This window comes from Panicum hallii, chromosome 4, assembly GCF_002211085.1.
Source record: "Panicum hallii strain FIL2 chromosome 4, PHallii_v3.1, whole genome shotgun sequence".
Classification (NCBI taxonomy): domain Eukaryota; kingdom Viridiplantae; phylum Streptophyta; class Magnoliopsida; order Poales; family Poaceae; genus Panicum; species Panicum hallii.
The window spans coordinates 2,016,644-2,077,591 of NC_038045.1; the positions used below are offsets into that span (position 1 = coordinate 2,016,644).

Sequence of the window (60,948 nt, forward strand, 5' to 3'; positions counted from 1 at the left end):
GCAAATCAGCCAATCAAGTTACAAACCAAGTATAGAACCTCAATGCACAATTTGTAGCATTACTAGTTTCCTATTTTCACTTATATTTACTACCTTTAGGCCACATTACTGATTTGCAATTAATAACATTACTATTTTTTTCCTCTTTTGAGTTACAGCAAGTAGGGTATTCTTCTTGTCTAGGTTAATTGTTAATTATCTTGGAAAATCCCTTTAAACAATACGAACCTACCATAGAGCTTCTACCATCTAGTTTCAGTTTCAGATCAGAGGTGAAAACTGAAAAATATCAGTACTCTTCATACTTATCACTATCTGGTACCAACTGTTCAATCATCAAAAATAAAATTATTCCAGTAGATAGCACAGATGAAAGACTGATTAAAGATCCGCCCTGAACTGATCAGGTCTGTCATTTTCTTTCCCTATAAATCAAACATTCTATTTATTTCCATCTGAAGGTGCTAGCTTACATTAGAGATTTTTTCCCCTCCAAACAGCACTAAGGGATATGACCTGAAAACACCAATATCATGCAAGTTAAAGCCTCTAATATTATTTTGTTTGGAATTAACAGTATGGTGTCATGTAAAACAATCGTATAATGAAATAATCATAATAATGGAGAAGCATCAAACTAAAGTCACATACTTGCAGGGTAGCATTAGATACGAGATTTTCAAATCAAAGATCAACTCAAATACCATGGTCTCAATCTAGCACGTCAGCCAAGATATGATTAAGTAATTATAATCTACGATAAATAGAACCCAAAAAATAGCCTGTTAGGCAAACCCCATGCTATCAGATGCAAAACACCACAGTACTCTGTGGGTTAACTTCTAGTCTTCTATGCTATCTGCTGTAAACTACATGACCATAAACCAAAGACCACACATTTATAACATAGCGTGAGCAAGCTGAACACGAACCGCGCTACCAGCAGAGACTTTTCTAGCAGCTGAATGAGGAAATATTAATAGTAGAGAGAATCCTAATATATCAAAAGGGTGTCACCAGTTTCCATTTCTCGTGAAGAGCATGCCTTCAAAAATGGCAAAACCGAACATGTTCCATTCTAATACTCAAAACCGCCAAAACAGAAGCCCACAATGAAACAGACAGAAACAACAGTACTAAGTTTTGCTTGATTCTAAGTACCCAAACCCTTGCACCTGAAATTAGCAAACGGTTGCCTGCCCCTACCTACTTCTCTAAGAGGGTTAGCCTTCTAACAGCAAAACCGAGCAACTTTCAATACAGTTCACTTCTGATACTCAAAATCACAACAGAGATGCTTACGTCGTGTCTACAAAAGTAGCAGTAGGTTTGCTCGATTCTAAGCGGAACAAGCTAACCCTTGCGTCGAAATCAAATTGGTCCGAAACTAATTGAGTGGAAACGCATATGGGGGTAAGGGTGACGAAGCACCGACCAGTTCCTGCCGAGCACCTCCTCGGCGCTGTAGCCCGTGGCCTCCTCGAAGCCGCGGTTGACGTAGATGATGGGGCAGTCGGGCTCGAGCGCGTCGGTGACGACCAGCCCGCACGGCCCGGACGCGCGCAGCATGCCCTCGATAGCGAACGTGAACATCCCGCCGGCCTCGCCGCCGTCACCAGCGCCCGCCACGCCCACCTCGTCCTCCTCCTCTTCCTCCTCCCCCTCGCCGGCGCCGACGCTGCCGGCGCCGTCGGACTCGCTGTCCCACTCCATGGCGGAACCCTAGCTCCGGATCCGGGGGCTCCCCACCGCGGCGCGGTCAGCCCATGGGAGGCCGCGCGCGCGCGCGCGAGGCGTGGCGCGGGGGATTAGGGTTTGGTGGCCGGGCCTGGCTCGGGATTGGGTTTTGCGGGGGAGGCGACGGGGAGGCGGGCGGAATGGGCGGAGGTGGTGGGTTCGGGCTTGGGTTGGAAGGAAGCCAGAGAGCAGCCTCGCTGTCTCCGCTCTCCGGGGGGACGCCAACAAGTGGACGGGACAGGGGCACAGTGCCCGTCAACCGACTAGCCCGGGCGCTGGATCTGCACCGTTGGGTCTCCCGGTGGGGGTACGTGGACGGCTGGGATGAGCGGGTGGGTGGATGCCAACGCCAGCTGCCGCGAGGCACGGATCAAAAGTTGCTCTGCTCTGGTTGCTAGCTGCTGGTGGTGGTGGTGCTGCTGCCCGTAGTACTCGTTCGCTCGTGCGAAACTGCGAACCAGCTGAACTACCCGGGGCGCCGTGGATTGTTCGTCCTGTCTCCGCCATTGGTCGCCCTGGCTGCAGGTTTCGCGCTCGCTCTCCCTGCACAATCAATGCGGTGGAGCGCAGTGCCGATACGATTCCTGCGTTCAGGTGCTAATGTTTAAAAATATTAAAATTTAGCACTAGTCTATCCAAACAGAGAAGCGCTAGCAGGATGAGCTCAACTTTACCTGAGATTTAAAAAATTTAGCAAATATAATAAATGCTAATATGTGCTAAAACTTAGCACTCAGATTTAGTCCATCTAAATAGACCCTTAGCCAGGTAGATGTAAAAATAAATCAACTATTGTTGTAGGCAAGATAAGAATGGTATATGTGAATTTTGTAGTGTCCTGGAAGCCTGTTTTATGATGTGTTTGCCACGTTGCTTGTATGATTTCATTTTTTTTAAGACCCGTGTTTCCCCCTCTCTTTCTCTCTCTTCTTTTTGTATTAGCCTAGCTTTAAAAGTTGATGGTTACATAACTCTTTTTTACTGAGAAATCAATCCAAAGTTGGTTGAAGCTCTGAAGGATGGAAAGCTTGAGAAAGAAATGGAGCGATCTGGGGGTTTCGGCTGGGTGCCGGGTTTGGCCTGTAGCGTCATGCCACGGTGCCACCGACCACCTGCAGCTCGGCCGCTCGGGTGTGGTTGCTGTGAGCCCGTGACATTCGTGTTTGCTGTAAGCCTGTGACATTCGGCCTGGCCCGTGACCGCCCTACATCATGTGGGCTTCGTTGGTGCCGGTCCGTCGATCTGGTGGGCCTGTATCTGTGGCGTTGAAATCGTGATGCCGGTGCTAGCACTGGAGGAGGCGGCGGCGGCGGCGGCCAACCGACGGCGCAGCGTTCGTGATGAAACTTAGGTTCAATTTTAAATTCAGATCCGAGTGATTTACTGTTTCGATTTTTTTTTATTTTTGTTTGCTGACTGTAATGGTCTTGGTAGCAACTCAACAGAAACCATATCCACTAGTACATGTACATAGACCAGATACCATAGGCATTGGTTCATTCTTTTTTTAACACGACGGCAGAAGGATTCTTAGGATTCTTGTGAGGCTTCATGTGTTAATTACTTTCAGGCTTCACCAGTTGCAGACAAAAGCCTGAAAGAGTTCCAGCATGAGGTACCAAACTAGAATTGCGATTACTCCTGGTACTAGTAAAAGATGCATTAAAATTTGAAAAATGATCTCAATGATACGAGAAGATCTGCATCAATGGCTGGAGCAACTGACCAAAGCAAGATTTACTAATTGCAAACCAAGTCATTTCTGCGTTGTTTTATGAGCTTCATTAGATATCTTGTTTTGCATCATAATGTTGTGCCTTAGAGCATCTCCAAGAGGCTAGGTAAATAAGATGGATCGGTAAAAATAGAAAAGGACCGGCGAAATCGCCATCCAACAGAATCGCTATCTTCCTCGGCTCGCTCTCACGCTTGGCATCCCGTCTCGGTCGCTAGCTTTCTTTACAGATCCCTCCCCGCTCGCCATCCCTTCTTCCCGCGCGTTCCTCTTGTTCCCGCGCGCCCGTCGCCCTCCCGTGCACCCGTTTTGGCGCCTTTCCCTCCCGCGTCGTTCTTCTCCGCGCCGCGTCTTGCCCTCATCCAGAAAAGGCCGCGCCGCGCCCCATCCAAGAGCCCCCGCCTTCGCTCCAGCCACCCAGCTAGCCGCGCCTCCCCCGCCGTCGAGGATCCCCGCCGTCCTCGCCATGTACAGGCCGCCGCACTCTCGGTCGACGGTGGATCGTGGCGCAGGGATGTGGAATCCTTCCGCCGCCACTCTTCCCTTTCCTCAGTACGCGCAAGGAAGGTTCGATTTGGAGGCCCATCACTCGAATGGAGAAATTGATCAGTCTGGTGTCGGATTGATGCGGCGTCGAGTGCTTCCTCCGACAAGCAGCCATGGCCAGTTGGCAGATGATTTGTTCGATCATGAGCAAGAGGACGTGGAGGAGGCATGCACTGGTGAGATATTTCAGGAGTTGTCCAAATTAGTTGAGACCAATTTGATAGAATCGAACATGAGCAAGAGGATATGTGCTATTTTGACATGATTGAAGTAATCCCTATCCCTGCTGCTCATTCAGTTAGCATCGACAATGACTAATTTTTGTTAGGCAAATCTAAATGTAACTACATGCACCGACGATCAGCATGATATATTCAGGTGCTAAATCACTGTCAAGTAGGCAATGCTTGAAATGCATGGTTCAGTTGTTCACTCACATCTCGTACGAGGTTGCCAACAGTATCGTCTTGCTGCTGTAGAATGGCATTCTTCCGTCCACTGATGATCACAAGAGCCAACACCCCAAAGCTAAATACATCTGTCTTGAGTGAATAAAGGCCTCTAGATGCATACTCGGGAGCTATGTAACCTCTGAAAATAGACATCTCTCCGGCAATAAGAAAAGATATTTCAAGCTTTGGATAGGCTTTCCACTAGGGCATAATTGTTGCAGTGTGCTGTGGTTAATATTTTGCACATCACCTACCTGGTTCCCCCAACTCTACTTGTTTGCCCTTTGCCTCTGTTTTGATTCTGATGAAATTTCAAATCGTTTATCTGGTCTTTATTTTCTGGTCGATTGTTTAGTTGTTCGGTTGTCTGATGTTTGTTTTCTGATGAATTAGCCGGAACTTCTGACGTAGCCTGAACTTCTGAATTAGGCCTTCTAATAATGCGATCCGCTGTGACACGGCAACTGATAATGCTACATTGTGGACTGAACACAATCTTGTTGCCGTGTCAGTTGCACCCTGTAGCTCAGTCCACAATGTGAGAAACTGTTTCCTTGCATTGCAATTTTTACAGATTGTTTCTGCCGCCATGCTAATCTGTAACACTCGACTGACACATCCTTTGGTGCTTGGCCATTTAACCAACGGTCCTTCCAGAATAAAGTTCGATGCCTGTTCCCTACTGTGATCGAAGTGCACAATCTAAACAAATCTTGCTGTGCTGTTGTCAACTTCATAGTCGTAACGTTGTCTGATTTTAATGCGATGGATTGCTGGGAACCCCAGGATACGATTCTGGTGAGCAATTAAGTAATCAAGTGTTGTCTGATTTTGTAGTCCTGTTGTCAACTAGCAAGTAATTAAGTGTACTGAACACCTCAATTCTGGTGTTTTGTTTGCTCTCCTGTAGAAACTGCCTCTGTTTTGATTCTGATGAAATTTCAAATCATTTATCTGGTCTTTGTTTTCTTGTCGGTTGTTTGGTTGTTTGGTTGTTTGATGTTTGTTTTCTGATGAATTAGCCTGACCTTCTGAAGTAGCCTGAACTTCTGAATTAGGCCTTCTAATAATGCGATCCGCTGTGACACGGCAACTGACAAAGCTACATTGTGGACTGAACACAATCTTGTTGCTGTGTCACTTGCACACTATAGCTCAGTCCACAATGTGAGAAACTGTTTCCTTGCATTGCAATTTGTACAGATTGTTTTTTCCGCCACGCTAATCTGTAACACTCAACTGACACATCCTTTGGTGCTTGGCCATTTAACCAACGGTCCTTCCAAAATAAAGTTCGCTGCCTGTTCCCTATTGTGATCGAAGTGCACAATCTGAATAAATCTTGCTGTGCTGTTGTCGACTTGATAGTCGTAACGTTGTCTGATTTTAATGCGATGGATTGTTGAGAACCCTAGGATACGATTCTGGTGAGCAATTAAGTAATCAAGTGTTGTCTAATTTTGTAGTCCTATTGTCAACTAGCAAGTAATTAAGTGTACAGAACACCTCAATTCTGGTGTTTTGTTTGCTCTCCTGTAGAAACTGCCAACTGATGTTAACTTCTTTTGCAGTGTAAGAATTCTGGACTGCTGGGTTCCGTGGAGGTGGCAGGGGCAGGAGATGCCATCTGTTAGGGAGAGCGTGCACTGATCATGTATGTCACTTGCATGGGCTACAAGCCGGTGGCATACCACCCGAGCGCTCGATGGATGACCATAGGTGCAGCCGGAGAGGTTGTGAAGGTTGACTACACCGGCGGCCAATTCAGAGCCTACAATGGATCTACCGGTGCCTACACGCTCGTAAGTTCCAAAGTGAATTTTGAGTTCACAAAGTCTTTCTGATTCCGACGGTGTGTTGCTAGCTAAGTATACATGAATAGTGTTAGGCATCGATGAAGATAATGTTTTGCCTTGATGTTCTTCTCCTTCCTCTATTTCTTTGCTGTTTTCTGAAAACAGAATTAGGAAAATTGCAGTAGCAACTGCATACACGCCGGTTGATTTGCAGCACCACCGATCAGCTAAAGTTCATGATTCCATAGTCATGCAAAAACTTTCTGCTACCAGATAAAGTTATTTTTCACATTATGTTTATGGCTCTAAAATGATGCGCACTCTAGTTGACACTGGAGCTGAACTTGTCATGGTTTTGTCCACTATCCTACTTGATTGGCCGAAGTGAGCTAACAACTTGTCGCCAATAGCACCTCCGTTACTCAGCTCAGACGGCTGCTTTGGGCTCGGCAATAAGCTTACACTTTCAAAGTTCAGTAGTGCAACAACATCTGACATGGTGGGTCGATCTGCTGGATATTCTTGAGCAAATAGCAGCGCCACTTGAGCACATCGCACTATCTCAGCAAGTTCGTGTCTACCACTTGAAATTGGATCAAGAAGCTCATGCAGCCTCCCAGCATTCCACATATGCCATGCCTGAAATAATTTTACATTCTTTTAGCATCGACAATGACTAGTTTTGCTAAATCAGTGTCAAGTAGGCAATGCTTGAAATGCATGGTTCAATTGTTCACTCATATCTCGTACGAGGTTGCCAACGGTATCGCCTTGCTGCTGTAGAATGGCATTCTTCCGTCCACGGATAATCACAAGAGCCAACACCCCAAAGCTAAATACATCTGTCTTGAGTGAATAAAGGCCTCTAGATGCATACTCGGGAGCTATGTAACCTCTGAAAATAGACATCACAAGTGTATTATCACACTAGGGCATAATTGTTGCAGTGTGCTGTGGTTCATATTTTGCACATCACCTACCTGGTTCCCCCAACTCTACTTGTTTGCCCTTTGCCTCTGTTTTGATTCTGAGGAAATTTCAAATCGTTTATCTGGTTTTTATTTTCTGGTCGGTTGTTTAGTTGTTCGGTTGTGTCATGTTTGATTTCTGATGAATTAGCCGGAACTTCTGACGTAGCCTGAACTTCTGAATTAGGCCTTCTAATAATGCGATCTGCTGTGACACGGCAACTGATAATGCTACATTGTGGATTGAACACAATCTTGTTGCCGTGTCAGTTGCACCCTGTAGCTCAGTCCACAATGTGAGAAACTGCTTCCTTGCATTGCACTTTAATTTGTACAGATTGTTTTTTCCACCACGCTAATCTGTAACACTCGACTGACACATCCTTTGGTGCTTGGCCATTTAACCAACGGCCCTTCTAGAATAAAGTTCGATGCCTGTTCCCTACTGTGATCGAAGTGCACAATTTGAATAAATCTTGCTGTGCTGTTGTCAACTTGATAGTCGTAACGTTGTCTTATTTTAATGCGATGGATTGCTGGGAACCCCAGGATATGATTCTGGTGAGCAATTAAGTAATCAAGTGTTGTCTGATTTTGTATTCCTGTTTCAAGTAGCAAGTAATTAATAGTACAGAACACCTCAATTCTGGTGTTTTGTTTGCTCTCCTGTAGAAACTGCCAACTGATGTTAACTTCTTTTGTAGCGTAAGAATTGTGGACCGCTGGGTTCCGTGGAGGTGGCAGGGGCAGGAGATGCCATCTGTTAGGGAGAGCGTGCACTGATCATGTATGTCACTTGCATGGGCTACAAGCCGGTGGCATACCATCCGGGCGCTAGATGGATGGCCACAAGTGCAGCCGGGGAGGTAGTGAAGGTTGACTACACCGGCGGCCAATTCAGAGCCCACAATGGATCTACCGATGTATACACGTTTGTCAGTTCCAAAGTGAATTTTGAGTTCACAAAGTCTTTTTGATTCCGACGGTGCGTTGCTAGCTAAGTATACATGAATAGTGTTAGGCATCGATGAAGAGAATGTTTTGCCTTGACGTTCTTCTCCTTCCTCTATTTCTTTGCTGTTTTCTGAAAACAGAATTAGGAAAATTGCAGTAGCAACTGCATACACGCCGGTTGATTTGCAGCACCACTGATCAGCTAAAGTTCATGATTCCATAGTCATGCAAAAACTTTCTGCTACCAGATAAAGTTAGTTTTCACATTATGTTTATGGCTCAAAAATGATGCGCACTCTAGTTGACACTGGAGCTGAACTTGTGATGGTTATGTCCATTGTCCTACTTGATTGGCCGAAGTGAGCTGACAACTTGTCGCCAATAGCACCTCCGTTACTCAGCTCAGACGGCTGCTTTTGGCTCGGCAATAAGCTTACACTTTTAAAGTTCAGTAGTGCAACAACATCTGACATGGTGGGTCGATCTGCTGGATATTCTTGAGCACATAGCAGCGCCACGTGAGCACATCGCACTATCTCAACAAGTTCGTGTCTACCACTTGAAATCGGATCAAGAAGCTCATGCAGCCTCCCAGCATTCCACATATGCCATGCCTGAAATAATTTCACATTCTTTTAGCATCGACAATGACTAGTTTTGCTAAATCTGTGTCAAGTAGGCAATGCTTGAAATGCATGGTTCAGTTGTTCACTCACATCTCGTACGAGGTTGCCAACGGTATCGCCTTGCTGCTGTAGAATGGCATTCTTCCGTCCACTGATGATCACAAGTGCCAACACCCCAAAGCTAAATACATCTGTCTTTAGTGAATAAAGGCCTCTAGATGCATACTCGGGAGCTATGTAACCTCTGAAAATAGACATCACAAGTGTATTATCACACTAGGGCATAATTGTTGCAGTGTGCTCTGGTTAATATTTTGCACATCACCTACCTGGTTCCCCCAACTCTACTTGTTTGCCCTTTGCCTCTGTTTTGATTCTGATGAAATTTCAAATCGTTTATCTGGTCTTTATTTTCTAGTCGGTTGTTTAGTTGTTCGGTTGTCTGATGTTTGTTTTCTGATGAATTAGCCGGAACTTCTGACGTAGCCTGAACTTCTGAATTAGGCCTTCTAATAATGCGATCCGCTGTGACACGGCAACTAATAATGCTACATTGTGGACTGAACACAATCTTGTTGCCGTGTCAGTTGCACCCTGTAGCTCAGTCCACAATGTGAGAAACTGTTTCCTTGCATTGCAATTTTTACAGATTGTTTCTGCCGCCATGCTAATCTGTAACACTCGACTGACACATCCTTTGGTGCTTGGCCATTTAACCAACGGTCCTTCCAGAATAAAGTTCGATGCCTGTTCCCTACTGTGATCGAAGTGCACAATCTGAACAAATCTTGCTGTGCTGTTGTCAACTTCATAGTCGTAACGTTGTCTGATTTTAATGCGATGGATTGCTGGGAACCCCAGGATACGATTCTGGTGAGCAATTAAGTAATCAAGTGTTGTCTGATTTTGTGGTCCTGTTGTCAACTAGCAAGTAATTAAGTGTACAGGACACCTCAATTCTGGTGTTTTGTTTGCTCTCCTGTAGAAACTGCCAACTGATGTTAACTTCTTTTGCAGTGTAAGAATTGTGGACTGCTGGGTTCCGTGAAGGTGGCAGGGGCAGGAGATGCCATCTGTTAGGTAGAGCGTGCACTGATCATGTATGTCACTTGCATGGGCAACAAGCCGGTGGCATACCATCCGGGCGCTGGATGGATGGCCACAAGTGCAGCCGGAGAGGTTGTGAAGGTTGACTACACTGGCGGCCAATTCAGAGCCTACAATGGATCTACCGGTGTCTACACGTTCGTCAGTTCCAAAGTGAATTTTGAGTTCACAAAGTCTTTCTGATTCCGACGGTGCGTTGCTAGCTAAGTATACATGAATAGTGTTAGGCATCGATGAAGAGAATGTTTTGCCTTGATGTTCTTCTCCTTCCTCTATTTCTTTGCTGTTTTCTGAAAACAGAATTAGGAAAATTGCAGTAGCAACTGCATACACGCCGGTTGATTTGCAGCACCACTGATCAGCTAAAGTTCATGATTCCATAGTCATGCAAAAACTTTCTGCTACCAGATAAAGTTAGTTTTCACATTATGTTTATGGCTCTAAAATGATGCGCACTCTAGTTGACAATGGAGCTGAACTTGTGATGGTTATGTCCACTGTCCTACTTGATTGGCCGAAGTGAGCTGACAACTTGTCGCAAATAGCACCTCTGTTACTCAGCTCAGACGGCTGCTTTTGGCTCGGCAATAAGCATACACTTTCAAAGTTCAGTAGTGCAACAACATCTGACATGGTGGGTCGATCTGCTGGATATTCTTGACCACATAGCAGTGCCACGTGAGCACATCGCACTATCTCAGCAAGTTCGTGTCTACCACTTGAAATCGGATCAAGAAGCTCATGCAGCCTCCCAGCATTCCACATATGCCATGCCTGAAATAATTTCACATTCTTTTAGCATCGACAATGACTAGTTTTGCTAAATCTGTGTCAAGTAGGCAATGCTTGAAATGCATGGTTCAGTTGTTCACTCACATCTCGTACGAGGTTGCCAACGGTATCGCCTTGCTGCTGTAGAATGGCATTCTTCCGTCCACTGATGATCACAAGAGCCAACACCCCAAAGCTAAATACATCTGTCTTTAGTGAATAAAGGCCTCTAGATGCATACTCGGGAGCTATGTAACCTCTGAAAATAGACATCACAAGTGTATTATCACACTAGGGCATAATTGTTGCAGTGTGCTGTGGTTAATATTTTGCACATCACCTACCTGGTTCCCCCAACTCTACTTGTTTGCCCTTTGCCTCTGTTTTGATTCTGATGAAATTTCAAATCGTTTATCTGGTCTTTATTTTCTGGTCGGTTGTTTAGTTGTTCGGATGTCTGATGTTTGTTTTCTGATGAATTAGCCGGAACTTCTGACGTAGCCTGAACTTCTGAATTAGGCCTTCTAATAATGCGATCCGCTGTGACACGGCAACTGATAATGCTACATTGTGGACTGAACACAATCTTGTTGCCGTGTCAGTTGCACCCTGTAGCTCAGTCCACAATGTGAGAAACTGTCTCCTTGCATTGCAATTTTTACAGATTGTTTCTGCCGCCATGCTAATCTGTAACACTCGACTGACACATCCTTTGGTGCTTGGCCATTTAACCAACGGTCCTTCCAGAATAAAGTTCGATGCCTGTTCCCTTCTGTGATCGAAGTGCACAATCTGAACAAATTTTGCTGTGCTGTTGTCAACTTCATAGTCGTAACGTTGTCTGATTTTAATGCGATGGATTGCTGGGAACCCCAGGATACGATTCTGGTGAGCAATTAAGTAATCAAGTGTTGTCTGATTTTGTAGTCCTGTTGTCAACTAGCAAGTAATTAAGTGTACAGAACACCTCAATTCTGGTATTTTGTTTGCTCTCCAGCCAACTGATGTTAACTTCTTTTGCAGTGTAAGAATTGTGGACTGCTGGGTTCCGTGAAGGTGGCAGGGGCAGGAGATGCCATCTGTTAGGGAGAACGTGCACTGATCATGTATGTCACTTGCATGGGCTACAAGCCGGTGGCATACCATCCGGGCGCTGGATGGATGGCCACAAGTGCAGCCGGAGAGGTTGTGAAGGTTGACTACACCGGCGGCCAATTCAGAGCCTACAATGGATCTACCAGTGTCTACACGTTCGTCAGTTCCAAAGTGAATTTTGAGTTCACAAAGTCTTTCTGATTCCGACGGTGCGTTGCTAGCTAAGTATACATGAATAGTGTTAGGCATCGATGAAGAGAATGTTTTGCCTTGATGTTCTTCTCCTTCCTCTATTTCTTTGCTGTTTTCTGAAAATAGAATTAGGAAAATTGCAGTAGCAACTGCATACACGCCGGTTGATTTGCAGCACCACTGATCAGCTAAAGTTCATGATTCCATAGTCATGCAAAAACTTTCTGCTACCAGATAAAGTTAGTTTTCACATTATGTTTATGGCTCAAAAATGATGCGCACTCTAGTTGACACTGGAGCTGAACTTGTGATGGTTATGTCCACTGTCCTACTTGATTGGCCGAAGTGAGCTGACAACTTGTCGCCAATAGCACCTCCGTTACTCAGCTCAGACGGCTGCTTTTGGCTCGGCAATAAGAATACACTTTCAAAGTTCAGTAGTGCAACAACATCTGACATGGTGGGTCGATCTGCTGGATATTCTTGAGCACATAGCAGTGCCACGTGAGCACTTCGCACTATCTCAGCAAGTTCGTGTCTACCACTTGAAATCGGATCAAGAAGCTCATGCAGCCTCCCAGCATTCCACATATGCCATGCCTGAAATAATTTCACATTCTTTTAGCATCGACAATGACTAGTTTTGCTAAATCTGTGTCAAGTAGGCAATGCTTGAAATGCATGGTTCAGTTGTTCACTCACATCTCGTACGAGGTTGCCAACGGTATCGCCTTGCTGCTGTAGAATGGCATTCTTCCGTCCACTGATGATCACAAGAGCCAACACCCCAAAGCTAAATACATCTGTCTTTAGTGAATAAAGGCCTCTAGATGCATACTCGGGAGCTATGTAACCTCTGAAAATAGACATCACAAGTGTATTATCACACTAGGGCATAATTGTTGCAGTGTGCTCTGGTTAATATTTTGCACATCACCTACCTGGTTCCCTCAACTCTACTTGTTTGCCCTTTGCCTCTGTTTTGATTCTGATGAAATTTCAAATCGTTTATCTGGTCTTTATTTTCTGGTCGGTTGTTTAGTTGTTCGGTTGTCTGATGTTTGTTTTCTGATGAATTAGCTGGAACTTCTGACGTAGCCTGAACTTCTGAATTAGGCCTTCTAATAATGCGATCCGCTGTGACACGGCAACTGATAATGCTACATTGTGGACTGAACACAATCTTGTTGCCGTGTCAGTTGCACCCTGTAGCTCAGTCCACAATGTGAGAAACTGTCTCCTTGCATTGCAATTTTTACAGATTGTTTCTGCCGCCATGCTAATCTGTAACACTCGACTGACACATCCTTTGGTGCTTGGCCATTTAACCAACGGTCCTTCCAGAATAAAGTTTGATGCCTGTTCCCTACTGTGATCGAAGTGCACAATCTGAACAAATCTTGCTGTGCTGTTGTCAACTTCATAGTCGTAACGTTGTCTGATTTTAATGCGATGGATTGCTGGGAACCCCAGGATACGATTCTGGTGAGCAATTAAGTAATCAAGTGTTGTCTGATTTTGTAGTCCTGTTGTCAACTAGCAAGTAATTAAGTGTACAGAACACCTCAATTCTGGTGTTTTGTTTGCTCTCCAGCCAACTGATGTTAACTTCTTTTGCAGTGTAAGAATTGTGGACTGCTGGGTTCCGTGAAGGTGGCACGGGCAGGAGATGCCATCTGTTAGGGAGAGCGTGCACTGATCATGTATGTCACTTGCATGGGCTACAAGCCGGTGGCATACCATCCGGGCGCTGGATGGATGGCCACAAGTGCAGCCGGAGAGGTTGTGAAGGTTGACTACACCGGCGGCCAATTCAGAGCCTACAATGGATCTACCGGTGTCTACACGTTCGTCAGTTCCAAAGTGAATTTTGAGTTCACAAAGTCTTTCTGATTCCGACGGTGCGTTGCTAGCTAAGTATACATGAATAGTGTTAGGCATCGATGAAGAGAATGTTTTGCCTTGATGTTCTTCTCCTTCCTCTATTTCTTTGCTGTTTTCTGAAAACAGAATTAGGAAAATTGCAGTAGCAACTGCGTACATGCCGGTTGATTTGCAGCACCACTGATCAGCTAAAGTTCATGATTCCATAGTCATGCAAAAACTTTCTGCTACCAGATAAAGTTAGTTTTCACATTATGTTTATGGCTCTAAGATGATGCGCACTCTAGTTGACACTGGAGCTGAACTTGTGATGGTTATGTCCACTGTCCTACTTGATTGGCCGAAGTTAGCTGACAACTTGTCGCCAATAGCACCTCCGTTACTCAGCTCAGACTGCTGCTTTGGGCTCGGCAATAAGCTTACACTTTCAAAGTTCAGTAGTGCAACAACATCTGACATGGTGGGTCGATCTGCTGGATATTCTTGAGCACATAGCAGTGCCACGTGAGCACATCGCACTATCTCAGCAAGTTCGTGTCTACCACTTGAAATCGGATCAAGAAGCTCATGCAGCCTCCCATCATTCCACATATGCCATGCCTGAAATAATTTCACATTCTTTTAGCATCGACAATGACTAGTTTTGCTAAATCTGTGTCAAGTAGGCAATGCTTGAAATGCATGGTTCAGTTGTTCACTCACATCTCGTACGAGGTTGCCAACGGTATCGCCTTGCTGCTGTAGAATGGCATTCTTCCGTCCACTGATGATCACAAGAGCCAACACCCCAAAGCTAAATACATCTGTCTTTAGTGAATAAAGGCCTCTAGATGCATACTCGGGAGCTATGTAACCTCTGAAAATAGACATCACAAGTGTATTATCACACTAGGGCATAATTGTTGCAGTGTGCTCTGGTTAATATTTTGCACATCACCTACCTGGTTCCCCCAACTCTACTTGTTTGCCCTTTGCCTCTGTTTTGATTCTGATGAAATTTCAAATCGTTTATCTGGTCTTTATTTTCTGGTCGATTGTTTAGTTGTTCGGTTGTCTGATGTTTGTTTTCTGATGAATTAGCCGGAACTTCTGACGTAGCCTGAACTTCTGAATTAGGCCTTCTAATAATGCGATCCGCTGTGACACGGCAACTGATAATGCTACATTGTGGACTGAACACAATCTTGTTGCCGTGTCAGTTGCACCCTGTAGCTCAGTCCACAATGTGAGAAACTGTTTCCTTGCATTGCAATTTTTACAGATTGTTTCTGCCGCCATGCTAATCTGTAACACTCGACTGACACATCCTTTGGTGCTTGGCCATTTAACCAACGGTCCTTCCAGAATAAAGTTCGATGCCTGTTCCCTACTGTGATCGAAGTGCACAATCTGAACAAATCTTGCTGTGCTGTTGTCAACTTCATAGTCGTAACGTTGTCTGATTTTAATGCGATGGATTGCTGGGAACCCCAGGATACGATTCTGGTGAGCAATTAAGTAATCAAGTGTTGTCTGATTTTGTAGTCCTGTTGTCAACTAGCAAGTAATTAAGTGTACAGAACACCTCAATTCTGGTGTTTTGTTTGCTCTCCTGCCAACTGATGTTAACTTCTTTTGCAGTGTAAGAATTGTGGACTGCTGGGTTCCGTGAAGGTGGCAGGGGCAGGAGATGCCATCTGTTAGGGAGAGCGTGCACTGATCATGTATGTCACTTGCATGGGCTACAAGCCGGTGGCATACCATCCGGGCGCTGGATGGATGGCCACAAGTGCAGCCGGAGAGGTTGTGAAGGTTGACTACACCGGCGGCCAATTCAGAGCCTACAATGGATCTACCGGTGTCTACACGTTCGGCAGTTCCAAAGTGAATTTTGAGTTCACAAAGTCTTTCTGATTCCGACGGTGCGTTGCTAGCTAAGTATACATGAATAGTGTTAGGCATCGATGAAGATAATGTTTTGCCTTGATGTTCTTCTCCTTCCTCTATTTCTTTGCTGTTTTCTGAAAACAGAATTAGGAAAATTGCAGTAGCAACTGCGTACACGCCGGTTGATTTGCAGCACCACTGATCAGCTAAAGTTCATGATTCCATAGTCATGCAAAAACTTTTTGCTACCAGATAAAGTTAGTTTTCACATTATGTTTATGGCTCTAAAATGATGCGCACTCTAGTTGACACTGGAGCTGAACTTGTGATGGTTATGTCCACTGTCCTACTTGATTGGCCGAAGTGAGCTGACAACTTGTCGCCAATAGCACCTCCGTTACTCAGCTCAGACTGCTGCTTTGGGCTCGGCAATAAGCTTACACTTTCAAAGTTCAGTAGTGCAACAACATCTGACATGGTGGGTCGATCTGCTGGATATTCTTGAGCACATAGCAGTGCCACGTGAGCACATCGCACTATCTCAGCAAGTTCGTGTCTACCACTTGAAATCGGATCAAGAAGCTCATGCAGCCTCCCAGCATTCCACATATGCCATGCCTGAAATAATTTCACATTCTTTTAGCATCGACAATGACTAGTTTTGCTAAATCTGTGTCAAGTAGGCAATGCTTGAAATGCATGGTTCAGTTGTTCACTCACATCTCGTACGAGGTTGCCAACGGTATCGCCTTGCTGCTGTAGAATGGCATTCTTCCGTCCACTGATGATCACAAGAGCCAACACCCCAAAGCTAAATACATCTGTCTTTAGTGAATAAAGGCCTCTAGATGCATACTCGGGAGCTATGTAACCTCTGAAAATAGACATCACAAGTGTATTATCACACTAGGGCATAATTGTTGCAGTGTGCTCTGGTTAATATTTTGCACATCACCTACCTGGTTCCCCCAACTCTACTTGTTTGCCCTTTGCCTCTGTTTTGATTCTGATGAAATTTCAAATCGTTTATCTGGTCTTTATTTTCTGGTCGGTTGTTTAGTTGTTCGGATGTCTGATGTTTGTTTTCTGATGAATTAGCCGGAACTTCTGACGTAGCCTGAACTTCTGAATTAGGCCTTCTAATAATGCGATCCGCTGTGACACGGCAACTGATAATGCTACATTGTGGACTGAACACAATCTTGTTGCCGTGTCAGTTGCACCCTGTAGCTCAGTCCACAATGTGAGAAACTGTCTCCTTGCATTGCAATTTTTACAGATTGTTTCTGCCGCCATGCTAATCTGTAACACTCGACTGACACATCCTTTGGTGCTTGGCCATTTAACCAACGGTCCTTCCAGAATAAAGTTCGATGCCTGTTCCCTTCTGTGATCGAAGTGCACAATCTGAACAAATCTTGCTGTGCTGTTGTCAACTTCATAGTCGTAACGTTGTCTGATTTTAATGCGATGGATTGCTGGGAACCCCAGGATACGATTCTGGTGAGCAATTAAGTAATCAAGTGTTGTCTGATTTTGTAGTCCTGTTGTCAACTAGCAAGTAATTAAGTGTACAGAACACCTCAATTCTGGTGTTTTGTTTGCTCTCCAGCCAACTGATGTTAACTTCTTTTGCAGTGTAAGAATTGTGGACTGCTGGGTTCCGTGAAGGTGGCAGGGGCAGGAGATGCCATCTGTTAGGGAGAACGTGCACTGATCATGTATGTCACTTGCATGGGCTACAAGCCGGTGGCATACCATCCGGGCGCTGGATGGATGGCCACAAGTGCAGCCGGAGAGGTTGTGAAGGTTGACTACACCGGCGGCCAATTCAGAGCCTACAATGGATCTACCAGTGTCTACACGTTCGTCAGTTCCAAAGTGAATTTTGAGTTCACAAAGTCTTTCTGATTCCGACGGTGCGTTGCTAGCTAAGTATACATGAATAGTGTTAGGCATCGATGAAGAGAATGTTTTGCCTTGATGTTCTTCTCCTTCCTCTATTTCTTTGCTGTTTTCTGAAAATAGAATTAGGAAAATTGCAGTAGCAACTGCATACACGCCGGTTGATTTGCAGCACCACTGATCAGCTAAAGTTCATGATTCCATAGTCATGCAAAAACTTTCTGCTACCAGATAAAGTTAGTTTTCACATTATGTTTATGGCTCAAAAATGATGCGCACTCTAGTTGACACTGGAGCTGAACTTGTGATGGTTATGTCCACTGTCCTACTTGATTGGCCGAAGTGAGCTGACAACTTGTCGCCAATAGCACCTCCGTTACTCAGCTCAGACGGCTGCTTTTGGCTCGGCAATAAGAATACACTTTCAAAGTTCAGTAGTGCAACAACATCTGACATGGTGGGTCGATCTGCTGGATATTCTTGAGCACATAGCAGTGCCACGTGAGCACTTCGCACTATCTCAGCAAGTTCGTGTCTACCACTTGAAATCGGATCAAGAAGCTCATGCAGCCTCCCAGCATTCCACATATGCCATGCCTGAAATAATTTCACATTCTTTTAGCATCGACAATGACTAGTTTTGCTAAATCTGTGTCAAGTAGGCAATGCTTGAAATGCATGGTTCAGTTGTTCACTCACATCTCGTACGAGGTTGCCAACGGTATCGCCTTGCTGCTGTAGAATGGCATTCTTCCGTCCACTGATGATCACAAGAGCCAACACCCCAAAGCTAAATACATCTGTCTTTAGTGAATAAAGGCCTCTAGATGCATACTCGGGAGCTATGTAACCTCTGAAAATAGACATCACAAGTGTATTATCACACTAGGGCATAATTGTTGCAGTGTGCTCTGGTTAATATTTTGCACATCACCTACCTGGTTCCCTCAACTCTACTTGTTTGCCCTTTGCCTCTGTTTTGATTCTGATGAAATTTCAAATCGTTTATCTGGTCTTTATTTTCTGGTCGGTTGTTTAGTTGTTCGGTTGTCTGATGTTTGTTTTCTGATGAATTAGCTGGAACTTCTGACGTAGCCTGAACTTCTGAATTAGGCCTTCTAATAATGCGATCCGCTGTGACACGGCAACTGATAATGCTACATTGTGGACTGAACACAATCTTGTTGCCGTGTCAGTTGCACCCTGTAGCTCAGTCCACAATGTGAGAAACTGTCTCCTTGCATTGCAATTTTTACAGATTGTTTCTGCCGCCATGCTAATCTGTAACACTCGACTGACACATCCTTTGGTGCTTGGCCATTTAACCAACGGTCCTTCCAGAATAAAGTTTGATGCCTGTTCCCTACTGTGATCGAAGTGCACAATCTGAACAAATCTTGCTGTGCTGTTGTCAACTTCATAGTCGTAACGTTGTCTGATTTTAATGCGATGGATTGCTGGGAACCCCAGGATACGATTCTGGTGAGCAATTAAGTAATCAAGTGTTGTCTGATTTTGTAGTCCTGTTGTCAACTAGCAAGTAATTAAGTGTACAGAACACCTCAATTCTGGTGTTTTGTTTGCTCTCCAGCCAACTGATGTTAACTTCTTTTGCAGTGTAAGAATTGTGGACTGCTGGGTTCCGTGAAGGTGGCACGGGCAGGAGATGCCATCTGTTAGGGAGAGCGTGCACTGATCATGTATGTCACTTGCATGGGCTACAAGCCGGTGGCATACCATCCGGGCGCTGGATGGATGGCCACAAGTGCAGCCGGAGAGGTTGTGAAGGTTGACTACACCGGCGGCCAGTTCAGAGCCTACAATGGATCTACCGGTGTCTACACGTTCGTCAGTTCCAAAGTGAATTTTGAGTTCACAAAGTCTTTCTGATTCCGACGGTGCGTTGCTAGCTAAGTATACATGAATAGTGTTAGGCATCGATGAAGAGAATGTTTTGCCTTGATGTTCTTCTCCTTCCTCTATTTCTTTGCTGTTTTCTGAAAACAGAATTAGGAAAATTGCAGTAGCAACTGCGTACACGCCGGTTGATTTGCAGCACCACTGATCAGCTAAAGTTCATGATTCCATAGTCATGCAAAAACTTTCTGCTACCAGATAAAGTTAGTTTTCACATTATGTTTATGGCTCTAAGATGATGCGCACTCTAGTTGACACTGGAGCTGAACTTGTGATGGTTATGTCCACTGTCCTACTTGATTGGCCGAAGTTAGCTGACAACTTGTCGCCAATAGCACCTCCGTTACTCAGCTCAGACTGCTGCTTTGGGCTCGGCAATAAGCTTACACTTTCAAAGTTCAGTAGTGCAACAACATCTGACATGGTGGGTCGATCTGCTGGATATTCTTGAGCACATAGCAGTGCCACGTGAGCACATCGCACTATCTCAGCAAGTTCGTGTCTACCACTTGAAATCGGATCAAGAAGCTCATGCAGCCTCCCATCATTCCACATATGCCATGCCTGAAATAATTTCACATTCTTTTAGCATCGACAATGACTAGTTTTGCTAAATCTGTGTCAAGTAGGCAATGCTTGAAATGCATGGTTCAGTTGTTCACTCACATCTCGTACGAGGTTGCCAACGGTATCGCCTTGCTGCTGTAGAATGGCATTCTTCCGTCCACTGATGATCACAAGAGCCAACACCCCAAAGCTAAATACATCTGTCTTTAGTGAATAAAGGCCTCTAGATGCATACTCGGGAGCTATGTAACCTCTGAAAATAGACATCACAAGTGTATTATCACACTAGGGCATAATTGTTGCAGTGTGCTCTGGTTAATATTTTGCACATCACCTACCTGGTTCCCCCAACTCTACTTGTTTGCCCTTTGCCTCTGTTTTGATTCTGATGAAATTTCAAATCGTTTATCTGGTCTTTATTTTCTGGTCGATTGTTTAGTTGTTCGGTTGTCTGATGTTTGTTTTCTGATGAATTAGCCGGAACTTCTGACGTAGCCTGAACTTCTGAATTAGGCCTTCTAATAATGCGATCCGCTGTGACACGGCAACTGATAATGCTACATTGTGGACTGAACACAATCTTGTTGCCGTGTCAGTTGCACCCTGTAGCTCAGTCCACAATGTGAGAAACTGTTTCCTTGCATTGCAATTTTTACAGATTGTTTCTGCCGCCATGCTAATCTGTAACACTCGACTGACACATCCTTTGGTGCTTGGCCATTTAACCAACGGTCCTTCCAGAATAAAGTTCGATGCCTGTTCCCTACTGTGATCGAAGTGCACAATCTGAACAAATCTTGCTGTGCTGTTGTCAACTTCATAGTCGTAACGTTGTCTGATTTTAATGCGATGGATTGCTGGGAACCCCAGGATACGATTCTGGTGAGCAATTAAGTAATCAAGTGTTGTCTGATTTTGTAGTCCTGTTGTCAACTAGCAAGTAATTAAGTGTACAGAACACCTCAATTCTGGTGTTTTGTTTGCTCTCCTGCCAACTGATGTTAACTTCTTTTGCAGTGTAAGAATTGTGGACTGCTGGGTTCCGTGAAGGTGGCAGGGGCAGGAGATGCCATCTGTTAGGGAGAGCGTGCACTGATCATGTATGTCACTTGCATGGGCTACAAGCCGGTGGCATACCATCCGGGCGCTGGATGGATGGCCACAAGTGCAGCCGGAGAGGTTGTGAAGGTTGACTACACCGGTGGCCAATTCAGAGCCTACAATGGATCTACCGGTGTCTACACGTTCGTCAGTTCCAAAGTGAATTTTGAGTTCACAAAGTCTTTCTGATTCCGACGGTGCGTTGCTAGCTAAGTATACATGAATAGTGTTAGGCATCGATGAAGATAATGTTTTGCCTTGATGTTCTTCTCCTTCCTCTATTTCTTTGCTGTTTTCTGAAAACAGAATTAGGAAAATTGCAGTAGCAACTGCGTACACGCCGGTTGATTTGCAGCACCACTGATCAGCTAAAGTTCATGATTCCATAGTCATGCAAAAACTTTTTGCTACCAGATAAAGTTAGTTTTCACATTATGTTTATGGCTCTAAAATGATGCGCACTCTAGTTGACACTGGAGCTGAACTTGTGATGGTTATGTCCACTGTCCTACTTGATTGGCCGAAGTGAGCTGACAACTTGTCGCCAATAGCACCTCCGTTACTCAGCTCAGACTGCTGCTTTGGGCTCGGCAATAAGCTTACACTTTCAAAGTTCAGTAGTGCAACAACATCTGACATGGTGGGTCGATCTGCTGGATATTCTTGAGCACATAGCAGTGCCACGTGAGCACATCGCACTATCTCAGCAAGTTCGTGTCTACCACTTGAAATCGGATCAAGAAGCTCATGCAGCCTCCCAGCATTCCACATATGCCATGCCTGAAATAATTTCACATTCTTTTAGCATCGACAATGACTAGTTTTGCTAAATCTGTGTCAAGTAGGCAATGCTTGAAATGCATGGTTCAGTTGTTCACTCACATCTCGTACGAGGTTGCCAACGGTATCGCCTTGCTGCTGTAGAATGGCATTCTTCCGTCCACTGATGATCACAAGAGCCAACACCCCAAAGCTAAATACATCTGTCTTTAGTGAATAAAGGCCTCTAGATGCATACTCGGGAGCTATGTAACCTCTGAAAATAGACATCACAAGTGTATTATCACACTAGGGCATAATTGTTGCAGTGTGCTCTGGTTAATATTTTGCACATCACCTACCTGGTTCCCCCAACTCTACTTGTTTGCCCTTTGCCTCTGTTTTGATTCTGATGAAATTTCAAATCGTTTATCTGGTCTTTATTTTCTGGTCGATTGTTTAGTTGTTCGGTTGTCTGATGTTTGTTTTCTGATGAATTAGCCGGAACTTCTGACGTAGCCTGAACTTCTGAATTAGGCCTTCTAATAATGCGATCCGCTGTGACACGGCAACTGATAATGCTACATTGTGGACTGAACACAATCTTGTTGCCGTGTCAGTTGCACCCTGTAGCTCAGTCCACAATGTGAGAAACTGTTTCCTTGCATTGCAATTTTTACAGATTGTTTCTGCCGCCATGCTAATCTGTAACACTCGACTGACACATCCTTTGGTGCTTGGCCATTTAACCAACGGTCCTTCCAGAATAAAGTTCGATGCCTGTTCCCTACTGTGATCGAAGTGCACAATCTGAACAAATCTTGCTGTGCTGTTGTCAACTTCGTAGTCGTAACGTTGTCTGATTTTAATGCGATGGATTGCTGGGAACCCCAGGATACGATTCTGGTGAGCAATTAAGTAATCAAGTGTTGTCTGATTTTGTAGTCCTGTTGTCAACTAGCAAGTAATTAAGTGTACAGAACACCTCAATTCTGGTGTTTTGTTTGCTCTCCTGCCAACTGATGTTAACTTCTTTTGCAGTGTAAGAATTGTGGACTGCTGGGTTCCGTGAAGGTGGCAGGGGCAGGAGATGCCATCTGTTAGGGAGAGCGTGCACTGATCATGTATGTCACTTGCATGGGCTACAAGCCGGTGGCATACCATCCGGGCGCTGGATGGATGGCCACAAGTGCAGCCGGAGAGGTTGTGAAGGTTGACTACACCGGCGGCCAATTCAGAGCCTACAATGGATCTACCGGTGTCTACACGTTCGTCAGTTCCAAAGTGAATTTTGAGTTCACAAAGTCTTTCTGATTCCGACGGTGCGTTGCTAGCTAAGTATACATGAATAGTGTTAGGCATCGATGAAGATAATGTTTTGCCTTGATGTTCTTCTCCTTCCTCTATTTCTTTGCTGTTTTCTGAAAACAGAATTAGGAAAATTGCAGTAGCAACTGCGTACACGCCGGTTGATTTGCAGCACCACTGATCAGCTAAAGTTCATGATTCCATAGTCATGCAAAAACTTTTTGCTACCAGATAAAGTTAGTTTTCACATTATGTTTATGGCTCTAAAATGATGCGCACTCTAGTTGACACTGGAGCTGAACTTGTGATGGTTATGTCCACTGTCCTACTTGATTGGCCGAAGTGAGCTGACAACTTGTCGCCAATAGCACCTCCGTTACTCAGCTCAGACTGCTGCTTTGGGCTCGGCAATAAGCTTACACTTTCAAAGTTCAGTAGTGCAACAACATCTGACATGGTGGGTCGATCTGCTGGATATTCTTGAGCACATAGCAGTGCCACGTGAGCACATCGCACTATCTCAGCAAGTTCGTGTCTACCACTTGAAATCGGATCAAGAAGCTCATGCAGCCTCCCAGCATTCCACATATGCCATGCCTGAAATAATTTCACATTCTTTTAGCATCGACAATGACTAGTTTTGCTAAATCTGTGTCAAGTAGGCAATGCTTGAAATGCATGGTTCAGTTGTTCACTCACATCTCGTACGAGGTTGCCAACGGTATCGCCTTGCTGCTGTAGAATGGCATTCTTCCGTCCACTGATGATCACAAGAGCCAACACCCCAAAGCTAAATACATCTGTCTTTAGTGAATAAAGGCCTCTAGATGCATACTCGGGAGCTATGTAACCTCTGAAAATAGACATCACAAGTGTATTATCACACTAGGGCATAATTGTTGCAGTGTGCTCTGGTTAATATTTTGCACATCACCTACCTGGTTCCCCCAACTCTACTTGTTTGCCCTTTGCCTCTGTTTTGATTCTGATGAAATTTCAAATCGTTTATCTGGTCTTTATTTTCTGGTCGATTGTTTAGTTGTTCGGTTGTCTGATGTTTGTTTTCTGATGAATTAGCCGGAACTTCTGACGTAGCCTGAACTTCTGAATTAGGCCTTCTAATAATGCGATCCGCTGTGACACGGCAACTGATAATGCTACATTGTGGACTGAACACAATCTTGTTGCCGTGTCAGTTGCACCCTGTAGCTCAGTCCACAATGTGAGAAACTGTTTCCTTGCATTGCAATTTTTACAGATTGTTTCTGCCGCCATGCTAATCTGTAACACTCGACTGACACATCCTTTGGTGCTTGGCCATTTAACCAACGGTCCTTCCAGAATAAAGTTCGATGCCTGTTCCCTACTGTGATCGAAGTGCACAATCTGAACAAATCTTGCTGTGCTGTTGTCAACTTCATAGTCGTAACGTTGTCTGATTTTAATGCGATGGATTGCTGGGAACCCCAGGATACGATTCTGGTGAGCAATTAAGTAATCAAGTGTTGTCTGATTTTGTAGTCCTGTTGTCAACTAGCAAGTAATTAAGTGTACAGAACACCTCAATTCTGGTGTTTTGTTTGCTCTCCTGCCAACTGATGTTAACTTCTTTTGCAGTGTAAGAATTGTGGACTGCTGGGTTCCGTGAAGGTGGCAGGGGCAGGAGATGCCATCTGTTAGGGAGAGCGTGCACTGATCATGTATGTCACTTGCATGGGCTACAAGCCGGTGGCATACCATCCGGGCGCTGGATGGATGGCCACAAGTGCAGCCGGAGAGGTTGTGAAGGTTGACTACACCGGTGGCCAATTCAGAGCCTACAATGGATCTACCGGTGTCTACACGTTCGTCAGTTCCAAAGTGAATTTTGAGTTCACAAAGTCTTTCTGATTCCGACGGTGCGTTGCTAGCTAAGTATACATGAATAGTGTTAGGCATCGATGAAGATAATGTTTTGCCTTGATGTTCTTCTCCTTCCTCTATTTCTTTGCTGTTTTCTGAAAACAGAATTAGGAAAATTGCAGTAGCAACTGCGTACACGCCGGTTGATTTGCAGCACCACTGATCAGCTAAAGTTCATGATTCCATAGTCATGCAAAAACTTTTTGCTACCAGATAAAGTTAGTTTTCACATTATGTTTATGGCTCTAAAATGATGCGCACTCTAGTTGACACTGGAGCTGAACTTGTGATGGTTATGTCCACTGTCCTACTTGATTGGCCGAAGTGAGCTGACAACTTGTCGCCAATAGCACCTCCGTTACTCAGCTCAGACTGCTGCTTTGGGCTCGGCAATAAGCTTACACTTTCAAAGTTCAGTAGTGCAACAACATCTGACATGGTGGGTCGATCTGCTGGATATTCTTGAGCACATAGCAGTGCCACGTGAGCACATCGCACTATCTCAGCAAGTTCGTGTCTACCACTTGAAATCGGATCAAGAAGCTCATGCAGCCTCCCAGCATTCCACATATGCCATGCCTGAAATAATTTCACATTCTTTTAGCATCGACAATGACTAGTTTTGCTAAATCTGTGTCAAGTAGGCAATGCTTGAAATGCATGGTTCAGTTGTTCACTCACATCTCGTACGAGGTTGCCAACGGTATCGCCTTGCTGCTGTAGAATGGCATTCTTCCGTCCACTGATGATCACAAGAGCCAACACCCCAAAGCTAAATACATCTGTCTTTAGTGAATAAAGGCCTCTAGATGCATACTCGGGAGCTATGTAACCTCTGAAAATAGACATCACAAGTGTATTATCACACTAGGTATAATTGTTGCAGTGTGCTGTGGTTAATATTTTGCACATTACCTACCTGGTTCCCACAACTCTACTTGTTTGCCCTTGCCCTGCCTCTGAACTCAATGTTCTAGCTGATCCAAAATCATCCATAAAAGTGAGTGCTTGTGCATGTAAACAAGCCCATCAGCTAAGCCTTTAATTATGCCAAATCGCTTATACCAACTTAGCAATGGCCCTTTTGTTTTATCTGCAGAATATTTAAACAAACAAGTTTAATTTCATAGTACTTATTAACACCACATATCAAAGCAGTAATCTGAAATGGAATTGTTCTGATCATTTGGTCATAGTTGTTTTATAATTCATTCTCGTATATATTGGAGACATGGAAATAAAACACATCTATGCAAACAACTATAGTCATCGGTACAACATACCAAAGATGATGAAATCCAAGCTGCCATTGTGTATGAATTCATACACTAGAATCCTTTCTTTTCCATGTACACACCACCCCAACAGCTTAACTATATTGCAATGTTGAAGACGCAAAAGCTGCAGTTCACTGTTGAAATCTGTAGCATGCTCATCGAATCTTTTGATGGCAACTATGGTTCCGTCGGTCAGCTCTCCTTGAAATGGTTACGAGTAGGGTTAAGATGACATTTTATCAAGTAAATCTATGCTTATATTTCTGTTAATATTTACCTTGTAAACTGTACCGAATCCGCCACTTCCAACGATTCTTTTCTCTGAAAAATTTTCTGTGCCATCTACTATCTGAAACAAATCATACTTTTTGAATCCTGGGTAGCTCTCTTGAGTACAAGTACAAAGCTTCACAAACTCTTCGACATCCTTGGTTTTCTGTTCTTCAAAATGCACCTTTTCTGAACCATGGCAATCTCTTTACATCAAACGTTGCTATCATAAAAAAATTGCTAAACTTATTTTTATTACAAAAATCGATGGTTTTATGTTGCCAAAGTGGGGCTCGAAGTCAGTTAACCGGCCTGGGAGATGACACTATGAACCAACTGACACTGGCATGACATATATTGATGTTGTCTACTTCATGAGGTGTAAAATCGTATGATACTTAGGTTTTGTTTAGATGAACCAATCCCCTTAGATTGGGTAAAAAATGGTACGAACAAATTTCCCTGCCAATCCAAGAGTTTTAGTAGAATAATTCCTGCATATATCGAAGCAGAGCCTAAGCACCTTTCCCCTTAACAATGACAATATACCACCATGTTGTCTTCCTTACATTGTGCTCCAATACCAGTCATGAGCTAAGATGCATGCATAAGTAAATTGATATCATACGAGCAATCTGAATTTTGTCAGTTGCAATCTAGTTGTAAGCACGAGTAGTATATTGTTACATTGACAAATGGCAGAAAAATACATAAGTTCTTGGAAGCGGATAATGATGGTTTTAATTTTTATATTTCCTTAGTCCAATGGAAAAATGATAGGGAATTGGTGTAGCAACTACCTTCTAAGAGTTGTTTTCCAACTTTAGCAATGGCTCCTTGAACACTTATTTCAGTAAACTCCACAACTCTTGTCTGAGTCCTAAAATGGACAAAATCTTGTCATTGTGTACCAAAACCATAAATTGTTCTAATTTCAATCCTAATAAAATACTCCATACCGGATTAACTTTCAATATATGAGTTCCATTAATTTTACGTAACATTTTGAACTGATTGAAAAATGGAATGAACAGCTGGCACGCAATTACATGCATATTTAGATCCGATGTTAACTGTTGACGGGGGTTTCACATAAATTCACTCAAAATCAAATTAATATTGCTGTATGGATAAAGATATTAGAAGTTCTTAAGATGCTAATAGTTTCATTCCATGAAGTTGAATGAAGTACTACAAAAGCTTCTTAGAACTACATTTGATAGAAGCACCCTAAACTTAAGAATTTAGAGAACTAATATAACTGTACAAAGGCATCTAGAACACAGCTGGCATCTCTAAACTCATCAATCGGTACGCAGCCATAGATGGTCAAACACTTCATAGTATTCAACATCACCACTCATGCACCATCAGTAATTAAAGTCAGTCGTCAATGCTCACGATTCTTTTATAGGCAAGTCAAAATGCACCCAACCTTGTCTGAAGGCTTGAACAGCTTGCAGCTACACTCTGCACACGCTCTGTAGCCTGCCAGATAAGGATAACGAAAATGACAATGATTATCAATATACAAGTACAACTAATCGATCAGCACATATCAGGTCGTCAGTGTTTCCTAACGGCCTATGTATTTGTTTTTTTAGATGAACGGCCGATGAATTCTTCTGGAAGTGGACGCCAAATGGGGAGTACACAGCTAAATCGGCCTACAAGCAACTACACGTCAGCTCGATACCCTTTCCAGGTTGTTCCCTGATTTGGAAAACCTGGGCTCCAATGAAAGTTAAGATCTTCTTGTGGTTGGCCTTTAGAAGACGTCACTGGATGGCAGATAGGAGGATCAGACACGGTTTGGACGCCATTGAAGCTTGCGTCCTGTGTGATCAAGAGCCGGAGACAATTGATCATATCCTCTGTGGGTGCTCTTATTCTCGACAGGTTTGGTGGGAAATCTTCAGTTCCCTGCAGCTGGAGTGGCCTAATCCTCCCGATCGTCTGTCAACTCATGCTCGCTGGCTACAATTCAGGGGGCAATGCCTGGACAGCAAGAGGAAAGGTTTCGACTCGCTTTTCGCCCTGGTTTCCTGGCACATTTGGAAAGAGAGGAACGCCAGAGTTTTCAGGGGCGCCGTTGAGTCAGTTCAACAATTGCTCGTGGCCATCAGAAGAGAAGCTCAGTCTTGGATGGATGCCGGAGCAGCAAAGCTAGGTTGTTTATTGTGCGAGTAGTCGCTTTTGTAAATTTCTCGGCCCGGGCCTAAACTTGTAATCCAGCTTAAGGCGGGCAAGCGCACAAAGTCGTGGCTCGACGTGTAAACTGTTTCTTTGTACCTTAATACAATGATGCGCAGATCTCCTGCGTATTTGAGAAAAAAATGAATTCAAATTCGCAAAGTTCATACAAAGCTGTCTAGTTTGAAGTCGCAATTGCTATTTGACTCTGACTCAACTGAACCGCAATCATCCTGTCTATCAGACATTCAGACAATTAAACATATCGACAAAATCGAAAGACCCGTACCTTGATCCGGCGATCATGCGTCGTGTCCACCAAAGCGATGAGCGGGACGAGGCGGATGAACATGTCGATCTCCTGCTCCGCGGTGCGGAGCTCCTCGGCCATCCGGGTTCCCCGGAACAGGCGGCCGAGGTACCCGCCTCTGCAATCCTGGCACGCCGTGACGAGCGCGTAGCACCGCCGCAGCGCGCCGCTCAGCTGCTCGAGCGGCCGCCGCGTGGCCTCCCGCAGCATCAGCTCGGCGAGCTCCAGCTCCCGCAGCAGGCCGCCGACGATCTCCACATGCTGCGCGAGCCGCCGGCACGCGTCCCGGTGGCGGCGCGCCGCCAGCGCGGCCTGCACGACCATGGACACGAGCCCGAGCGCGTCGACGCCCACCAGCTGCGCCACGTTCGAGGCCTGCCCCAGCACGGTCCACAGGCCGCTTGAGCTGTCCAACGTGCTCGCCATTGCCGCTTCCTGGCTCCTCCCTCCTGCACCGCGGCCCCTCCAGCTGCGGACCTCGTCGCCGCGTTGGCGGGCGAAATATGTGGGTGGGTGATGCCGTGATGGTAAACGACGACTTTGACTAGCGCGGGGGTGCGTGGCTTTTTCTTGGACTCAGACTTCTGTAGGGAGGATTGCGTGCTTTCTGATTTTCTTAGTGCTATTAAGATTTTCACATTATTATGTGCTTTTTATTAAATATTTATTTTCCATAGATGTTTACTTGAGCAATGCATGTTAATATCTCCAAGAGTTCTTGGAGCCTTTTAGGATTTGATAACACATAAATGTAGCTGGAATTCCACTAGATATCCAAAGGAGTTGAAACGAAATTCCATGGGTTGTGAACCTAAATTCTCAAACAGGAATAATAAGTAGGAAGAGAAGAACAAGTAAAGTGAGGAGAGATCCAAAAATCCCTCATTACCCTCTTGGATCCTATTCATAGAGGAGTGGAATGGTTGTTATGTAAGCCAGGTTTCCAACTTTTTGTTAATTATTAAATGGTTTTCAGGTATCTGGGTCTACATGATGCGGACTCTAGTTGACACAGGAGCTGAACTTATGATGGTTATGTCAATAGTCCTACTTGATTGGCTAGCATACGTCGATAGCTTGTCACCAGCAGCACCTCCCTTGATCAGTTCAGACGGCTGCTTAGGATCTGGTAAGTGCCACAACATCCGACATGGTGGGGCGATCTGTTGGGTCTTCCTGAGCACAGAGCAGTGCCACCCGAGCATGCTGCATTACCTCCGCCCTCCGCGAGCTCAAATCCATCACCTAGTATTGGATCTACACTCTACAGTTGCCATGCCTGAAATATTTTCTCCAATTTGTTTAGCATAAAAAATTATTTGCAACGTAAATTTAAATTCGTAAAATGTGGGGTAACTTTTGGCACAAATATGTAGATGACAAAACAACAACAAATATTCAACAGTCTAAAATGGGAGTCCTTTTGAAATACTCACATCTCGTACAAGTTTTGAAATACTCACATCTCGTACAAGGTTACCAACAGAATTACCTTGATGCTCTAATATGGTATTCTTTCGCCCACTGATGATCACTAAAGCCATCACTCCAAAACTAAATGTATTTGTCTTGAGTGAATAAATGCCTCGAGATGTGTACTCCGGAGCTTTGTAGCCACTGAATAAACATCAGAAGAGCAACATTAGCACACTGGGACACGGTTAGTGCACAGCCCTAGAATTGAAACTGTGTGTATCTTAATTACCTAGTCCCCACAACCCTGCTTGTGCGCTCTTCAGCGACATCTGAGCTCAGAGTTCTAGCTGACCCGAAATCGGTAATTTTTGGGTTCATGTCATGATCTAAGAGGATATTCTTCGGTTTCAAATCCCTGTGGACAATCCATAACATGGATTTCTTGTGAAGGTAGACAAGTCCCACTACACCAAAACAGCAAATAGGAGCAAGCAATCTGAGACAAGCCTCTAAGAGCACGTCTCAGATTACACAAAGAGAGACGCGCTAAAAATGCGGGCGCGGCGCTGCATGGGGTGGGGGAGGGTAAGAGATAAATGCGAGACGCGCCGTGGGAGGGCCCGTCTCCGATCATTTTGAGATCTGAGATACGCCTTAATGTGGCTCGTCTCGCATTTGTCTCTTACCCTCAATGCGCCTGGGAGGGCTTTAAAGTAATGCGAGACGAGCCTTAGTAAGGCGCGTCTCGCATAGTAATGCGAGACGACCTTAGTAAGGCGCCTCTCGCATTGATCCAGGGCCCCCAAAAAGGGGGTGCGCGGGGGGGGGGGGGGGGGGAGGGGGCGTCTGTAGCATACAATACATTACATATTAATTTTAGAATCAATCCCTTGAAACCGAACGAACCGGCTTACATTACATATTAGTAAATCCAGCAATACATTACAATGTCTCAAATAATCTCACAATACATTACAATGTCTAGCTAAATCCGGCAATTATTATTACAATTAATTATTACATAGAAATTAAATCAGGCAATGGCGCTGGCTTACGAGCGCTAGCAGCTTCGTGAGCTGAATCATCGTCCTTGCCCCTGTAAGCGTTGTTGTTCCCCGAGCTACAGCAGTTTAGGGTGACATTGGTTGAACAGTCGCTGCAGGGGAGGCAGCCGCCGAAGCAGCTAAACAGCTTCGACCAGCTCGGAAATTTCATACTGGACCGGTTTCCTGAGACAATAGAAATCGATAGAGTACTACCACTAAAGCAAACAAAGAGAAGCTTCCTCCGTGGGTTTCGTGGGTTTGATGCAGATTCAGGCAGAATGCGACGATTTCAACAAATACATGCAACAATGGGGGGTACCCGTGTCGCAGATCTGCGGCTGCTGGTGGAGAAGCCAGGGGATGTTGGTGGTGAAGGGAGCTGTGGTCCCCGTGTCGCAGATCCGCGGCTGGTGGTGGAGAAGCCCGCTGGAGGAGGCGCCGCAGATCTGCCGGTGTCGACCGCCGTGATCTCCGAAGCGGTGCAGTCCGGGAGCGCGCCGGTCTCGGAGGATGCGCCGAGGAGGGTGATGCCGAGCGCCGCGGTCTCCGGCACGCTGGGGAGGGGGATTTTGGTGGTGGCGAGGTCCTCGGTCTCCGGGACGCTGGGGAGGGGGATTTCAGCCGTGGTCATCTCGTTCAGCAGTACATCTCGTGACTATAATTTTCTGTCGATAAATAGCCGGGACGCGTCTCGCTTTACTTTACTGAGACAAATGGGAGACGGGCCACTGGAAGGCACGTCTCAGATCGTGCAGATGGGAGACGCGCCATTGGATGGAACGTCTCAGATCATGCGGGCTCGAGTTCGCCATCGGCCAGGCGCTCGGCGTCTCGCTTGACAAATGGGAGACGCGCCGGTGGAAGGCGCGTCTCAGATCATGCAGATGGGAGATGCCCTATTGGAAGGAACGTCTCAGATCATGCGGATGGGAGACGCGCCACTGGATGGCGCGTCTCAGATCATGGGCGTCTTGCATTTTTTCCCACCTCAGACAAGACCCGCCTGGGGGTCTGGAGGTCCGAACAAGCTGTCCGAACTTGCAGTTTGATACTTTGGTGGTGCGGCTGGGTGGATCTGGGGAAAGTGGTGCTGGCGGATGTGCGGTTGGGTGGATCTGCCGCGGCGGGCGGTGGAGATCTCGTGGGGAGCGTGTCGCGGCGGGCGGCTGGAGCACGATCGTGCCTCTTCTTGCTGTTGTGTGTCGCGGGGGCAGTGGCAAGGTATCTCCGACATGATATCGATTATTTTGGGCCAATAAAATTTAGCGCAACTCTAGATCTAAATGACCGTCGTACTTGATATTTTTTCTAGCACATGATATCATTTCATTTGCCATCTAACAATATTTGAACTTAAACACTAGTTGTGCATGGCCTCAAACTATGAGAATCCTAACATTTTGATTTCATATTCTATATAGATGTCGTATCGGCGTTGGATGTATGGTCCACGCCTTTGCAAGGAGTTTATGGATGGTGTTCAAGCCTTCATTAAGAACGAGAATAAAGATATGGTGGACAATGGTATACAATATCTTTATTGCCCATGCAAAAATTGCAAAAATGAGAAGCGATATCTTCAAGAGCACGTGTTGAAATCACACTTGATCAAATGTGGATTCATGGAGGATTATCGATGTTGGAATAAACACGGTGAAGAAGGACTTAATGAAGCAGAGAGTAGGGATTCCTATGTGGAGAGGGAGGTCCATAGCGTTATTGAAGAAGAGGACGACGATGTGGACGAGGCGGATATACTAGGGTTGAGCAATGCCGACATCATGGAACAGGTACAAATCAAACCTGGCCCCATAATAAAGCTTACAATTAGTATAATAAGGTCATGCTAATATGACTTTTCATGTCTGTCTTGACAGGTTGATAACATAGAGGAGATGGTTTGCAATGCTGACAGACACGGCGACGATGAGTTCAAAGGATGCGAATTCGGAAAGTACAAGAGGATGATCGAAGACTCTAAGAAACCTTTCTATCCTGGTTGTGGATTGAAATACTCAAGGCTATTTGCAATGGTGAAGCTTTTCCAGTTGAAAGCAATCCACGGATGAAGTGATGGCAGTTTCAAGGAGTTGTTAGCACTCCTTAAGGACATGCTTCCACAAGGCAACACCATCCCTGAGACCGTTTATGAGGCCAAACAGATTATCTGCCCGTTGGGATTGGAGGTGGAAAAGATCCATGCGTGCAAGAATGATTGCATTCTCTATCGTGGCTCGAATTATCAGGACCTTGAGAAGTGCCCTGTTTGTGGACTCGATCGATTCAATCGTAGAAAAGATGGTGGTGATGATGAGGACTGCAACAGAACAAAGGGCGGACCTAAAAAGGTGTTTTGGTACTTTCCAATTGTTCCACGATTGGTGCGCTGGTTTGCAAACAAAAAGGAGTCAGAATTGTTGCGATGGCACAAGGAGAAGCATAAGGTGGACGGGTTGATAAGACATCCTGCTGATGCCACACAATGGCGGAACATAGATTTGCGATATCCTAAATTTGCGGAAGATCTGAGGAATATTAGGATTGCAATGAGCACAGATGGCATGAACCCATTCATGAACAATAGCACACATAGCACCTGGCCAATTGTTCTGACGATATACAACCTTCCGCCTTGGTTGTGTAACAAACGGAAGTACATTATGCTATCGGGCTTGATACCGGGGCCACATCAACCTGGGAATGACATCGACACTTATTTCAGTCCTTTGGTTGACGATCTGAAGTTGCTGTGGTGTAAAGGAGTGGAGGTCTGGGATGAGTACAAGCGTGAGTACTTTCAGCTTCGAGCCATTTTGTTCGCGACTATCAATGACTCTCCAGCGGCACGGAACTTGTCCGGACAGAGCAAGAAAGTAGGTTGCGGGTGCCCACATTGTTTGAGAGAGACAGACTCTGAGTATTTGAGTGAGTCAAAAAAAATAGTATACATGGGACATAGACGCTACCTTGGATTGAAACACCCGTTCCGGAACATGTGTGATCACTTCAACGGTAAGGCCGAGAAGAGGCGTCCTCCTCCGCATTTCTCAGGTCATGATGTCTACGAAATGGTTAAGAATGTCCATGTTGTCCTCGGTAAGCGGAAAGGAGAGAAGAAAGGCAAGAGGGGCAAGAAGGTCGTTGTTGAAGAAGATGACATGTGGAAGAAGCAGTCGATTTTCTGGGAGCTACCGTATTGGAAAGACTTAGACGTCCGTCACTCTATTGATGTGATGCACGTGGAGAAGAATGTCTGTGAGAGCCTTCTCAACACATTGCTTAACATGGACAGAAAAACGAAAGATCACGCACATGCACGAGCTGATCTGAAGAAAATGAAAATTAGAGAAGAGTTGTGGCTCAATGATGACTCCGTTAAAGGAATGGAGCTGCCCACATCATGCATCACCCTTTCAAAGAATGAGAAGGAGGAGTTTTGTGAGTTCTTGAAAAGTGTGAAAGTTCCAATTGGCTACTCAACCAACGTCTCGAAGCTTGTATCAATGCCTGATCTAAAGCTATCTCCTGGCATAAAGTCTCATGATTACCATGTATTGCTGACGCAGATGATTGCCGTAGGAATTCGGAATATCCTACCGGTCAATATTCGGGAGGCTATTATGAACCTTTGCTTTTTCTTTAATGCAATTGGTCAAAAGGTTCTAAGTGAAGAAGATCTTGAGTCATTGGAAAACAAGCACTATGAAACTTTGTGCGTTCTTGAGATGTATTTTCCACCTGCCTTTTTCGATATCAGCCTTCATTTCACGGGCCATCTTATCAAGGAGATAAAGCTACTTGGTCCTGTGTTCCTTCACCAGATGTATGCGTACGAGAGATTCAACGGCATCTTGAAGTCACTAGTAAGAAATCGAGCTTTCCCCGAGGGCAGCATGGTACAAGGATATTGTACAGAGGAAGCCATTGAGTGGGCTCTAAACTACGCTAACCCGAGTAACCCGGTTGGTGTTCCCAAGTCTCGTCATGAGGGGAGGCTCACAGGCACGGGGACGATCGGGAAGAAGGCTATAATTCCAGATCGAGATTTATTTCATAGGGCTCATTTCCACGTGTTGCAACAAAAGGACATTGTGTCTGAGTACTTTGATGAGCACAAGGAGCTGTTGCTTAGAGATAATCCTGGACACAGTGAATCATGGTTAGCAAAGGAACACATGAACAAATTCTGTGGTTGGCTCCGGAATCAAATTTCACGATCGGATACTCCTATAAGTGAACAACTCAAAATTTTGGCTCTTGGTCCTATATTCACCGTTATGACATACCAAGGGTATGACATAAATGGATACACGTTCTACACCAAATGACAAGATAAGAAAAGCATGTATCAGAATAGTGGTGTACGTGTTGATGCTTACGATGTTAACGGAGAGGACAAAACTGCGTACTATGGTCAAATACAAGAGATATGGGAGCTTGACTTTCACGGTTTTAAAATTGCTCTTTTCCGTTGCAATTGGGTTGATGCAAATAGAGGTGTACAAAAAGATAAGTACGGGTTCGTTAGTGTCGATCTTAGCCGTCACGGATACAAGATGGACCCTTTCGTCCTCGCACAATATGTGGCTCAAGTGTTCTATGTTTCTGACACCACAAACAAAAGACTCAAGGTGGTTATACCTGGAAAACGGCGAATCGTCGGTGTTGAGAATGCGGTCGATGAGGAAGAGTTTGATCAGTTTGATGAGATACCTCCTTTCGCCACCTCAATGATCAAGCCAAGAATACCATCGGCCAACGAAACTCCCTACTTGCGCAACGACCATAAAGAAAAAGTCAAGAATTTCAAAAAACCAAGGGAACAACGGAAAGTACCAAAATGATTGGGCACACAATGTATATTAATTGTTCCTTTGTCAAGTATGGGAATTGTGTGACTTTAATTGTTACTTTGTGAAATATGGTAAAAGTGTGACTTTAATTGTGCCTTTGTGAGATATGATAATGTGTGAATATTTGTGAAGTACGAATTCATATTTGTGAGATATGAATATGTGTGAATTTTCAGTTCCAGAACTGAATGGTTGTGACTTTAATTGTTCTGGAACATTCAGTTCTGGAACTGAACAAGAAAGGCGAGATGCGCGTTACCTACGGCGCGTCGCTCATATAATAATGCGCGACGAGCCGTAGGTAACACGCGTCGTGCATTCCCTATAAACCTAGAGGCTCCAGGCGGAACCCAGGGACCGTGGGGTCCATGATGTAAAAAACACCTGTGCCTAAAGAGAGAAAACAAAAAAAAGTTACCCCGGTTGGGGGTCCGGGGCCACCGGGCTCAACCCGCAGGGTACCACGAACAGATTGAACGGGTTCGACCGGCAAGGGAGCCCTCGGGCCCCAGACCCACACCGCCAGCATGGGCAAGGAGAGGAAACTGCGGCTCAAAGCCACATGTATTGTAATTTCGAAACGGCAAAGACTGCCCAAGCTTATAAGCTGGACGCACTCGCCCTGCGTTGGCGAGGTGGGACAAAATCCCCTCCCAACGCGCGCCTGATCAGGCAACCATCTCGGGGGCATCAAAGGCGAGACGCGCGTTACCTACGGCACGTCGCGCATAACAACATGCGCGACGCGCCGTAGGTAACGCGGGTCGCGCATAATACCACGAACAGATTGAACGGGTTTGACCCTCATGGAGCCCTCGGGGCCCAGTCCCACACCAATGCGCGACGGGCCGTGGGTACCGCGCGTCGCGCATTCCCCGGTGTCTGCAATTATTTTTCCGGTTCTAAGGGGGTCCTGGCAGAACCTAGAGGGTCCGGGCGGAACCCAGGGACCGTGGGGTCCATGATGTAAAAAACACTTGTGCCTAAAGAGAGAAAACAAAAAAAGTTACCCCGGTTGGGGGTCCGGGGCCACCGGGCTCAACCCGCAGGGTACCACGAACAGATTGAACGGGTTCGACCGGCAAGGGAGCCCTCGGGCCCCAGACCCACACCGCCAGCATGGGCAAAGAGAGGAAACTGCGGCTCAAAGGTACATGCATTGTAATTTCGAAACGGCAAAGACCGCCCAAGCTTAGCTGGACGCACTCGCCTTGCGTTGGCGAGATGGGACAAAATCCCCTCCCAACGCGCGCCTGATCAGGCAACCATCTCGGGGGCATCAAAGGCGAGACGCGCGTTATCAATGGCGCGTCGCGCATGGAGATGCGCGACGCGCCTTAGGCACGGGAGCACGTCGCGCATTTAGAACGCGCCCCCCGCATTTCTTGGGACTTAGGTCAAATTTTCAAATCGTTCACACCCGTTCTCTGCTCCCCGCCGCCGCGCCGTCCTCTCGCGCCGCCTGTCGTCGTTGAGCCAGACCGTCACTCCCTCGCGGCCGTCGTCCCCGGCCCCGCAGCGCCGCTCCGCGCTATCGGCGCCCCCCGGGCCCGAGCTCCCGTCCCCGCGAGTGCCGCCGCCGTCGAGCCTTCCCCGAGCCGTCGCGCCGTCGTCCCCGGCCCCGCGGCGCCGCCCCAAGCCACCGTAGCGTCATCCACTGCCGCCGTAGGTGAGCTTTCCCCCTTTCTAATTAGTCAGTGTTCATACCCTACATATGGATGTATGAGGCAAGAAACATCTTCCATGGACACACATAATATGTTTTGCTACACAGAATTGAAAACAAATCAAATTATCAAGAGCAAAAAGAGACCAACCTAGCCAAATTTAAAAAAAAAGAGCGGTTAATGACCAAAAATTAAGTCATATATTTCAAAAAATGGAGATTACTTTGCGAGAATATGTATCACTAAAGCATTAAGCATGTCTAGGCCTAGGTATGGGATTCATGCGGTTACTCTATGGTTGTATCTGATTCGGAGCATTTACTCTATGGTTGTATCTAGTTTTTTTTTCTTTCTCGTGTAGCACGATGTCCAGTGGTCCGGACAGTGTGCAGCAAGCTGCAGGCGGTGAGGACAGTGTGCAGCAACCTACAGATGACAGAGCATCATCAGGACGGCCGGCACGGTCACAGTCAGGAGCTAGCACGTCTGGTGCTGGCAGAAAGAAAAGGTCACAGACAACGTGGCCATCAGATGTGAAAAGTTGTGGCCGGCTCAATTCTGAGGCAGCACCCGAAGACCCGTCAATCTTGGTGAGATTAGCACGGGTTTGTGGCCTCACTGCCCGGCAAAGGGTGCCACTCACCTTGGAACATTTCGATGACTTGTCTTGGGACGACAAAAAGAGAATCTTCGAAAACAATATTCAACCCTATGTTGAATATCCGATAGAGTTGCACGATAAGGCTACGAAGCATGCTATGAAGATCATCTCTAAAGCCTGGAGGAGCTACAAGAACAAGTAAAGTGTTGTCACTTACTATTGTCATTTACTAACATTTTTTCATTATCTACTGTCACTTATGCAGATTTATTGTTTTGTCGTGCAGGCTTTTAAAGTGTTGGAGGAAGAAAGAGAACCTTTTTGACAAGTATGCGGACTTGACCAAAGAAGCCTGGGACGAGCTTGTTCAAAAGTGGAATACTCCCGAGTTCCAACAGTCAAGTGAGTATTTTCGGGGTCTCCGAGCGCGGAACGAGCTTGACCACCACCTTGGCTCAGCGGGATATGCTGGAAAGCAACGCAAGTGGGAGCAGGAGGATGAGATGCTGGCAGAGAGGGGCATTGAGAATCCCTATGAATCGTTTGAGGGACGGCTGGCACCATTTATGCGTGCTAGGTCAAAGCTCACGGAGGATGGCAATATCAATTTCTACGGCACGAGCGCTGAGGAAGTTGCTCAAAGGGCTTTGATGGAGAGCAGCCAAGGTTCAAATGAAGGAGTGAGGGAGTTTGATGCGCTCACCAGGGCTTTGGGAACCCGTGAGCAACGGGGTCGTGTCCGTGGTGTTTCCAGTCAGTTGACCTGGAAGGAGGGGTTCCCTGAACACAAAGGCAGATACCGGAAGCGGACTCGAGACTCCTCATCAAAGGTTGACATAGATGAGATCAAAAGGCAGGTGAAGATGGAGATGTATGGAGAGCTAAAGACCCTGGAGTCTCAGGTGAAGATGCAGATGTTTGGAGAGCTAAAGACCATCTTCGAGTCTCAGGGATTGTCATTCCCTGATTTGCCGGGGAGTACGATGAGTGAAGAGAGAAGGGATAGCTTCGCTTGTACTGCAGCGGGTGCTTCTCAGAGTAGAGAGACAGAGAGGGCAATTGTGCCTACATCAGTGGAGCCGGATACGATAGATGGCTTGGCTCGTCCGACCCGATGTAGTCTTCTCGTGCAGCTGGTCGGAGATTCATCTCGATTGGAGGTCGGGAACGGGCTTGTGTATCCCGGTATGTCCCAGCTTGAAGGTGTCCAGGTCAGTGCATTGGTCTTTGCCTCTCTTTTCTTTTCTCCTATTTCTTTTTATTTTTTTTTGTTTTGGTATGTACAACTTGCTTGAGATTTAAAGGCTTTGTTGTTGTTGTTGCTGCAGGTCAGGGCTGATTGTGCTGTGGTCAAGATTGACTACGTGCATGAGTTTGCTAAGAATATCAAGCTGGAATTCCCACCAGATGACACGACCACCACTTTGCGGGATGCAGTTGCGAGAAGGGTTCAGTGGCGGAGAGCGTGTATTCATATTGATCCAGCAGATGCAGATTCAGTACCGACCACTCAAGCTCAGCCACAGAGTCCTGCAGTGCCACCGACATTTTCTGAGCCATGCCCACAGCTGCCGGATACATGGGAAGCGTTACCGGATCCGCATCCTCCTGTCCCTTCTCAGCCTCAGATTACCCCCCCTCCACCTGTTCCGATAGAGCCAGCTACCGCTCCCAAGAAGCCAAGCAAGGCTAATCCTGTGAGGAAGAAGCAGAGTAGGCCGATGGCGACGAAGCGGGAGATCTCAGAGGGTAAGAAAAAGGTGGAGCGGATAAAACAACCGGTCACAAGGGCTTACACTTCTGAGAATCCAAAGTACAGGGTTGGAAAGTCCTTGCTTAGTGTCTCTGAGCTTCGGGCAGCAGGTCAATATTGTGTGGACCTGCACAACTACTACATGCGCAATGTCAATCAAGCCGAGGAAATCATGGTGTCATACGAAGAGCGGCACTTTCTGCAGCTTGAGGGCAGAGGCAACATCTTTATTGTTGCCTGGAGCGATTTGTTCGACCTTTTCAACCTCGACGCTTTGGATCTTTCTCTCATTCGGTGCTTTGCATTGTAAGTCGATTAAGACTTGTTTCCATTTCAATGCATTTGATATACGTTCAACAATTTAAGTCGTTTCTATTTCAATTCATATGGATCGTGTAGGCACATGCAACAAGAGACAAGGCGTCGAACCGGAAAGAAGTGTGGGTACATTGACCCACAGATGATGACGGTGACATTTATGAATTCAGATAGAGATAGCTTGGTCAGGTTCGCACATTCAACAATTAAACTTGTTTTCATTTCAACTTGTAGCCACATGTAGTCACTTGTTTCCATTTAACACATGTAACCGTTTGTTTCCATTTCAACTTGGTTAGGTACATGGTGAAGTGCATGCGAGTACATGCTGACAAGGAGCACATTGTGGTGCCGTACAACCCAGGCGATCATTGGGTTACACTCATCATCAATGTCAGGAGCAAGCAAGTCTTCTACCTTGACTCGAGCATTCCATCAGATGAGTCGGGCGCGCCTCAGATACGTGATTATTCTCTAGTCATCTCAATCCTTGACGAGTAAGTTTGTTGTTTGCTTTAGTTTTTATCATTTGCCCATTTAAGAAGCATTTGTAATATAACATCCGGATGTCTGTGTTTAGGTCTCTTGACAGGCATCTTAGGGCCTCAGAAGGATACAAAGAGCAACGTCAAGTTGCGTTTACACATCACACCGCGTGGATGGTAACTACTATAACTAAATCGCTTTACTATTACGATGTTTTCTTGGTTCTAAGTATTGCAAAATGCTAATTTCTATCCATCTTTGACATGTAGTGCACACGGCAACCCTCGGGTAACTCATGTGGGTTCTATGTTTGCCACAACATGCTTCTAGTTGCAGAGAAACCGGATTTCATGGTAAGAATTCTCACGTGTTCTAATTAAAAAATATCTGTCTTCATCTTGTATTCTAACTGCTTGTAATTATATTTCGAAGGACGAAGATGATTATTTCAATCAAACGACGCTTCGTAACGTGCAGGATATCCAAGAGAGGCTAGCGGGGCTCCTCATGATGGAGGTGATCAACCAAAAGGGAGAGTTCCATTTATGATAGCACGGCCGGCGACATTGAGCTAGATTGAGAGACTTGCTTTGCATGTACTCTATTGTTTTTATCGATCATTGTTGTTTTGAGTTAGGTTGAGCCTTGTTTTGAGTTTTGGACGAGGCTAATTGATTGTACATGTGTTATATAATACTATCTTTGCTTGTGTGTATCGCACTGTGTGAATTGTATGGATGCGTGCGATGATTGCGGTGAATTCTGTGAATTGAAATCTTTTGCAGGTATTTGAATGCAGCTGCCAAATCCTGGCTAGTTCCAGGATGCAGCTGGGGAAAAAAAGGCCCCTGTTGGAGGTAGACTAATGCAAGACGCGCCTCGCTTAGGGCGCGACTCTCAATAGGCTCCCAGTGGCGCCTGTGTGAAGCCAAGGCGAGACGCGCCGTAAGTGAGACGCATCTCGCATCTGTGACTAATGCGAGACGCGCCTAAACTAGAGCGCGTCTCTCATTTGGCTCCCAGGGAAGCCTGTGTGAAGCCAAGGCGAGACGCGCCGTAAGTGAGGCGCGTCTTGCATTTTGGTAATCTGAGACGCGTGTGAGGCGCGTCTCAGATTACTTTTTAATCTGCGACGCGGTAATGCGGGACGCGACCCCTGCGCGTCTAGCATTTTGCCTAGGGCGCGTCTCAGATTAGGGCTTCTGGCGTAGTGTCCCCTTTAATTATATTAAGTCTCTTAGACCATTCTAGAGAGAGACCTTTCTTTTGTCTGCAAAATGTCCAATGAACAAATTGTGTTTTAGAAATAAGAATTATAATTTTATTTCAAGTGCACATAAAATGAGAATACCTTCAAATCTTTACCAAGAGTCAAGTGAAACAGGTGCTGTTCTAAGATTTTCTATTAAAAGAAGATTTTATATACAAGGAAATAAGTGGAAGCATACTGTCAAAATAACTCAGGTCGTAGGGAAAGCGTACCAAAGATGAACCGGGTGCAGGTTACCATTTTGTATGAATGTTTAGGGAGAAAAATCACATACGTTGAGGATTCCTCTGCAGGGAAGAAAAGAATGCAGGCGCGCCAGTGTACCAAGCACATAAAAATAAATAAACAACAAAGATTAAGGGAACACAGACTCTATTCATATTTTGAAAATACAAATACCAATTATGTGTGCTCCATAACCTGCCGTATGGCAGATCCGACTTGGACGACGTGGTCTTCTCACTACCGGAAACGCGGACTTTGCCGAGTGTCCGAGGCTTTGCCGAGTGCTAAATATCGGGCACTCGGCAAAGAGACTCTTTGCCGAGTGCAACACTCGGCAAAGAAAAACACACGGTAAACGCATTCTTTGCCGAGCGCCACACACTCGGCAAAGAAAAACACTCGGCAGAGAACACTTTGCCGAGTGTCGGGCGCTCGGCAAAGGACGACACTCGGCAAACAAGCGCCACGCAATTAACGGCGTCATTCTTTGCCGAGTGCCGCATCACAGGCACTCGGCAAAGAGACGTTTTGCCGAGTGCTTGGCCAGGACACTCGGCAAAATGTACATATTTTTTTTCTCTATTTCCTCCTAATTTTTTTATATTGTCATCCTACATTCTCCTCAACAACATATGTAATTTAGGTTCACTTCTCAAAGTGTCCGCTATATTTTATCAATTTCTTTTATTTTATTGAATTTCTTGAATAATTCAAATTTGAACTGCGTGGTCATTCGAATGGTGGAGAAAATGAATGAAAAATTGTTATTTATGTTAATGAGCATGCTTTGATGCCTTACCGAAAAATGGACCAGAAATTTTTGAACTACTATTCACGAAATATGGCGACTAAATTGTGTTCGAGTCGTATTTAAATTGTATAAAAAGCAAATTTGGTCGGAAAATTATGAAACTTGTCGAGATGTCATGTTATCATGTGAGGATATTGTGATAAAATTTTTATAAAATTTCGTGAAAGTTTGCAATCTACAATGCTTAACACCTAATCGGTCTGTATATAAAATCATACATCTTTTTGGGAAACTTTTAATTTGTAAGCATCATATGTTTTACTTTAACGAAACCTCGTCAAATTTTTAACATAGTTTCCCCATGTGATATCATTACATCTCGACAAGTTTCATAATTTTCGGACCATATTTGGATTTTATACATTTTAAAAACAACTGAACAATAAGTTCGTCGTCATGTTTCGTGGACAACAAATTTGAAATTTCTGATTTTTTTCTCGATAATATCTTAACGCATGCTTCAATAACGTGAATATCAATTTTTGATTCATTATTTTCCATTATTCGTGTGACTTGTAGTTCAAATTTTAATAATTACAAGAAATTCAATAACATGAAATAAATTGATGAAATATAGCAAACACTTTGATTAATGGGCACGAATTGCACATACTGTTGCATGTAATGTGAGTATCAATTCAAAAAAGTTTGGTGGCAAATAGTTGTAAAAAATTAAAATAATTTGCCGAGTGCCTGTTAGCGGCGCTCGGCAAAGCCTCCTCTTTGCCGAGAGCCTGCTCGGGGCGCTCGGCAAAGCCTCCCTCTTTGCCGAGTGCCTCTGATCTGAGGCGCTCGGCAAAGAGAAGGCTTTGCCGAGCGCCTCAGATCGGAGGCACTCGACAAAGAGGGAGTATATACCAGCGCCCACCCCGCCCCCCGCGCGCCCATTACGCACACGCTATTTTCAATTTCGCCCGCGCCTGCGCCCCCGCCCCCGCCCCCGCCCCCGCCGCGCCGCCGTCGCTCCCCCGCCCCGCGGCCCCGGCCGCGTCCCCAGCCCCCGCCGCGCCCCCGGCCGCCGCCGCGCCCCCGCCCCCCCCCCCCCAGCCCGAGCCGCCGCCGCGCCCCTCCCCGGCCCGAGCCGCCGCCGCGCCCCCGGCCGCGAGCCGCGCCCCGGCCCGAGCCGCCGCCGCACCCCCGGCCCCCGTCGTGCATGGTAAGACTAGAGTCTCCAGATGCACTTGTGGCGAATTATTACTACATGTTTGGATACTCATGGAAACAACAGCACCAGTACAAACTAGAACATCCAAAGATACATAGGAGCCATACTCTTACAAGGTTTACATCACTTCAAAGAAGAGAACACAAAGCTCTTATTAGTCACTTCTGACACATCACTTTCAGACTGTTGTTTCTTCTTTTCTTAGACAAATTTAACTGCAGCAGCGCTGGCTTTTGGAGAAACGCAGATGGGGCAGTGTGTAAGGATGACAAAGCCTACAGATGATAGAACGGATGTTCATTGCTTGATTACCAGAACCTGTAGACTCCAATTCATTTCAGAAGTCCTGTTGATGATGTCCCTCAACTTATCTGGGTTCTGCGATGTAGTTAGCAGAAGCTCCTTAGTGTTCTGTATTTCCACACGTAAATAATTGGCAATCTCCTCACCCACTTGCATCAGTGCATTTCTTCCCATAGGATTCACAAGGTTCAACAGAATACCATTTAGTGAAGATATGTGTTGCTGCACTTCTTCTTGTACATGTTCGTTCTATTTACAAGCACTACCGGAAATGAATACCATTTAGTGAAGATATGTGTGCCTCCTTTGATGTAACATGTGTAACATATATTGAGGCTTCCATTGCAGGTACTGCCCCCCGCCGCGCCCTCGGCCGTGCCCCCGTCGCGCCCCGGCCGCTGCAGGTACTGCATCCGTTCATGTTCCACCAGCTGATGCACGTTTCTTTAAAAAAATAAACCATGTATCTTTAGGAGTTGTTATAGATCATTCTGCTGTGTTGATATAACATGCCATATTCCTCGCTCCCGTGCATATACGTAGGGCAATTGATATTACTCTATCTCCGGTGTATATGTTAGAGGATGGAAGACCGTGCGTGGATGTACACTGGCCGGCCAAGTCAGGTTGGGATGACTAGTGAATGGATCAGAAAGACCGATGCTTTCTTGGAAATGGCGTTTGGTGAAGCTGCTAAAGGAGCGAATATGATTCTCTGCCCATGCAGCAAGTGTGCAAACAGGAAAAGATAAAATAAGAAGAACATGGGGGAACATCTTTGCAAGAATGGATTTACGGCAGACTATACCCGGTGGATCTACCACGGTGAAGCCAATCGTATGAGAGAGGATGTGGTGAGACTACGTGTCGAGGATTATGATGCTAATGCCGGTGTAGCGGACATGTTGGATGACTATGGGGAGGCACGGTTCGCCGAGGGACAAACGGAGGAGGAGCCAGAGTCGACCGCAAAGGCGTTCTACGACATGCTTGCCGCATCACATAAACCCCTTCATGGACATACGACGGTTTCTCAGCTTGATGCCATTGGACGCATAATGGCGTTAAAGTCGCAGTACAGTCTGAGTCGAGGCGCCTTTGATGCTTTATTGACAGTTATTGGCAGCCTGCTTCCGAAGGGTCACATTCTGCCAAAGAGCATGTACGAGGCACGGAAACTGCTTCGTGCACTTAAGATGCCGTATGAGCAGATACATGCTTGTAGGAATGGGTGCATCCTGTTTAGGAAAGAATACACGGAAGCAAAGTACTGTCCAAAGTGTAAATTATCAAGGTTCATGGAGGTAGACTGTGATGGTGATGGCCCAAAGAGGCAGCTTAACATTCCCATGACAGTCCTACGATACCTTCCGTTCATACCGAGGATCCAGAGGCTATACATGACTGAGGACTACGCGAAACAAATGACTTGGCACAAAAATGGCAAACGATACAATCCTGACAAGATGGTACATGCATCCGATGGTGAAGCATGGAAACACTTTGATAGCATTCATCATGAGAAAACCAGAGATGCTCGTAATGTACGTGTTGCGCTGGCAACAGATGGGTTCAATCCTTATGGAATGTCGGCTGCCACATACACATGCTGGCCTGTATTCGTTATCCCCCTCAATCTTCCCCCGGGCGTATGCTTTCAACGGCAGAACATAATCTTGTCGTTGATTATTCCTGGACACCCGGGGAATAATATGGGTGTGTTCATGGAGCCTCTCATTGATGATTTGATCCATGCTTGGGAGGACGGGGTATGGACATACGATCGGGCTACAAAGCAAAACTTCATAATGCATATTTGGTACCAATACTCCATGCATGACTTGCTGGCGTATGGGGTATTATGCGCATGGTGTGTTCACGGGAAGTTCCCATGTCCTGTATGCAAGGAAGGTCTTAGGTTCATTTGGTTGCAGAAGGGTGGCAAGTATGTTGCTTTCGACAAACATCGGCAATTCCTCCCTCTTGACCATCCATTCAGACGAGACATCAAGAACTTTACGAAAGGTGTCGCAGTGACAAGCCTTGCACCACCAATGAAGACTAGTGCCGCAATTCGTCAGGAAATAGATGGTCTCGTGGTCAATCCAGCAGGTGGCTTTGTGGGATATAGCGAACAACATATGTGGACTCATAAGTCAGGCTTGACTCAGCTCCCCTACTATGATGACCTGATCCTTCCACACAACATTGATGCCATGCACACCGAAAAGAATATCGCTGAGGCACTTTGGTCAACAATCATGGATATTCCCGGCAAGACAAAGGGCAACGTTAAGGCTAGAGTTGATCTGGCAATATTATGTGATAGACCGAACCTAGAGATGAAGCCTCCTTGTCGCGGAAAGACATGGAGAAGGCCTAAGGCCGATTTCGTCTTGACCAAGCCCCAGAGGAGGGAAGTACTAGAGTGGATTAAGAAGTTGATGTGACCTGATGGGTATGCAGCTAATCTGAGTAGGGGGGTCAACTTTTCATCTATGCGAGTCTTAGGGATGAAGAGTCATGACTACCACATATGGATTGAGCGGCTTCTTCCGGCGATGGTTCGAGGCTATTTCCCTGAGCATGTCTGGCTAGTATTTGCAGAGTTGAGCTATTTCTTCCGCCAGCTTTGTGCCAAGGAGTTATCTCGGACCGTGGTTGCAGACTTAGAAAGAATGGCACCGGTGTTGCTTTGTAAGTTGGAGAAGATCCTTCCCCCCGGCTTTTTCAATCCGATGGAGCATATGATTTTGCACCTCCCGTATGAGGCACGAATGGGGGGGCCCGTGCAGGGTCGTTGGTGCTATCCAATCGAGAGATGTCTAAAGGTGCTTCGAAAGAAATGTGGAAATAAAAGCAAAATTGAGGCTTCCATTGCAGAGGCATACATTCATGAAGAGGTGTCCAACTTCACAACAACATACTATGGTAAGAAAGGTGCTTTAGTCGTTTTGTACATTAGGATGGCTTAATTACATCTTCTAATATGTCATGCATGTACTTGCTGTCCTGTAGGTGACAACCTCCCTAGCGTGCATAATCCTCCCCCTCGTTACAATGCTAGCGAAAATGAATCAAACCTCAGCCTGTTGCAAGGGCAACTCGGAAGTGCAAGTGGTTCGAGCAATAAGACATTGAGCCCTCAAGAATGGCTTCAGATCATGCTATATGTGTTGACCAACCTTGAAGAGGTGGTGCCGTACATGAAGCGATTTCTTCGTGAGTTCTGGCGTCAATCAAGGGATCCTACCGAGCAGGAATGTGACACCCTTATTAGACAGGGCGCGGGGAATGGATCGCCCACTTTTATTGCTTGGTTCAAACAGCAGGTACCGTCCAATGTAGCTCGTACTTAGTTTGTCAAACGTAGTTGTTACGTGCAAATAATATAACGATCTATCGTGCTTGAACATGCAGGGTCATAGGATGAGTGCCGAGTTGAGACAGGTTGCAGATGGCTTTGACTATAGGGTCAGGTCATATTCTGGTTATGACGTTAATGGATACCATTTTTGGACGAGAAGCCATGAGGCAAGTCGACCCAATAGAAAGACCACAAATTCTGGAGTATTTACTCTCGGCCTTGATAATGTCGAGTATTATGGAAGAATTGAAGAAATATACGAACTCAGTTTTCATGGTTCCAAACCTCTCAATCCCGTCATATTCAAATGCCATTGGTTTGATCCAGAGGTAACGAGACGGACATATTCTAATCTTGGGCTAGTGGAGGTCCGACAGGATTCCATCTTACCAGGAGATGATGTCTATATTGTGGCCCAACAAGCCGTACAAGTTTATTATCTCCCATATGCGTGCCAAACCAAGGAGCATCTTAAGGGTTGGTATGTTGTGCACAAGGTATCACCGCATGGCAAAGTACCTGTCCCAATCGATGAGGATTACAACTTAGACCCAAACACATACGACGGAGAGTTCTTTCAAGAAGACGGGCTAGAAGGGCGATTTGAGATAGACTTAACCGAAGCGATCGGAACGGAAGTTGAAATGGTTATTGATGATGAGGAAGAGGAGGATGAGGTGCAAAATGCAAAAGACTTACAAATGCTAGAAGCATTACATTTAGGCAATGTCAATGACGATAGTTATGCTTCGGATAATGCGGACTATGACATGGTTGATAGTGATGACGAGACTTATGATCCAGCTAATCCTGATGATGAAGATTACTTTTAATCAATGTAATACTATATTATTACGTAATTATATTTTATTTATTTTGCATCTCTTTCTAAGTATGGCAAGTATTTATCTGTACTCATTGATTTACTCTTCTTAATTTCAGGTGATTGAACAAAGATGGTGGGCGGTGGTTACTTGAGGAACGTACGGTCCCTTTACTCCAGGGCGAGGACTGCCCTTGCACCGTCCGATGTAGCAGAGGGGTCGTCACGGAGGGGGAGGGGGAGGGGGAGGGGGAGGGGGAGCTCACAGGGGCCCTCGCAGGACGACACGGAGGAGGTGGCACAGTTGCCTACGCAGGATAAGGGGTCGGAGAGGGATGAGGTGCAGGAGAGGGATGAGGAGGTGCAGGAGAGGGACGAGGACTCGCAGGAGGAGGACGAGGATTTGCAGCACACCGCCTCTGGTTCCACGGGCTCTGGTTCCGCAGCCTCTGGTGCGTCGAGAGTCTACTTGCGAGGTCCCTCGAGTCTCCCTCACCGACCAATACCTCGTGAGAGGCGCCCGCTGATTACTCCCGATAAGAATAGGTAACTTTAAATGTTTTCACCGCTTGTACATGTAATATGTTCAAATCTAGAATAGAAAGTAATGATTTTTCTTAATCACTTGTGCAGGGGTTGGAAGATTGTGCAGCCTGGAGCTTCTCACAAGCGCACCGTCAATGGCATCATCGGTATTCTATGCAGGCAACACTTTCCTGGCATGGTTGAGTATGGCGGAGTGTGGGAGCCGGCCTATACGTTTGAGCACTACGCCACGGCCCCCGATGCTGAAGATCGGGAGGGCAGGATATTCAGCAACAAGGCGGAGCGGGTGAAGGGGGAGCTGTGGGTAAGTGCTCGATAAATCGCATATTAATTGCACAATTTTATACCATAAATGAATGAGATCCATTGTGTTTGTATATGTAGGATTTCTTCCGATGCGAGACTGGTAAAGAGGGCGAGGCAGATGTGGTGATCACCAATTGCTGCAAGAAACTGGTCTGGGAGATGCACTACGAGGCGCGTATCCAAGCCGTCAGAAATTACCACGCCACCGTCCTTGGACAGAGGGTCACCAAAGAAGAAGCAAGAACAATTTATTTGACTCCGGAGCAGTACATACAGGTAAAGAACAAAACACTGTGGCTTGATTCTTTTTGTACATAAGGACGGCTTAATTTCATCTTCTAATAAGTCATGCATGTACTTGGTGTCTTCTAGGTGACTCCTAATTGGTGCATCTCGTATCCCGATTGCTGGCGACACATAGTGCAGAAGTGGTGCTCCGAGGAGTGGGAGGAGAATCACGTTGCTTGCCGGGAGCGACGTTTGATGATGCCAGGTGTAGCACACCATCAAGGCAGCCGCAACCTCAGCGGATACGCTGAAGCATGGGTACGCACATTTATTTCATCTAACACTCAATTATGCATGCTTTCTAATCATCTTGTTGCTTTTCTCGCAGTCATCGTCACATGGTGGCCAGCCTTGCAATCTCTTCACAGCATTTGCTCTGTCCCACAAGGGAAAGGCGACCTCCGACGTTAGCTACAACCCGGAGGACGGGCCCGAGGCATACAGCAATGCGAGCATCCACTCCCGCCTCAGTGACTACACATCGATGGCAAGAGAGGTCCATGGCCCAGAATATGATCCCACCACAGAGGATCTTGACACAGAGATCGTCATGAGGGTCGGAGGAGGTAAGAAGAAAGGACGGTACTGGATTGCCGATGCCGCAATCGACTCGTCCTCTACTCCTACACTTTCTCAGATCCGAGCAAGGAGCACGAGTGCGAGCCCGGCCATACGACCTCGGCAGGACACTTCACGCCATCAGATACAGGCACTCGAGGTTATTCCTTCTTTATCCGTCGTTCGTTGATTATTACATACGTTTTCTTTGCATTATTGTAACATTGGGGTGAAAACTGTGCAGGGCCGGCTGGAAGAAGAGACGAGGAAACGACAGGAGTTGGAGCAAAGGATGAGTGCTCTACTTACTTACATGCACGCTGCAACGGGTGTACCTCCGCCAGCTACTCTGTTTGCGCAACCTCCACCACCTGATCCGTACTCTACTCCTGTAAGTGTAGCATCTTTCCCGCTTCATTCAGAATGGTAGTAGATCCCCCACACATATATTCTGCTAAATTGTACGTAGTAGAGTTTTCCTTGGAGGAGTGCTGGACCCACTACTGCATGTACATTTTCTACTTTGGAGACCATACTGAGATGGGCATTTAGTTAGGTGCTGATGTTTATGATTGTTTTGTTTTCTCTTCTATGGATAAGAATTAGATACGCATTATATAACATTATCATTTCTAGTAGGCAACAAAATAATTGCAGAGTCATCTAGCTAAATGGTGACTTTCTAAATACTACAATATGTGCTACATTCATGAGGCAGGTAGTAAGATGATCATATATAGGCGTAATAAGTAGTAACAATTTTGGCCTTTGAAAAACAGAAACCATTCACATGTCTGTGACATCTGCTACTATGGGTTGATATTTGATGAACATTTTATGTCTCTGCAAGATCAGATTTTGAGCTATATAACAGTATAGTATATTGATACAGTTATCAGGCATTGCTTTGCAAGGTCTCATTTGAACTAAAATCTGATCAGATTACAAGCTATATAACAGTATACTATATTCATATTTGCTGTCATTTGCATTTCAGTTTTATTGGTTAAAAGTAATCCATCTTCTTTGTCATCTTTATTGGTTAGGTTTCTAATAGTCTGGCTATATTTACGTATGATCGTCATTTATCTTGTCTCACATGCAATCTCTTCTTCTCTGTGTAGAGACAATCGGCGGCGTCAAATGAACCGCATGCTACGCCATCTCCAAATCAGCCATCTCGAAATCTTCATACGTGACATTGGAGCTTGTGTGGTGACCATGTGTGCTGAATTTGTGTGGTGAACTGTAATGAACCTTTATCGTTCTTAACACTTATGTGGTGAATTTGTGTATGTGATATTACTTGTGTGATAACTAGACTTTGTTAAATTTCGTTGTGACGATAAGACTTGCGTGAATTTGGTTATGTCTGTGAAATTTAAAATAATATGCCTGTGTGAATATATAATATGCCTGTGTGAATATATGCCTGTGAAAAATGCTAGGGATAAAACAAATTAATATCTTAAAAAAAACTCTTTGCTGAGTGTATAAACGAAGCACTCGGCAAAGTGACCTAAACTTTGCCGAGTGCCACGTGCCAGGCACTCGGCAAAGTGACCTAAACTTTGCCGAGCGCCCTCTTCCCGGCGCTCGGCAAAGACTGCACCTTTGCCGAGTGCCACGACACAGGCACTCGGCAAAGAATGGGCCTTTGCCGAGCGCCTAACTGAGGGCGCTTGGCAAAGGCTAGGCCCTTTGCCGAGTGCCTGTGTCGTGGCACTCGGCAAAGGTCCAGTCTTTGCCGAACGCCAAGTGGAGGGCGCTCGGCAAAGAGCCGTCACGGCCGCAAACGCCGTCCGTGCTACTTTTCTTTGCCGAGTGCCTTCCGTGACACTCGGCAAAGCCTTTGCCGAGTGGCCGACAGAAGGCACTCGGCAAAGACGTCTTTGCCGGAATATTCGCTGCCGAGTGCGCTTTGCCGAGTGTTACGCTCGGCAAAGCCTTTGCCGAGTGTTTTCTTAGCTTTGCCGAGTGTCGTGGGACACTCGGCAAAGGTCCTGAATCCGGTAGTGTCTGGTTCCCGGGGTCTCGGAAAGCTCCGGGTTAATTACCTCCGCAGACTAGCTTGCCGGAGTACCTCCAATTCTGCTGCTATGGTTGTCGTCTTCGGTCTTCGCTTCATGTTCTTTATGCATGATGATGATGGTGGTGTAGATGTAGGCGTCGGCGTCGTCCATGGCCTCGTCGGTGTCTATGAGCCGGTGTCGCGCGCAGCTGGAACATCAGCGACGCCCGCCCGTGTCATTCGGCCTCGTCGGTCTCGAGCGATGTGTTTGTCGTGGTAGCAGTAGATTAAAGGTGCATGGTGGCGTGAGCTGGACCGAGTCGATGTTGCGGTAGCTCGTCGTGGTCGAGGTGGTCTTCAAGATGGACGGTTCCACCAATTGAGGCAGAACCGTGAGGGCACGAGCTAACCGGCACTTAGATGGTGCTCCACTCGTGGATGTCTTCAAGTACGTACTGGTAATGATCCTTGCTTGCTTTCCAGGAACATGTACGTGCATATGCATGCATGGCCGTAGTGGTGCTTGTATACAGGCATGCGTGGGCCCTGTGGAGGCACGCTCCCTTGCTTGCTGTCCTTTGGCCGGCTGCATCTCCCACGCAGGTGCTGGTGGAGCTCCTGCATGCTCGTGTGTGCGTGCGCCTCCAGTCGCCGGCGTGGGTAGCACGATAGCACCGCACCACGACGGCGCGTGGCAGCTTCGTGTCTTTGAGCAGCGTCGTCTTCGCAGCCCGACCCTCCGGCGGCAGCCTTGCCACAGCGTCATTGTCGTCGTTGGGGCCTCCGCGCCTTCTGCAGCGTTGCAGCAGCGCCGTTGTCGGTGCCTCCGAGGCCATCCAGCAGCCTCGCAGCAGTGCCGTCGTCGTTGGCGCCTCCGTGGGTCTTCGGCAGCCTCGCATGTTGTCGGCAGGTGTCGATGGAGTTGATGGACGTCTATGCATCGTTGGCGCGAGCCATCTGCGACGTGGTGATGGCCTTCGTCAGCGATGGCACCTCGACAGCACGCTTCAAACTTTTAGCTTTTGGCCGTGACAACCCTAATACGGGTCCATCTCCACATGATGCATGCACGCGTACGTAGATGATCTGTTCCTCAGCTCCAATACAGCTCCGGCCCTCGGCAGCAACGGTGAACGGCAAGCTTGTCGAGGATGATCGAGGAGGGTGCCGGCGGCCTGGTGTGGAGCCGAGCAGCTCGTGCGACGAGGCGACGGCGGGCACGACGTGGACAACGAGCAGGACGGGTGCCGCAACTCCGCTCGGCAGCCGAGCCGGGGTGGTGGTCGACGATGAGCAGGTGGACGTCGACGACGAGAGAGGTGCCGCCGCTCCGCCGGCAGCCAAACCGAGGTGGTCGTCGACGACGAACAGGTGGACGTGAGGACGAGAGGTGCGGCCGCTCCGCCGATAGCCGAGCCGAGGTGGTCGTCCACGACGAGCAAGTGGACGTGAGGACGAGAGGTGCTGCCGCTCGGCCGGCAGCCGAGCCGAGGTGGACGTGGATGACAATCTAGCAGGAGGCGCCGCGATGCTATCTTGTTCTGCGTCGCCGATGGAGTTTGATGGTGACGGTGGTGGCGAGGCATCCGTACATGGATGCAGTACTCCAGTAATTTGCTTCTCGTGGTGGTGCACGTACATCTCATTAGTGCATGCCACTGTAGCCTGCTAATTTTCTCATTAGCCATACATGTGCACTTGCGCCTCTGGCAATGCATGCGTAAGCTCGCATGCAAGCACATGCCAGGCGCATGGTTGCAGACTTTCCGGCGCCTCCGAAGACGAACATAGGGGCCATGGCTTTCTTCCTGCTCCCTTCTTGGCGTGTTCCTTGGTCTCTGCCCGGCGCTGACACCGTCGCCAACTCCCAACCCCTTGTCGACGGTGGACGGCGAGCTCGAGGACGACGAGGACGAGGGCTGCCGCCGGCGTGGTGCAGAATTGGACGATGCAGATCAGCAGATGAAGGTGCAAGCGTGACCTCGGACCTCCCTCCGCCTCTGCTCTCCTTGCGTCCACGCCGATCCCTTGTAGATGAATTCATGATCGATGGAGCAGATGGATCGGATCAACGGCAGTCCCGTCTGTGCGTGTTCGCCGAGCCGAGGTAGACGTGGATGACAAGCAGCAGGGCGGCGCTGCTCCGCTCGGCTGCCGAGCCGTCGACGATGAGCAGGTCGATGGGGGTCCTGATGGCTGGACTCCAGCTCCTTCCTCCGGGCGCTCGATGGAGAAAATAACCCAGTCCCCTCTGTCCCTGAGTTCCGGTGGAGAAGCAAGAAGGGCGCCGGCGGCTTGGACGACCATGGATGCGAAGAGGATGAGCACGTCCTCTCCTGGCTCCTCCGTGCGCCGGCGTGAGTCTCTGATGGAAGAGGAAAAGCCTCTCCTCCGCTCGTCAAGGCGAGCAGGAGGTGCCCGGCGTCAACATCTCTGACGGGGGTCTGCTGGGGGCGCGCCTCGCCCCCTGGCTCCTTCGCCCGACTGCTCCGATCGAAAAAGGAGGGCCTTAGACGTGAGGGAGGTGTTGGCCTTTTATAGGCAGCAGATAGGGCAGGGGCCGAGGCCTGGCCGCGCACCCAGCGCCGCCGATCCTGTTAGCTAATTATACGCGAGCCGTGCGGAAGTCGTTGGAGCCTGGAGGGATATCCGTGCACGTGCTAAGCAGACAAGCACGCACGTCATCACACCCCTGGGCTCATGTTGAGCGAATCCTCGTTGAGCTGTGGGACTCCATCCTCGTACGAGTACGACACCAGGCTGACCGGTGGGCAAAGACTACAAGCCACGAACGAGTACATGAACACGCATGTACTCTATCTTGATTTTGTTCACGTATCGGGACGCCATTCATATTAGCTGTCACGTGGTTAACTAGTGAGTATTTTCCATCAGGCACCAGCTTATTAGCTATATGCTCTTCAGAAAATGACACGTACATGCATGACTGTTTGAGCTCATCACCACGTACATGCATATGAATATGAAGCCAACGAGCTTGCTAGCTTCTTCTCTTGTTCTTACTTCTTTTCTCTTCTTGCTTAGAGATAAAGCACACATGATCCATATTGACATACATAGCTCATATGGTACAAAATCTCGTCAAACAATGAAGTCATACACTAGAATCCTTTCGCCCCCCATGGATGCACCACCCCAATAACCTTACTAGATTGACATGCTGAAGCCTCGCAACCAGAAATTCACTGCTGAAATCAAAACCTGTAGCATGTTCATTCATCCTTTTGATGGCGATCATGAGTCCATCAGGCAACTGACCCTAGAATGGTTAGTCATAGAGATTAAACTATATTCTGTCAAAATAAAGCAGCACATTATTCAATTTGTTAGTTCATTCTATTTTGGGTGATAATTACCTTGTAAATTGTAGCAAAACCACCCCATCCAACCTTTCTGTTCTCTGAGAAATTGGCGGTAGCATCGACAATCTGAGAGAACTCAAACCTTGTGTATCTTGGGAACCTCTCTTCAGTACGGGTACAAAGCTCCAACAATTCTTGAGTGTCAAGAATTTTCTGTTCTTGCGAGTCCTTTGCACCTGAAAGTATGGATGATCTATCCTTGTCACCAGTGGAACTACAACATTCAATTATATGGCAAAACAAATACAGAAGTACAGCGACAGTACTCGAGCTTCTTTGACATATCATCTCTAGTAGTCATATTGAAAGGATTTCTTAAAGTGCAGAACTTTATTTTAGAGTTTGTCATTCATTTGTGTCTTAAATATATGTCAGTACCTCTAGCTAGTAGCTTAGTATCCCTTCCTTTCAGATCCGGGCACATGGAACTATCCACGTGGCACACTTCTCCTAAGATATGGGATGAAATATGGTTCGCGCCCTACATCTATTATTGTAACTGCTCGTAATGCAGTAGGATTACTCGTACAGCAGTGAAACTAGTCAGACACGGTAGGAAACTACCCGAGAAGTACTTGGATAGGATTCCCGGACTTGTACCCGATTAGGACTTCCATGTAAACCTGTCGCCCCAGACTATATAAGAGCGGATAGGGACCCCCTCGGGGACAATCATTATCAAAGGTAATATAAACCACACAGGTCGTAGGGTATTTCGCTTTTGGTGGCCCGAACCTGTCTAAACCTTGTGTACCTTTGCACTTTCGAGTTCCTGATCTCGGCGACACCCTACCTCAAACTCACCACCTCGAGGGTATCCCTCGGTGGGCGTGGCGGTAAAACACCGACAGCTGGCGCGCCAGGTAGGGGTGTTCATCGAGCATCCATTGGAGAATTCGATGGCATCTTTCAACTTCACCAGCGCTATGCTCGACGAGGCACAACCTTCATCTTCAGCTCCTGGATCTGCGTGGCCAATGGTTTAGGTGGCTCCAACAGCCACCTAGCCAACTCCAAGGAGCCAAAGGCCTCTTCATCAACTCCAAGCAGCGATCTCAACGAGTTCATCGACAACCTCGACGATCTGTTGTTTCCCGATTTACTCGGGTCGGATTCAAACCGATCTAAAAAGATATCCGTTTTCAGCGCGACTTCCACTCATGACGCGCCAGATCTACTCGGGTCGGATTCAAACCGATCTAAAAAGACCTTACGATCTAAATCCTTTTCTGACTTGGGGAGGATTCGGATCCGCTGCTCAAGATTAAGAACGCGGGCGCCACCGCTTGCCGGGGGGCCCCCGTTTTCGACATCCACTCGGACTCCAACGAAGAGTACTTCCCGCGCAGTACTACAGCTTCAAGCCAGTCTCGAGAAGGACTCGGAGATGAGGGAGCTGCCGCCTGTCGGGCGGCCCCCGCCCTTGAAAACCAGTCGCAACCCGATGGCCACACCGAATCGTTTTCGGGCAGCCATCTAGGTTTAACCATAACGTCAACGCCGCAAGGCCGTGTCGTGTATTGGAAGGGCTTTGAGCCCTCCGAACTACTCGATTACGAGTCCCACCTTGTGGCCTTCATGCGGGAACTATCCTTCCAGGAGGGTAGATCTCTCTCTCCCATCGCGGAAGAAGGAGAAACTAGCACAGAGCTACTCGAGTACAGCCTTACGGCTAACCACTTGTCGGATCATCAAGTCTGCATGGCCTCCCTTCGCAATGCGGAGGACGACGAGCTGGACCCCAGTACGACAACGAGCAACTCGTAGACGTCTCAGCTGATGAGCCCACAGCTGATGCACCCCAGGATGAAGACGAGGAGCACTGTAGGATCTGGCGGGCAAAGAACGCCGAGCGCGCCCAACGCAGGCGCAATGCGCAGAATCGCGCCCGCGAACCAAGGGATCTCAACAATACTTTTGCAGCAGTCGCGGATCGCGAGTACCGTAGCCAATTGGCGCCATCGTAGAAGCAGCACTCTTAGCTCAACAACTCACACCCAGTCTTCAGATACAAAGGCTGCAGTATCTGACCCAACGTGCACTCGTGCACCTCGATGGGCAACATCCAGTGTTGTCCACTCGGATTCCGCCCTCGAGGTCTGAGCGCCATGGCGAAACCGCGCTGGTCAGTCACACACCCGGAGGAGGCCCTGGAAGCTGGAGGAACGACAACCGCCAGCGCAACAAGGGCCACCCGTTCGCGCGTGGCAACAATGAACAAGAGGAGCAACAACCCACTCGCAATCAGCGTGGTGCAAGGCATCAAGTCCAAGATCCACTCGAGGCTAACCTCAAACCAGTCGGAATCCCCAAGTACGACAATAAACAGGACCCGCACCAGTGGATTCGATGCTGCTCCGTTGCCATTGAAGTTTCAGGGGGATCCAACTCCACAAAACCTCTCTACTTTCCGGTGGCCCTGGAGTCCGCACCCCTCACGCGACTCGTGGGCTACACTATCGATATGTTCCTGTAATTTATAACTAATTATTTTTATAAGATTTCAAATCATCTTCTTAATCAGCAACAACTTTTCTTGTTTATTCCTTTTCCTTCAACGTAGCTGTTCTCATTCCATATTTTATAGTATTACTATTCATATTTTAGTAGTTACAGTTCATACTTTCTAGAATGACAGTGGTCATTGTACTGTCATTTGTATGTAAACAATGTGTAATTGTTGAAATGCTAGGTAATGTCATATTTTCATATCATTTTGATATGATATTTTTGTTTGTAGATGTATTTCTGTCCACCCATTTGTTTGAGTAGGCACTGTGTTCTTATCAGCCGGGTCATCTGCTTGCATTTCAATGTTGAGGAGGGCACTCAACAGTTGAGTTATTAATGATTTATGATAAGGTTTGTACTAGTTATGTGTCTATTAGTATAAATAATTAACTTGCTTTGAAATTTCAGCAGTTGGGTTTTAATCCTATGGCTACAAATTCGAGTGTTGGCTTGAAATTTCTGAGATAAAGTAATTCGTGTGATTTGACATTACAAGATACTCGAGTGACGAGATGTTTCAAATCACCCCAGCAGCATATAGACAGATTTTTTTTTCCAAAATCAGAAAGCTCATCCTCCTGTCAACGGAAAAATAAACCTGACGCGAAAAGTCACGCGCAAAAAACTAATCAGAAATTCCATACAAGAGCCACGCTTAGTCAAAGTCGCCGTTCAGACTCACGGACTCACCCACTCGGCGGCTCTACAAGGTGGGGTCGTGGGGAGCAAGACAAGCGGGTTACAAGGTGCGGAGTAAGAGCAGGTACAATAATCGGCTATACGCCTGCCTCGTCATCCAGGACGCTGAGGTGGCAGAGAGAGGAAACAACAAATTCTTTGAGCCGGCGTATGTTGAAGCGGCGGGCTAATCACTTGAACCGAGGCACATACGTCTGCTCCCCGCCTGCTATGCGCCTGCTAGCTGACGATTCAGCACACAAAAGAGAGAGAGCAGTGGGACCAAGTAATATTTATTATATAGTTTATCAGCTAGCTAAAAGCTCATTACTATATAAAGCATGAGCTAATATTTAATGATGTGTACATCTTGTAGCCGGCGAGCCGGCTCAACTATTAAACTTGCTCTAAGACAGGCCGTGCGCAGGAAGCGGCTATGGCGCTGCTGGACGGCTCGAGCGGCCTGTGGACCGTGCTGGGGCAGGCCTCGAACGTGGTGTCCATGGTCGTGCAGGCCGCGCTGGCGGCACCGCGACGCGTGCCGGCGGCTGGCGCAGCACGTGGAGATCGTCGGCGGCCTGCTGCGGGAGCTCGAGCTCGCGGAGCTGATGCGGCGGGAGGCCACGCGGCGGCCGCTCGAGCAGCTCCGGGGCACGCTGCGGCGGCGCTACGCGCTCGTCACGGCGTGCCAGGACTGCGGGTACCTCCGCAGCCTGCTCGCCGGCGCCCGGATGGCCGACGCGCTCCGCTCCGCCGAGAAAGATATCGACATGCTCATCCGTCTTATACCGCTCATCGCGCTCGTCGACACTACTCATGATCGTCGAATCACGGTACGCGCGTCTTTTGTTGTTGATTAGTAGTATCGGTGACTTCATTTTGGTAGTTCTGTTCATATCATGATGGAAGCCTGTAACCCGATTGAAGCAATGTTTCCAATTGGAGTCCAATCATATGCAAATTCAAAATACAAATATATAAAGTTATTGCTTCTGAATTCATCGAATCTTCATTTTTGTGTGTGTACGTTTCGAAAATAAAAAGTGGTTAATCCTAGAAACAGATGAGATATAAGATATCGGCTAAGGGTCTGTTCGTTTCCCACCCTCTAAACTTTAGACCCATCACATCAAAGAGAATCTTACTATTTAGAAGTATTAAATAAAATCTGTTTATAAAATTTTTTGCACAGCTGTGTGCTAATTCGCGAGACAAATTTAATGAGCCTAATTAATCCATAATTTGCCACAGTGATGCTACAGTAATTATTCGCTAATCATGGACTAATATACCTCATTAGATTCGTCTCGCGAATTAGCACTAGG

The 60,948-nt window shown here is 46.6% G+C and overlaps 1 protein-coding gene, 3 long non-coding RNA genes and 1 pseudogene across 4 annotated transcripts in view; 1 reads left to right on the plus strand and 4 right to left on the minus strand.

Annotated features, from left to right (window-relative positions):
• Positions 1–1,949, minus strand: part of LOC112888718 (adagio-like protein 1) — a 5,161-nt gene extending 3,212 nt beyond the window's left edge. Inside the window, exon 1 of the mRNA XM_025955018.1 lies at positions 1,436–1,949. Coding sequence (XP_025810803.1) covers positions 1,436–1,713 — 278 coding nt within the window. The 5' untranslated portion in view covers positions 1,714–1,949. The remainder of the gene's footprint in view (positions 1–1,435) is intronic.
• Positions 1,950–15,818: 13,869 nt separating this feature from the next.
• Positions 15,819–16,600, minus strand: LOC112889516. The gene is made up of 2 exons (XR_003228126.1): positions 16,450–16,600; positions 15,819–16,347 (listed from the first exon to the last, which is right to left on the minus strand). It is a non-coding gene; the product is annotated as an uncharacterized LOC112889516 (long non-coding RNA).
• A 2,986-nt stretch (positions 16,601–19,586) lies between these two features.
• LOC112889515 lies at positions 19,587–29,721 on the minus strand (annotated as a pseudogene).
• On the minus strand, positions 21,471–22,252 carry LOC112889517. Its single transcript, XR_003228127.1, has 2 exons — positions 22,102–22,252; positions 21,471–21,999 (listed from the first exon to the last, which is right to left on the minus strand). It is a non-coding gene; the product is annotated as an uncharacterized LOC112889517 (long non-coding RNA).
• Positions 29,722–40,822: 11,101 nt separating the features above from the next.
• Positions 40,823–41,379, plus strand: LOC112890747. The gene is made up of 3 exons (XR_003228333.1): positions 40,823–40,880; positions 40,974–41,081; positions 41,192–41,379. It is a non-coding gene; the product is annotated as an uncharacterized LOC112890747 (long non-coding RNA).
• Positions 41,380–60,948: the final 19,569 nt, after the last annotated feature.